The following is a 72089-nucleotide window of genomic DNA, read 5'->3' as shown; positions in this document are numbered from 1 at the left end:
TGTTGAGCTTGGCGTCGAGTGTGATGCCTAGGGATTTCGCCGAATCCACGATGGTAGGTTGGACATTGAGTGCTGTTAGGTTATTGAGCCAGGTTTGGGCGGTGGAAATTTTCGCCGGGGGTGAGATGAGTAGGAACTCAGTTTTCAGAGCATTTAGTTTGAGGTGATTATCGGCCAGCCAAGATTGAGTGTTAATAAGTGTGGAATTCAGATGTTTGATATCTTCCGGGGATTGTAACTTTAGGTAAAGTTGTGTGTCGTCGGCGTACATATGGAATTGGACATTGGAAGCTTGGAGCAAGGTGGCAAGCGGTTCCATGACGAGGTTGAACAGTGTGGGGGAGAGGGAGGATCCTTGTGGAACACCTAGATCTGCAGGCACAGGTGTAGATAGCATATTGTCGATCTTGAACTTCTGAGACCGGTTATGAAGGAAGGACGAAAACCATTTGAGAACAGTTCCCGATAGGCCCATTCTAGTGCTTAGCAGCTCCAGCAAGTTCTCATGTTTGACCGTGTCAAATGCTGAAGAGAGGTCAAGAAGGATGAGGAGGCAGGACTCATTGCGATCAAGGATTTGGAGGGCGTCATCAATTATGTGTGTCATAGCTGTTTCCGTGCTATGTTTCGCTCGGAAGCCTGATTGATGAGGGTTGAGGAGGTCAAATTGATCAATGTGTTTAGTTAGTTGGAGTTGGACACATTTCTCCAGCAGTTTGGCCAGGGTGGGGATATTGGTGATGGGACGGTAATTGTTTAGGTCAGACGGATCAGCTGTAGGTTTCTTGAGTATAGGCGTGACTTGCCCCACCTTGAGGGAGTCTGGAATGAGACCTTGTTGAAGGGAGCTGTTGATGATTTTGGTCCAGAGAGGGAGGAGCAAGGGGATGAAGTCTTTTACAGCATTAGCAGGTAGGGGGTCAGTGAGGTGATTAGAGGGCTTCAAGGTGCAGAGCAGTTTGTGTATTGCTTCTTCCGAATAAGTATTGAAGTATAGCCAAGATGCATTGTTTTTAGGTTGAGTGTTAGACATCCTGGTGTGGTTGGGGAATCGGCTTACATCCATGATGAGATCACTTCTTATGTTGTCAGTCTTTAGCTTAAAGAAAGCAGAGAAGGCTTCACAGTGTGGGGTGTCGCTTGTTGTGTTGTTTGATTGTAAGGGTTGTGTCTTTGTTTGGGACTTGATTAGTTCGAACAGCTTTCTTGGCCTGTTTTTTGCTTGGTCCAACTGGTGGCTAAAGAAGTCCGACTTTGTGCGCTTTATTTTCCTGAAGTAGGCATTTCTCTTGTTCTTAAGCCTTTTGAGGTGCAGTGCTGAAGGGTCCGATCTCCAGGTGCGCTCTGCCATTCGCATAGTACGCCTGTCGTCATTGAGTCTATCGTCATACCAGGGGTTAGAAATTTTGGTGGAGACTCTCTTCAGTTGCAGTGGGGCGACTTCATTGACTATTGTATTCATAGAGTCAAGGTAGTGGTCGGTCAGTAATTGAACATCCGAGGCACCTGAGGGGGGGGAGGAGGAGATTGCCGATGTGTGGAGGCAGAGTAGAGGGGTTAAGATTCTTCATGTCCCTTTTCCATGTTTTGGATTTGCTTGGTTGAGCTGGGTTAGGTTTAACTTTTTCGTTGATAAAGAAGGTGATAATGTGGTGATCTGACCAGTCGCACGGTTGTATCGCCTCCAGTTGTGTAGAGTTCTCTTTGGCGATGATGAGATCAAGTATCGAGCCTTTGTCGTGAGTTGGTCTATCGCATATTTGGGTGAGGTCAAGCGCCTTAAGGAAAGTTTTGAGACTATTCACCACTGTGTCTTTCTGATCGTTCCAATGGAGATTGAAGTCACCCAGGTAGACTTGGGTGGCTTTGAGAGACCTAATGGAGAGTGCAATTCTTAAATCCTACCAGACCCTATAAAGGTAATTCGACCTACACCACAGCTAGTTATATCGATTTTTACAACTCAGGCATGCTCTGACACCATACATTTCAGACCTAGAAGTCCTGCTTATGGGTGAACTGAGTAACCAAATCTACTGCAAATTGATACATCACACAACAGATTCGTTGCTCTGCCTGGACGTGGGACGTGGACAACCTTGCAGGCAAGGATTGGGCCAACACCAGGGCAGTGGCACAACACTCAGCAACTGCTGCACGGATCACCCTACCACAACTGAGTGGAGTATACAATGAAATCCCAAATTAGTGCTTTTACATGTCAATTCTGACCATGACGAAACCTGCTATAGTTGCTTTGGCTGGGACTGAACATGGCCAAACAAGATATTGCTCGCCCTTGGAAAGATGAATACCCGCCTTCTCTCAAGAAATGGCGACAGGGATTAAACTACTGCATGGAAAAACCAGTATATGAAGTCAAGGTCTTTTCCCAAAAATGCATGAACATATGGGCGGACTACAGGGGAATTGCCATAACCCAAGGGAAGAGCCGAGCTATATTGAAGGAGATTGAAGTACGTACCTACGAGGGATAGCCGCTTGCAGTCCAGAGAAGACTGATATATGTTGGACTTTGTTTCAGAAGAAGGGGATGGAGTTCTGTTGGAGGGTGGAGGTGGGGAAAAGGGGGCGGGGCTTCGGGAACATGAGCCTGTTTTTTTTCTTGAATTCTGGTTCTGACACTGTTATGTGTTCTGCACACATATTTTGACATGTAGAATTCAATAAAATATATATTTTTTTTAAAAAAGGACTTGACTCACATGAGTGGGCAGGCACCTTAATGCGCAGATAGCAAGACTCGTGTCTATTGTGGAAGGCCGTTACTAGGACGTACACGTGGTCCCCGTGGCTGCAATGAATGATACAGACACCGTCAGTATGTGTTAGCCGGAAAGACCCCGAGCGGTCTTCCGCATTGTTTATTTATACCCCGGCGCGAGCCCGCCCCGGCGTATGCGTGGATGCGTGAGAATGTAGCAACATTGTGTGAGAGAGTCCGGGTGGCTCTCTACATCCCTCCTTCAATTTAGTCTGTCATTTCAACCCAGCCTTTGCTTCAAGGCGATGTCCATGCAAAGTCTCTCAACCTCTGGCTGGGTCCTGGGTTGGGTCGTAGGTTATACCTTTGACTGCGAGCACACGGGGATGTCACCACCCCAGCTGGGGTGGCGTCTCCACTTTCACCTCTGCCAACCACGCCTGGTCTATTGGGGATGATCGTGTTGTCTTGGCTTGCTGCCAGGGGCGAGTCTTCTCAGTCTTGCGTGGCCAGCGGCGACCTAGGGAGTGATGTTTCCAGATCTGGACCCAACTGTTCCTCCGCATCGCGATCTTCAGCCATTCTTCGGGCCCCCGCGGGTCTTTTGGCCTTCTTGAAACAAGATACGTTGCGGGTAGCCACTTGTCCTCCCCGTCTGGCAGTAACCATGGTGGCCCGAACCTCCTCCACCGTCCATACCTCTGGTTCATACGGGGTTCGGAACTTCCACCCTGGGTGTCAATCTCGGACCACCACGGTGTCACCCACTTGCAGAGTCGCCTCTTGGGCATGTCTTGCCTCACTCGCTCTTCGATTCATCTCTCGCCTCCGTGCCTGAATGGCTGCCTCATTCCTGCCTTCAGGCAGCCACGTCTGGTCAGTCGGAATGCTGTCACGGGGTGCTCTTTTGAATAGGATGTGGGCTGGGGCACACTTCGTGGTGCTGTGTGGTGTCTGCCGATAGGCTCCCTTGAACTGATCAAGGGCAATTTCAGGATCCTCTCCGCTGTCTACCGCAATCCTCAGAGCTCGGTTGAGGGTCCTCATCAGTCTCTCTACCTCCCCGTTCGCCTGGGGCCATAGCGGGGTGATCTTCCGATGTGTGATTTGGAGGTTCTGGAGGTAGCTCTGAAACTCTCTGCCCTGGAAGGGTGGCCCATTGTCTGATTTGATTTCCTCCGGAAGCCCCATAGTGGCGAATATGCGATTCAGGGCCTTCTTGACGTGGGGAAACGCCGTGGATGATATTACCTCCACTACCGGGAACTTGGAGAATGAGTCCACCAGGACGAGCGTGTTCAGGCCATCTGGGTAACTCCCGGAATCAATGCTGAGGTGGGTCCACGGCGTCTGGGGGGCCTCTTCCGTTCTCACCGGCGCTGGTGCTGGTTCGCTGCCGGTAATGGTGCAGGCGTGGCACGAGCGCACCATCTCGTCCACCCTAGTGTCCATGATTGGGAACCAGACCTTGCTTCTCAGGCGTGCTTTTGTTTTGGCCATCCCATGATGACACACGTGTGCGAGCTCCAGAATCCTGGGCTGGAGGACTTCAGGTATTACGATGAAGTGTCCCCTTAGGATGACTCCATCGTCACCTACGCTCAGCTCACTCCGGATTTGCCACAACTGTCGGCGTGTGTGGCTGACTTCTGCTCTGAGGTTTTGTGCCCCATCCAGGAAGTGGGCCCACCTGTTTCCTTCTAGGGCATGACGGACTCTGGACAGCGTTTCATCCTGTGCAGTGGCCTCCCCTATCTCGGTCAATGTCATCATTTCCGGGCACGCTGCTTGCGAGATCATGTGAATGAACGCCTCTGCTCCCGTTCCATCTTCCAGCGGGCGGATTGGACTAATGACATCGGGTGTCGGGATAGGTAGTTAGTGGGGTTATGTGCCCCTGGTCTGAAGACGATCTTGAAGTTGTATCCTTGCAGCTGGACAGCCCAACGCTCTATCCGCGGGGGTGCGAGCCTGGCAGATCCCGCGAAGAGAGGCAGTAGTGGTTTGTGGTCCGTCACTACGCTGAATTCTTGACCGCACAGATAGAGATGGAAATGTCGGCATGCCCACTTTATTGCGAGGGCTTCGCGTTCGATTTGTGCGTATCCGGTTTCAGTGTTAGACAGAGCTTTGCTGGCATAAGCCACTGGCTTCCACACCTCCGGTCCATGTTCTTGTAGGAGCACCGCTCCAAGACCTACCGGACTGGCATCGACTATTAGCTCCGTTTTACGACGGGGTTGGAAGTAAGCCATCACTGCCGTGTCTAGGAGACTTGCCTTTATGTCTTGAAAAGCTTTGTTGGCCGCTACTGTCCATTTCCACTTGTGATCTTGCCTCGTAAGCGCTCTCAGTGGTTCCGCCAGAGCGGCTAAGTTAGGGATGAAGCGGCCACAGTAAGTGGCCATGCCTTGGAAGCTCCGCACTTCGGTGGGGTTCCACGGAGTGCTGGCAGCCTTGATTGCTTCGGCTTTCTTGGGGTCGACCCTCAGGCCTTCTCTCGTGAAGGTGTATCCCAAAAAATCTATGGATTCCTGGTAGAAAGAGCATTTCGATTGGTGTAGGGTCAGGCCGCTGTCTACTAGTCTCTTTAGGGTTGCTCTCAGGTGCGTGTGGTGTTCTCGAGGGTAGCAGAATAGACCAGGATATCATCACTTAAGTTAATTACTCCACTCAGCCCTGACAGCACCTCACGTATGGCATTTTGAAACACCTCCGCGGCTGAGGACACCCCGAAGCTCAGTCGCTTGTACCGACGTAGTCCTACATGGGTGGAGAAGGTGGTTATGTATCGGCTCGCGGGCTCTAGCTCGAGTTGATGGTATCCCGAGTTGAGGTCTAACTTTGAGAACCATTTTGTCCCGTTCAGGTCAGCCACTATGTCGTCCATGGTCGGGGTGATATGTCGCTCCCTTTTGATGGCCACGTTGGGTAGCCTCATGTCCACACACAATCTGATAGGTCCTGGTTGTTTCAGCTTAGGTGCAACTACCAGCGGAGACACCCAAGGGGTCGGGCCCAACACCTTTTCTATTACCCCAAGGTCTTCCAGTTTCTGGAGTTCTGCTTCCACCTGGGGTCTCAGATTGAACGGTACCCGCCTATGCCTCAGGGCAACAGGCCGTACCGACGCGTCGATGTGAAACTTGACCTTTTTTCCTTTTAGTTTCCCCAGGCCGTGGAATAGTTCAGGGAATTCCTTCAGCAGAGTGTCTGTGTGGGCCTGATGTACCTGGTTCGCACAGAATACGAGTCCTAAGTCTTCCGCAGTGTGGCAACTCAGCAGGGTGCCCTTCTTCCCTTCGGTGATATGAAAGCGTATTTTGGTGGAGTATTCCCTGTTCACAACGGTTGTCTCAATGACGCCTCTCAGTGGCAGCGGGTCCGTTCCCACATAGGTGTATATCCTAGCATTGGAGGACGCAAGAGGGGGTTTTGGTAGCTTCTTGTCGTATTGGTCTGAATCCATGACGTTTACCGACGCTCCGGTGTCGATAAGAGGTCTCACCTCAGTGCCTTCTATGGAGACGGAGCACATGGGTGGCGGTCTTTTCCGCGTTGACACCCTGCTAACATACGAGATGACGTACACCTCGTCATCACTGTCGTCTTCATACCTCGGTCGCCTCTCCTGTGCTTGGTTGTCTGGGGGATGCGGTTCTTGGTCTATTGACAGTTGTCGGACTCGCCGTGTTATGTTCTTGGACCTCGGGCCTGTTGTCCGATATCGCCCTCCTCGGCATACTGCTGCAAAGTGATTCAGCCGGCCGCACTTTAAACATGTCTTTCCTTTTGCCCCACAGGTTGCGGTCGCCGGGTGATCTTCGCCACAGTAGTCGCACTGATTTCCTCAGGCGGTTGTGGTGCGCTGGCGGTTTCCCGGAGGTCTCTTCTGGATCGCCTCGACCTTTTCCTCCTTGATTATCAGCTGTGTCCGGGCCTGAGCTGGTATTGCCACCGGCGTTCGCAGGGCCACATCCATTTCCTCCGCCCTTGCGTCAGAGAGTTCATGTGAGCGTGCCAGGACCAAAATTTCGTCTAACGAGATTCCGGGTTGTCGAAGTATGAGCTTTCTTAGGAGTTTAGATCGACACCCCAATATGATTTGGTCTCTAATTTCCTCTCTCGGGTTGGTGAAAGGGCACGAACGTGCCAGCCGGCGCAGCCGCGCATGGAACATGTCTACCGATTCAGAGTCTGTCTGCCAAGCCCTCTTAAATTTGAACTTTTTGAAATCGTGGTTGAGTTGAGGGTCGAAATGGGTGTCAAGCGCAGCGACCACTGCGTCATAGTCGTCTTCCCGCCCCGTGTTGGGGAGTGTCTCGAAGAGATCATAGATTTCAGGCCCTCCATATAGGATGAGGAGTGACCTTTTGAAATTCCCATCATTCTCTCTAGTGCCTTTGAAGTAAAGGTTGAGCCTTCCTACCCAGGCTTTCCACCTCAACGCAGCTGTGGCTGGATCTGCTGCTTCGCTGAATTGGGGAATCAGCGCTGCCCCGACGTGTAGGTGGCTGGGTGGCGGTGGTGCAGCCGCTGCAGCTTTATTCTGGGCAGGTGGCGGCGCGGGTGGTACGCCTCGATTTTGGCCGCCTCCTGCTTGGCCAGGTCCCGGCGCCGTGACTGACATGATTGTGACCCTCTTCTTCTGCGAGCCTCTCGGGGCTGTCTGAACAGCTGGGGCGTGCTAGGCTGGCTTCTCTTTGCGTGGCTCTGCGCGCGCGCTGCCCACTTCTGCTGCGCTCAGTGCGAGCCACTCCTCCACGTCTAGTGGTTCCCTGTCCCCTGCTGGAGCTTTTGGGGAATGGGTGTGGTGATGGCAAACTGGGCCTGGCCGTGACTCGGTCCACAATGGTCTATGGGGCTGATTTCCCCTGGTCCGTAGTGGAGCGCTGTACTGGTGTGGGCCAGTGGGTCGAGAGGGTTGTGCCAATGCTTGTTGGGCCTTCCGCCCCCTAGCCAGCGAGTGAAGCGAATTGCTGTGCCCGTCGGGTCCCACATGCGCCTGAGACTGCGAGGTGAGCAGGGCCGCCCCTTGCCGCCTGTGAGCTTCGATGCACCTCGCGTCAAGGTACCCCTCCCTCTGGGGTCTCGGCCGTGTAGCCTGGTCGTGCTGCGGTGGGCGTGCACGTGTCTTCGCGTCGTTGGAGGCGCACCTCTCACTCTGGGATCGCAGCGTGAAGCTAGACTCACCCTACCGACGTGCAGGGCCCAGCAAGTCCCGCCAGTTGAAGGCGCTCCCGACGGGGAGACGCGTGGGCGGGCCTCGAGCCTGGGCGCGGGCGGGTCGACAGACCTCGCCGCAGGTAGGAGCGTCGTGAGTGAGCTCCCAATGATGTGCCGCACCCCGGCAGGCAGGGGGGCGGTGATCAGGCAAGCGTGGGCTCTGACCCCCTCGTCGCCAATGTGGAAGGCCGTTACTAGGCCGTACACGTGGTCCCCGGGGCTGCAATGAATGATACAGACACCGTCAGTATGTGTTAGCCGGAAAGACCCCGAGCAGTCTTCCGCCTTGTTTATTTATACCCCGGCGCGAGCCCACACCGGGGTATGCGTGGATGTGTGAGAATGTAGCAACATTGTGTGAGAGAGTCCGGGTGGCTCTCTACATCTATGACGAATTCTATCTGTCTTCATTGTAAGCATCCAGATTGTGTTTTATTTTCAATTGTGTCAACAAGAGATGAATATATTACTTATGTAACTAAACGGAGTATGAATACTCTTCAACTAAATCTAAACTACAACCCGGCCAATCACACTTTTATGAGTGGGAATTTCTGTAGGACCTGAGGAGCTTTGCTTTGTAATAACTTAGGCCTGCTACTAGGTATGAATGTCATGTTGTTCCCCCGAAACATTTTGATAGCAATGAGGTGTTCCACTGGAATGCATATGAATAGATATGCCTTTGCTACAAGGCTTGTATGGTTCTCCTTCAGGGAAGTCATCCACCTTCTGGGCTGGCGTGTTCTATTCCTGGGATTTTTTTGTTTGTGAAACTGCTCACTTCGAGACGTTTTCAGTCTTGGATTGGCAGCTTCCAAGTTCATTCAGTCCACAGCTCTCAAGTGACCACAGGCTCAATCAGAGCCTCTTGTACACAGGAGCGAGGCGCTGTCTTCCCAGAGGACCACTGGGGACTGGGCTTGAGGGGTCACTCGTCACGTCAGGTACTGTTGAATGGATAATTATGTGGTCATCCACAGGTGACTTTTGTGTTGATTGCATATTTGTGTTTCTTCATCTGAAGGACCCCTGGCAGCGATATTCTGCAGAACACATTTGTACAATGGAGCGGAATTCACTCCCCAATTACAAAATCACGAACAATTTTACTTGCTCTGTGTGTTGTTGGTGCAAAGAGTGTATGCTGATGAAAATTCTCCCGTGCCTACGTAAATGCAAGCATTTTAATCATTTCATTATGCCTTGTTTGGCTCAGCCCAGTTGTTTACCAATGGCTTCTATTGTGCTACTCCCAGTGCTAATTTTTCAAATTTAAAGGAGCAGCGCACCAGGAATGTGGATGCTGAAAACAATTACCCGTTTTGCTCCAATTTTAGCCATATTGTTCAGCAAAGGAAAATGTACTTTTTCTTGTTTAGATAAAGTGGTCTTACAGCCGGTACTAAGGGCCAGAATGGTGAGCGTGTAGCTCTGCATTCACTTGTGCGCTGCCGGGTGCAAGTGCCGGCATGTGACTCCTGTACACCTGTGGTCACAGGATGCTGTGCACTGTGTCCAAAGTCTTGATATCTCTCTTCGGGACATGGTCTCTTTCTACATCCTGTCTTCTAGTTCCCTATGTGATGTTCCAGCCAACTTCAGCCTTACCACTCTGCCTTGTCCTGCTGAATTCTTTACTGTCAATGAACGTTTTTATCTTCAAGAAGCTTGTTTGCTTCCCTTTACCAATGAGCTGTATGACTCCCTAAGAGACTGCATTCAGCTGCATTGCTTACAAGCTTCGATTAATACTTCCTGATGAATGCCAGTGATTGAGTTCATCGGATAGAAACATGTAAACACAAAGTAACTCTTGAAGTCTACGCACATACACACAATAGCTCTCTCGCTTTCTGAGAGTAGCAAGGATGCCCAGTAATACATCATCCACCAGAAAACACGACTACCTGCGGCTCGCTGCCATGGATGTCACTGTGGACTAGCCAAGGGTATCAGCAGCTACCCCTGGCTTTGGTCACTCTGGCACTATTCTTTGCTAGACCTGGACTACCCCAGGATTCATGAAGATAGGCAACAGCAGGAGCAGAAAGTAAGCATAGACAAAGGAGGCGCATTACCTTCTATAGAGTCCCCTCCTTTCCCTTCTAATCATTCACAAGTATCTCCAAGCAACCAATTTTACTTGGAGACCTTCTCAACCCTCTTGGTGTTCCTCACGGCTCTGTGTGTTCACCCTACTCTTTAAATGTATATGTGGCATCCCTGACCATCCACCTCCTCTGCCTGGGCTTCCACATTTACACTAACAGCTTGTTTACAAGCTCGAGAGCAAGGCCTAAGGACTTGATAGTGGGAACATCGGCTGAAACTGAATCCATGAGCCAGAGGTGCTGGTCGTAAGTGAAAACGCAGACCTCTGGACTTCTAATTTCCGGAGTTGGGTATCTCCCTGTCCACTAGGGCAGTGGAGAAAAATGTGGGTGGGAAGATCAACTCAGAGCTCCAGGTGTACTAAGGGTAGCAACATTCACTTCAGCCTCCCCCAATCAGATCAAGTATCGCAGTCCAATGGTACATTATTACATGGAGGAGAGCACATAGTGATATCTGCTGTGGTAGCATAAAGCGTTGATTACTGCATGCCCTTTATTTGGGACTGGCCAAAGGATTGATTGAAATGGCTTTAAACAATTCAGAATCATGCCACTAGACTGGTCTTAGGAGCGCCTATGTCTTCTTGAGCCTTTTCAATTCAGGAAAGCTTAACTCATTCAGTTATTAGGGAAACATGTCCAGAGTTCTCAGTTTAATACATAGGCATTTTTGTACCTAACACCCCTAGCATCGTAGAAAAGTCTGGTTCGGTACATGACTCAGAGAACACATCGAGGCACCAGCAGATATCTTGATAGTCCTTCTTTTTAAGAAAGCATGACCTGGTGGAAGAGAGTTTTCCATGCTAGTTTATAGAACTCCCTTCCATGGGTATTAAAAGTTATGCTAAAGAAATGCTCTTACAGCAAACAAAGAGAGGCCGTTGATTGAGACAGTGAGGCAATCGACAGCCGACAGGTGACCCCCATGTAATCTGTGACATCCCCAGGCTGGCTTTGAAGATGATGGCTGTTGCATGCTGGGATTTGTAGCTGTGGCTTTAACAATGAAAGTCACATCATGCAACGTACTATTGGCCAAATAGCCAGGTCCAGCTGCAGGTGCTATAGGTGACAATGGGTCACCTGAATACCACAGATCTCCAGTCCAATGTCAAAGGGGATCAAGATGATGTCATTTTGGCTGCCTCTGACATGCTGGTGAATTGAAGTCCTTGCTCAGTCCCTCACATCCCTTCTGCCCTTCTAATGTTTTGTGGTAGTTTATCATCTCGCACAGTTTTATTTTTCCTGACGAAGAACAACCTTTAAATATTTGCTCCTCTTCTGTGTCGTCCTTTTCCAACCAAAAGGGATGAACTATGTTTCTTTCTTCCAGCCCACCTTTCATGGTCAAACCCAGAGTACATCACAACCCAGACTCGGGATCTCCGAGGAAGTAATATCACTTCCTTCTTTCAGCTGATTTAGGACGTTGAATCCGCCTTTTGCAAAGGTAGAACTTTTCCAGCAGAAACATGTATACATTTGCAAACACCACCCTTGAGGACACCATATTTAGAATATCACCTAGTAACAACAGTCATGTAAACTTGAGGGAAGTTAGAAAAGTGGTCCTAGTGCCACCCCTGAATAAACAACATGATGAGGGTTACAGAGGAGAAAAATGCTCTCGGTGACCAAGTAGTCAAACCATGCTGAGACGTGCCATACAACAGGGGCAAGTGATTGACTGCGGGCCATGCAGCAGAACACTAACTTACCCTCAACAGCTTCTGAAAGGAGGCTGGGGAGCTCTGGCAAGCAATACTGCAGTAAAGGAAGGCAAGTAGCCGATCACCGGGCCAAGACAAGCTGCACACTGGGAGTGCAGTGGAGCTACAGGAGAGCTGACCCTGAATTCCAGACAGCTCAGAAATACAGTCGCGGGAGTACCTGCATGAATGTGAAAGGCTCCCGGTGTCCTCTGACCACCAGGGACATCAGTTGCGACCTGGTGGATGAAGAAGCCATGGTTCTCTGGCACATATGCTCCCCTCAGCGGCCCTATCAAGGGTGGAGGAATGCCAGTGAGTAGACTGCGTAGACCTAAATCGACCAAGTGCGGGCCAGATGAGGGCTTAGGCAACAAGATGCAGACTAACTTCGGCGCAGCTCTCTCCCCTTTTCTGCACTATCACATCTGCGGCACCCCACAGTGACATTGCGACGTACTCACTTTGTGACCTTCCTGCAACCAGGTATAATTGCCCCACCGGATTTGTATAAAAAGCAAACAAATCCACATGCAGGCAGCACCATCTGCATTAATGCCAGAAACACACGAGAGCTGGCTCTGAGGTGCTTACCGGGACCAGGGCTATCCAGCAACTTCTCTGGTGAGGAACTATCACATCCCAGCCATGAGGCCCCAGGCAATCTACTCTGATTAAACCTAATAGACATGCAGGGGTTAAGGGCTTTGCGCTATCAACCATATTAATACAGAATGCTTGATGACCAATTGCTCGTGCTGCCCCCTCCCTAACCAGCCTGGAGATGGCCTATCTCTCCCTTCCTGAGGGGGCAAGCGGGTTGGCCACCCAAGAAACTGCGCACGAAGACACCCTGTATCTGCAACTCAGGTGACAAAACTTGAAAGGTCTTAGCCAGAAGGTGGGATAGGGCCCTCCCCAGACCCACTCCCTCTGACAGGGAGAGGGTGCAGAGATGGATCACTGACACAACAGTTGACAGAACATACAGACACAGAGGCTATCCTACAAGCTATCCGGCCGTGAGAGAGGTGGTGAAGACTAAAATAAGCAAAGGTCAAGTGGATATGATCCTACTCTGACAAGACCTCTGTAACGTGGCTAACAGCGTCACAAAGCAGAGGACAGACTGTCTACCATTGAGGACAGTGTGACTTTCCTTAAATCATCAGTCAATAAACTGCTCCTTATCACCAATCAATTTGAGCCAAAGGAGAATGTTGTAGAAAACAGATCTAGACGCTATAATCTGCGATTCATAGGCTTCCTGGTGGGGGCCAAAGGCACTGCTCCAGAGGAGTTCTTAGAATCCTGGCTGAGATCTTGGATACCAACTGACCAACTTTCCCAATGATTCCTATTGCAATGGGCCCACAGACCTTTAGCCCTTAAACCTCCTCTAGGGGTGTCCCCCAATCGATCACTGTCAGCATTTTGAATCCCTGAGACTGTGATGTAAGGCAGGAGATCTCTCCTTTCACTCCACACGCATCATGATCTTTCCTCAATATTCTCAAATGGTACATCAGAAATGTAAATCCTTCAACGAGGTCAAGCAAAGACATGTTAATGTTCCCATCCACCCTGAAGGTAATCCATAAATCGCTCACCTACTTCTTTAACACTCCTGAGGAAGCCTGGCATTAAGCAGTGGAAATAATCTTACGTTTGAACTCTAAACCTGACCACTGGGGACCAATTTGCCCTAATGGCCCACATCTAAACCTTCTTCATTCCTGCCCGTGCCAGAAAACAAAGTCCCACAAAAGACACAAACCCCAACCAGGGGGCATCGGAAACATTTGTACCAGCACTGTATCAGGGAATGGACTGTCACTGGGCTATAGACAGAACTAATACAACTACACTCACTTCTCAGGAGACAACAGAACAATCCCTCATCCTTTGGCACAGCAATCACTTTCATGGCCAACTGATCCTTTGTTCCCTGCAGACAGCAGTGCCTACCATCTGTTACAGAGAGCAAAGTGATGATTCACTTGTGCCATTGCGAGCTAGTCCACACTTGTCAAAGGCAGCAGAGCTATGCTTGCTTTACTGATTAACCCCTGGATAGGTAGAGTGCATGCCCACCTCCTATTCTGTTTCTGTGCCTATCTGTTTGTCATTTCAGACCATCTACATCCTTCCAACATCCAGGGAACTCTGGGACAAAGAGCCTCAAAAATAAGAACTCTGAAAGGAGTGGAGCCTGGTAATAGGGAGCTTAGAGGAAAGGAATATTGGAGCTTTTACTCTGGTCGGAAAGGGAAAGCAAAAGGGTATGTAGGCATAGGTACAGGGGGCACAGGGAAAGGCGGACTCTGGAAAACAAACCACATCAAAACATAGGGACAGCTGATTCAGGAACAAAAGAAAGAGTCATAAGGGTCAAATGTATCTCACATACAAGGATAGAAAGACAGAAGGACTCAGGGTCACCCAGGTACATTAGAACCTCAATCAAGAACTAAACACTGCAATAAAGAAACAAATAAACACAAAAAATACTTCATTGTACAGACTGGCAAACAAATAGGTTGTTTTGAAGATATAGGATGTGTTGCTGTTCAAAATAATGCCGCCATGACTGACATGGGTTAGGTAGAGAGCATAAAACTGTAACAACTCCTACACTGGGCTTATCACCCCACAGGGATAATTCATCACACGCTACTCACTGACACAAGATAGTTCGGAGGTCCAAGACCCACCCATCCTACAAAAGAACATCATGGGGAAAACCCTTATCGTACAAAATACATTGCCTCCACTTACTTGAACCAAGTGAAGATTGAATGCCCCACTCCTTCTTTCACTCTTATTCGATCACTCTTCAGCTAATGAAACACAACACAAGCTTGATTTCAGAAACCAATATATCTTGCATCTCCTGCATCTATACTCTGTGGAGAAAGACACTCCCATTGGGTCTGAGAAGATGGCTTCATTAGCATTCCCCAGATATATAACTTTTGAAAGTAATATGACTGGGGGCTACGTTGGCAATAAACACATTTTGCAGACTCTCTAATATAGAGGCTTTCTCCCAAAGTAATGATTTATTTGGCCAGGTGATTCTACGAACTTCAACCTTGCCTCGGCTGAAACTGCTTAGGCTACCCTCTATTGTTTGTGCCGTGACATTTAACGTCAGGCTGAACATGGAAGACACCAAGGACTTGAGGGCTCCATTACTCCCAGACTAAAGGCTTTCCCGCTTCACACCTGCCGGTAACCCCTCACTTATGGAGTGGTGTGGTGCAGTGGCCAGGGCAGCTGACTTTGGAGCACAGGGCTCACAGTTTGATCCCCGACTCCGGCATCAGATCAGCTCAGCACCATGTGACTCTGGGCAATAGCTCACTTAATTTCCACGACGGCCCCCAGTGCCTTGAGACCCGTAAGGGTGAGTAGTTTGCGCTTTACAAATACCGAATTTAGGATTTAGTTATTGGACAAAATGTACCCCTGCATCTTTGCCATTCACTCGACTCTTTATGGAGCCCCCGTTTTGAAAATAGGGGGCAGGAAAGCGCCTCGGATCTGTACCTTGCCTAGTTATCATACTGTGAGCCAGTTCTCAATGGCAGCTTCTAAGCCAAGGCATTTGGCCTCTGTCCCATTAGCTGAGTCAGCCTCATGACAGCACTGCTGCAGCATGTGTAAACGTTTGAGAAAAGCACCGTCAGATTCACTGCAGTATATTAAATGAAAAGCACATGTAGGGTGATACTGAGAACTATGTGGTTTGGTAAGTTTAGACTTGGTGGACACCAGATCCTGGCTAGTAATGAGTATCTTACTGAAATCCACAGGCACTTCTAGTTCATGCACAAACATAAAGCTCTCTGATCATTGTATGCGAGGAATGTTGCACCACCTACAAGACCCAATAAAGCTCCATCATGTCTAGATTAATCAATACTAGCTTCATTCAAACTCAAAATGTCCTCAAGGAAGGAGACCCACTTCAGCATGTCCACATGAATCCTGCTAAGAGCCCTTTCAAAAGTCTCTCATTCTTCTCTGTCACATCATGAAATAAATCTAATTTGTGACAGAATTAAAGACACAGCATCCTAATCCAGCAATGATTGATGAGTCTCCAGTAATTTCACAATGTTTTCAGTCTTGCAGGGCTGAGTGCTAAGATTATTAAGAATTTCTTACTATTCAGAAATAACCCAGCACTTAAGAAAATATTAGACACAGTGGCTGCATTTCACCAACCCTAGAACACACTCCAAGAACATTTTACTATTATCTCTAACATTTTCAGTATGCACCAAGTCCATAATGCATTATTCTTAAATTGGTATGTATTGTTTGTAGGCAGTAATCAAAAAGAATATGTAAGGAACATAAATATTCAGCAATAGTTTAAGAAATGGCATTAAGACTGATATATAACATTTGAACTCCACTTGATCAATTTGCTCATAATGCCAGATATCAAACAGAAGGAATACTTAATAAAAGTTTTTCGTTTTAGGTGGGCCTTTCTGCACTTGTCTGCAGGCAGCAGATAAAAGGGAAACTATTGGGTTAAGGAGAAATCAGTGGCACTGCCATGTTGAACACAGATTTCTTGATTTCCTGCAGATTTTTAAATTTTTTTAAATTCTTGCAAATATTGAATATTTTTTAAAATGTCCTGAGGACATTCCATCTCTGCCTAAATTTCCAGGCAGAGTAAAATCATAAGAAAGAAATGAGCAGGGTTAGGTAGGACCCTGGGTCGCTGTGGCAGATATCAGATTAGTGAGTATGGGGTCATTTAGAGTTTGTAGAAGTGTGAGTATCCTGGGTACAAGAGGGAGCAGAACCAGTCCTCAGGTCACAGACAGTAGGTGCAGTCCTCATCTGCTCTTCCTCAAGCCCAGAAAGTGTTCTGAGGAGATTTCCATTGAACCAGCTCGTAGGTGGGAATGACTCATGTCCTAATCAATAGAGTAAAAGTTACCTGTCCCAACCCTACCCACTTTGGATATTTTCAAGATGGCGAAAGTTCTGTGGCTGCACAAAACTTAGACTTAGGCTTTGATGGCTGAGTGTATATGGGGAGTAGTATAATATCTAATCCTAGTTACCTCCCACATCTAACCCTAAAATCCAGTTTGCGGCAGTCAGTGGATCCACAATAAACTGAGACAGATGTCAGGTAGGACAAAAGCAGAGTCCTTCAGCAAACAGATAGCGACATCACAAGAGTTGTCATGGCATCATGTTTTCCCACTTTGCAAGTGTACGCTAAGTGCTATATGTGAACTCAGCAGACGTGTCAAGTAGGATTTGACACACACTCCAGCAGTGTAGGAAAGAGCCTCTTTTAGACATGGTCACTCCCACTTTTTGCTCTCTGGTACTGATGCTTTTGATTGAAAGTGCACTGGGTCCCTGCTAACCAGGCCCCAGTGCCACTGTTCTATCCCTAAAACAAGACAAATGTTAATTGTAACCTAACTGGCAAGAACTTTAGCACCCTTGTAAGTCCCGGATTAATGGTACTCCTGGTAGCCGAGGAATGGGTACTAAAGAGGGCCCCTAAGGGCTGCAGTATGTATTATGTCAGCTTAAGGAACCCACACACAAACCTGAATGAAGACTGCCATTGCAGGAATGTGTGAAATGGTGCAAACCATTCTGAAAACACGACATTGACCACTCCCTGTGGCCAATGCCAAAGTAAACTGCATTTGCCAAATGTAAGTCTCCCCTACAGCAGGCCTTAGAACCCTAAGGCAGGGTGCATATATGCCCCTATGATGCCTAGTACCATTGTTAGGCATTACAAGCCATCAGGAGGCCATTTTAAAACTATGTACTTAGTACTGGTCATCACATAATGGCTTCACTGAAGATAATGGTGTTTGGTATCAAACACCTCCTCTTAATAAATCCATACTGATGCAAGTATCAGATACATGAAGACATGCACTCTGTGGGCACCTTATAAGTGCCCCCTGTAATTCTACTAGTCTCTTGGTGTATTGGCTGACTGGTACCTTCCAGCCTGCCACCACAGACGAATTTCTGACCCCTCAAAGGAGAGTCCGTGCTTTCAGAGACCAAGAAAAATGCCTGCTCGGCAGATGTTCCCACCTCCTCCAGCAGGATGGCCAGCAAATCAGCTGATCAAAGCCAGAGGCTTCATAGCCTCTGCAGTTTTTGATATGCGACCCAGGCCTCCCCGCCCCCAACAAGGGGAATGCCACCCCCTACCCAGGGGGCCCATTTGGCACCAGAGAAGGGGATAAACTAGATATTCAGGAGGTGTGTTTCACTTACAGCTTATAACATGAGAAGTAACATCCCTAAGGTGGGCTACCTGAAGTGGACAGCCAAAGAAGTGTTTCGCCATCGTGCTTTTAGTGAAAATAGAGAACTCTGGGTTAGGGGTATGCCCAATCCCCACAGGAAGTGGTCATATAGGGGGGGTAGTCACCCCAGTGGTAGGCAGTCCATTGGCTACAACCAAACACTCTCCTCAACGGCCCTAACTTGAGTATTTAGGGCTCCTTCTACAACAGTCGGACAAATTCAACTTCCTGGGAACTGAAGAGGATAGAAGAGGAGGTGACCCCATGAGCACTAAGGACCTGCACCAAAACTGGCGCCAAACCCTGCCTTGCTGCTTGCTCCTTGGCAATTGCAACAACTAAACTCGTCCTGCAGCTGTGCATCATCCCAACACTTGGAGAACTGCCCAGCACTTTGAAAACCAGCAATCATCTCCCTTGGGGTTGGAGGAGTCATCTCCATGCATCTAGAGACACTGACAGCATCTACCTGGTTCACTGTGTTGTTGGCCATCGGGCCCACTGAGGGAGCAACACATCAGGGGGAGGCTTTCGTGGATTCACAAGGTCAGCCCAGTCTCTCTACTGGATTTCGAGGCGCTAGACCCTCCAGGAGGCCCCCTGCACCAAAACCTGAGTACCGGAGCACCACTGTGGAAAACCTTCCTGCACAACGAGGGCCTTTAGGACAGACGAAATCCACAACCAGAGTGGCCTTGCTGTCATGTTTCTCCCTCCTCTACAGAACGATCCAACAACCGTGAGAGCCCCGACCTCCAGTGGCCAGCCAGCCAAGACCCTCTGCACCCGAGCTCCACAGCAAGGGCCATGACTTCTGGGCGCGTCCCCTTGGCCTAGGGGTCTCACGACCTGATGTTGAAAATTAGTACGGTTTGGTGAACATTATCTGCGCCATCTTGCCTCTTCCCCTGATGCCACACTTTTGTCGTGCGCACCCGCCATTTTAAGATGCCCTGATCAGAGCGAACCCTTTTGCATGCCGCTGGCCCCTGATATAGCCCTTCGCCCTCACTAAGCCTGCACGCTGACCAACCCCCTGCTTGCACCTGCCTTGAATCATAAACCCCTCTTCGGCGCTGCTCTGCCCCAGGCCCTCATCCTGTTCCCAGCGCGACACCTCCCTTCTTCCCTTTCACGATCCCCGGCCCTTAGATGCAAACCCCCTTTTTTCCCCCGTGTGCCCGTTTGTCTTCCCCGTTCCCAGGCCGACACCCAGCACTGCCGATACCATTCCTTGCCCCTCCCCGTACAATAGAAAGCTTCCCCCACCAAAGGATCCCCGGGTTGATCAAAGCCCCCACTCCATGAGATCCGATCAAACCCCCCACATTCCGTGAATCGGCGGAATATCCAGCTGCGCGATACTCATCACCTGTTGTGACTAGGGTGGGGACTTCAACTGTAAATGTGTGTGGGAACGGGCCCAAAGGGGAGTTCCGGGAATGTCTTTTCCATACATCAAAGCTTTAACATGAATGTGTAATCTGCAATAAAGTCATAAAACAGTGTATAAGAGGCCAGGCCTCAGAAATGTAGCTAGAGCACCTCAGAACGATACCTTCTGCCCGTTTTGTTGTGTTCTCCTCCGGAGAGAATAAAAAAACCTTGTTTCCTGCTTTCCAGTCTCCAGCGCCTGCCTCTTCATTGATTAAATAACTAGAGGGTCACAGAGGCAATACCGCCGGGCAAATACCGATTGTCCCCGACCCGTCTCAGGTTTAACAATTGGCGTCCCAAGCGTGGGGCCCATCAGCGACTCGTGGATCCAGTGGGAGAGGTCCCAACGACAGAGTGAACGACTGCAACGATCGGGAGAGCTCTTGCCCAATAGACCCTCGTCTGGCAGCCGATCATCCGAACTTCACTAGTTCCGAACAGACCTCTCTCGAGTGATCTACGGTCCTGACTGGGAACCATTAGGAGTGCCGTGAGAAATACGAGAAAAAGAGGACGAACAGGCGCTGGATTCGGAAGACAAGAAACTGTCCACATGGTCCGGGTAAGGTCGTGTAATCACGACAAGCTGCGAAATGATTGCTTGATTGTTTGATTGCTTGATTATTTATAAAATACTAGTATTACTCTTTGTTTGACCTATTTGGAGATTCACTGTCTGCACACGGAGAAACAGTAGGCTCCTTCTCTTTTGCAAACGGTGAAGGATAGGTAACGTAACCGTCGCGCCTATCTTTCTCCCCCACTGACCCTATTATTTCTTAACGGTTTTTGGGAGACTCCCCACTCCCTCACTGATTAACTGGGTTCTTTAACCCCGAACTACTGTTCACAGATTGTCTTCTGGAGATTCTCTGTCTGCAAACCGGAAACAACAGCTTCCTCTTTGCGGTTAGTGAAAGGGTAGAGGACGCAGACTTTTGCGCCCTACTTCCTCTCCCCATTGTCCTTTTTCTATCCTATTTATTTATTTATTAATTGCTTGATTGTTCCGCGCTCTTGGTTACTCTTTTTTTTATTTTTTGTTCATGAGGTATTCACTGCCTGCAAACAACGTAGAATAGGAATATTCTGTCTAGTCTTTGCACCTAGTGATAAGATAGGCACTGCTGACTTATTAGTCCCTCGTTACGAGCCGTCATGTCTGTCTTCTCCCCATTGATTGATAATTGGTTCAGCCCGGACCGTGTATTAGAGGTGGACCATATAGCTCCACTAGAAGGCACCCCTAATAAGGACATGTTTATAAACTATGGATTAGTTACCATAGCCTATAATAAATTGTGGCACAGGTATACCAAAGAAAGTCAAGACAAACAGTGGCCACTGGCAGGATCCTTTGACCTTGATAAAATAGAAACGTTAGAAATAGCCCTTCGAAGTAATAAGACAACGCCTATTATGCTCGACAGTCTCGGTATGTGGCGCAGAGAGGCTATGCAACGACAGAGAAAAGACGAGGACAAACCAAGTAGAGAAATATACCGACAGGACAACCCCAGGACACCGCTACCCACAAGTTATCCCCCGACACTACGCAAAAGACGACCAGACTTAGGGCCAGACCAATGCGCTTTTTGTAGATATGTCGGACACTGGAAAGCCCAATGCCCGACTCTACTGAGCGTGAGTAAAGGCAAAGGGCCGACAGGAACGACAGATCGGCAGTATGAGAAAAAGCGCGAGACAAAGAAGAACCAGACTTACATAGACAGACCAGATAGAACCACCACGTTTGATTATGCCCGATGGCACAGATTTCGCCAGGACAATTTCAGCGGCATGCTCAAGTTCTCCTAGGTCGGGCAACGACAAGACGGGAACCCAGCCACGCTTTAAGATTCACAAACGGAAAGAGATAATTATGACCAATAACTGTTTGATATTCGTCTTGGGTCTTTGTATGTCGTACTTGTACTGTCCACCCCCCCGTCTGAGTTTGTGTGTATGTAATGTACGAATCGGCGTCATCCCTCTACACGTGTTTCCGTATTACTCAACCTCTGTTAAGCAGAAACTTAGCATAAAAGCAACCTGGAAAGAAAGAAATGGTACAACAAAATCCGTAGACCATTGATGAACTTGAACTTTTAATATTACACAGCAAACAAGAAATAATAACGGTAAACTGTAGAAAATGAAAGTCAAACAGAACATTCGCCCCCCCCCCATTCTGGAACCTTCCAAAGTAGGGCAGGGTTACGGCTACGCCCAACCAGCGGCAACCCATATAAGGCGGGCCCCGCTGCCAACTCTTGGTCAGGAAATCTTAACATATGGGGAAGCCGGAGGAGAGGCAGGGGCCAGCGGAGTCCAGCCGCAACGGCCCTAGGTAGTTGCAGGCAATCCCGCCACATGCCTCCTCGGCTCAGCCGCAACGGGCCTGGATAGACTTAAGTAGTCCCGCCACATGTCCAGAGAAGAGCGAGGCACCTCTTCCTTTTCTCCTCCGCAACAGCCGCAGCTGCTCTGGGCGGCGGATGCCCTGTCCATACCCCTGCAGGAATGCGTCCAGGTCGGGCCGGGAGGGAGAGGCGACGCGGACGAGCCTCTCCCACCTCCACCGATAGGAGGCTTCCCATCCCCGGCCCAACGCCAAACTCCTCCAGCCAAGCGGCGACGCCAATACTTGCGCAGCACCGAATGTACAATGGTGCCCATATTTTCGGAGCACCGAATATGCAATGGCTGCACCGATACTTGTGCAGCACCGAATGTGCACCGCAGGTGGCCATACTCCCACAGCGCTGAGCACAAGACTTGGGGAACACCGGATGTGGAGAGACCTTCATGCGGGGCGATGAAAAAGAGCAGCATGGAGTGCACCGGGAGAAGGAGACGGCGCGAACGAGTCTCCCTCGCCCCCAGGTGGGGGCATCACAGCTGCACCCCAGCCGAACATCCCGCTTTCACAAAACAGAGCCCTTTTTCTTTCACTCCGAAGGGCCTCTTCCGCTGCTTATAGACTTGGCGAAGGGTGACTGCTGCAGGACCTCAAAATGGCGTCTGGGCCTGCTGGAAGGCGGGTCTCGGCCGCTAGAGTAACTTTGAACAGCAATGTAACTCGGTCGCTCGCCCACCGGAGCACGAGCCCCCCATCTCCGACAGCATCTCCACAGCCTTGAAGATTCTACAAAAGTCCCCGGCGGAACCTTCGGCCTCTGCAGGTTTCCGGTAAGGGACGGCTGCCTTGACCGCCAACGAAATAACCATGACATTGCCACTCCTTCTGTTAGCATGAGTTCTAGAACTGCCGAAAAGGACTCTGGTCCAAACTGCCAGTAATGGGAAACATTTCCCCCTGATGCTACTTCCGGACTGAGCCGGCCCCGCCCAAAATGGCGCCGGTATCAAGAGGGACTTGCGAACACCTCGTGGTGTTCCTTCGCACTAATATAAACTTGATGTTCTGAGACTTTATATGATCCTTTGTACACTTGGCTAGAAAAGACAAGGAGAGCTCACTCGACGAACAGTATGAAAGGATCCCGTTAAAAATGTTGATTACAAATGTACAATGTATTATATTTTTATAGCTGGTGTATAACCTCACCTACGACGCACACATACAGTATGCATATAGGAAATCTGATTGCAACTATTATGATTATGCTTCTAAATTATGAAATAAATGCCCCCGAACCCCCAGCCAATTAATAGACGTTTTAGTTTCCTGCAAATGAATGAATAAAACTTTCCAATGTATTTATTTCCACAAGACGACACTCCCACTGTACGCGCTTTAACCATTGCCATGTCCGACCAAATACGACTGCACCCTCATCATCCACGTACTGAAATGATTCCGAGAAATAAAGGTTTTCGAAACTATGGACGGGTATTGCATGCTTTATTTTAAAAAAATGTGGGACCGGTGGGAAAGTTCTTTTCTGTGCACCCTACTCTGCTCTCTCTTTAAGGTTGAAAGAAGATGGTTGCCCAGCCCTGGAGGACGGATCGGATCGACAACACGACACTCTGCCTTCAAAGTACGCGACTGACTCATGAACTCTCGCGTGGAGGAAGACCTTGACTTCCAAGGATGGGTAAAACGAACGGTGTAAATGAGGGAATGTAAAAGGAGGGTGAAATGAAATGATGTAAACGTTATAAAGTACAACGTTCCAAGGTATCAGGGAACGGAGCTGACCCAAGAACCGAAGAACCTTAGAACGCCACAGCGTTGAAGGAGGTTTAAGGATCCCGATAGTGAGATACGTCCTTTGACTAGATACCTCGCACTAGGCACCTCTGGTTTCCTTTTCACGTTCCCCGCACACGACCTATATGGACACACTGCCCCCCCCCCGACTCCAGAAACCATATCCCCGGGGACTCTGCCCCGAGGAGGGAAGACGAGTAAGAGGTGAGTAAAGGACTCTTGAATACATGTATTTAAATATGCGCGAATGCTGTTCCCTCCCCTCCCCCCTTTTTTTCCTCCCTCTGCAGGTTACATCAGAAATTACAGCCGAGGTGTGGCGAAGATCTGAAGCCTTGCCATGTCTAATACACGAAGCAGACTAGCGCCACAAGGTGGTGCCTAAGCACGCCTGCAAACTACTCACGTATCGAACAAGCCCGAAAAATTAGCACGACCTGATAAAAAGTGATCACCCTTAAACCAGACCGGACGAATGAACCCATGTCACGTATGATGCGAAACTATGAGAGAATGTGTATGTGTGACCGAGGCGCTGACCCAACTGGTCGAAGGACCGAGAATGCGAGAAAATGCGACAAAATGGTACCTCCTCTCTTCTTTCCTTTTCTCAAGGCACGTCCCCTCTACCCTGTCTAATACTCGAACTGCATGATTACAAGATCCTAACGCAGACCCGTGAATGTCCTTTACTGTGTAATGCACTAAATAGCCTTTCTTGAATGCACTGCCACCCTCTCTGTTGCACGTGTACTATTTAGCCTGCCGTTGCACTCTCTCTCTCTCTCTCTCTCTCTCTCTCTCTCTCTCTCTCTCTCTCTCTCTCTCTCTCCCTCTCCTTCTATTTTTGCACTCCCACTCTTCCGAGCGATTAGCCCCGAAATTGGCAGACTGCCACCCCTAGCGCACCACCTATTTGGCTTCAAATACCGTCAGTATTTGCACAAAAACTTGTCTTTAATGCAATCACCCTGAGACCGTGTCATTACCTCTCCTTTTCCGCTAGAAGTCAATGAACCGAGGTTGGGCCGGAAGGGAAAGGACAGGTAAGACGACAGAGGTTCCCTAATCTGGCCCGTAATAAGGGAACTACATTTCAACGGCTCCTATGGTATAAAACAAGGACCTCAGAATACGCGACCCTCCCCGCCCCGAATTGTCGCAATACCCAAGCAGGAAAAATGATCACCCCTGTTACATCCCCTGTATCAGCCGCTCCAAACTGGAGTTATGAAACTACCCCTCATTCCCGGTTGTGAGGAATGGGTCGATTTACGCCCTTACCACAAGTTTCTATGTCCCTAGTTGTCTCCCATAAAACCCCTGTCTTTTCTGATTAAGTACTCAGGCCGTAGGAAGCTACGTAGGAACCAGAATGATGTTTTACAAGGTTAAAAGACTAGACCAAAGAGAAGAAGTCGTTGAAATGAACCAGGACGCATTGATAAAAAGAACTGTTTAGCCTATGTTCGTCCCTCAGCAAAATATCTGTTTAGTACCATGTCGATAGCACACAGTACCCTTGGTAAATATAAAGCCCTAGAGAACGGCATAACTTTGTCAAGCCCGTCTTACGAAGGTGGGTCTCCATCAGATAAACTGTCGAAACTGTAATAAATAATTATGAAGGAAAGCCATAATACCTCCAACAGGCCCGTCATCGGTCATTTATATGTTAGTTGTGAACCCTAAAATAACGGACGTTTTCATTTCTATCTGAAGCTGGGAGAGAAATAGACTTTTGTGACTTCCTTCCTCTGCAAATTCTCTAAAGACTGTCTTTTCAAACTCGTTTAAGGGTACGGCTGTCAGGAGAGAGAAGGACCGGATGTGGGAGCACGAGGCCTGACTGCAGACTATGGAACACCTACGACATGGGCCAAGGCGAGACCGCGACAGAACAGAGCTACAGGACGAGGCACTACCTCCAGCAAAGTGAGAAGAAAGGGCTAAACTGATGCCCCCGCTCTATGTTCGAATGTGTGCCGAAAGGTCCCCGCTCTCCAGACTCGGTCATGAGCCCGCCCATCTGAAGTCTCTCGTTCCCCCTAGTTTGTTCCTAATTTGGCCGTTGCTCCATCCCCCTTTTTCTCCGACCTACCCTATGGACTGTTTTGTACGCTCTTCTTCCATCTGAACTTTCTGACAATCACCTCAAAGGACACAGGGCGAAAAGGACCTTTCCGACCAGAAACGCGAGGAAAGGGTCGTGCCCTGCAACGCAGAACTTAGAATAGAGCTGGACTTGTAGCTCCACCGCCGGTGCTCCACAGCGCCAACGAAAGACAACAAAGAATAATGAGAACTCGTTAACTTCGAACATTTGACATCCTCAATCACCGTTTCTGCTATGCCTCATTTCTCTCCCAGCCGCCATTGTATTGATCATGCTCCAATCCGAATCTGATATATGTAATAACCTACCAGTTCACGTTATGAAATGTACTTGCTGCTCTCGCTACAGAATCGTTTTTTGTATTACATTTCTATGACTTTCCTGCTAAAACAAATTGATCAAAGTTTATCAAATAGGTCCACCTCCTAAAACTAGAAATGTTAAAATGTATTGTTTACAACTCTTTTCATCTAGGGTTCCTACCGTTTTCTTTCTCATGCCCACCACAATAGAACCGAGTGGAATATGAACCAGCAAGATGTCTTGAATATGTTAAAGGGAGGACTGTTGAAAATTAGTACGGTTTGGTGAACATTATCTGCGCCATCTTGCCTCTTCCCCTGATGCCACACTTTTGTCGTGCGCACCCGCCATTTTAAGATGCCCTGATCAGAGCGAACCCTTTTGCATGCCGCTGGCCCCTGATATAGCCCTTCGCCCTCACTAAGCCTGCACGCTGACCAACCCCCTGCTTGCACCTGCCTTGAATCATAAACCCCTCTTCGGCGCTGCTCTGCCCCAGGCCCTCATCCTGTTCCCAGCGCGACACCTCCCTTCTTCCCTTTCACGATCCCCGGCCCTTAGATGCAAACCCCCTTTTTTCCCCCGTGTGCCCGTTTGTCTTCCCCGTTCCCAGGCCGACACCCAGCACTGCCGATACCATTCCTTGCCCCTCCCCGTACAATAGAAAGCTTCCCCCACCAAAGGATCCCCGGGTTGATCAAAGCCCCCACTCCATGAGATCCGATCAAACCCCCCACATTCCGTGAATCGGCGGAATATCCAGCTGCGCGATACTCATCACCTGTTGTGACTAGGGTGGGGACTTCAACTGTAAATGTGTGTGGGAACGGGCCCAAAGGGGAGTTCCGGGAATGTCTTTTCCATACATCAAAGCTTTAACATGAATGTGTAATCTGCAATAAAGTCATAAAACAGTGTATAAGAGGCCAGGCCTCAGAAATGTAGCTAGAGCACCTCAGAACGATACCTTCTGCCCGTTTTGTTGTGTTCTCCTCCGGAGAGAATAAAAAAACCTTGTTTCCTGCTTTCCAGTTTCCAGCGCCTGCCTCTTCATTGATTAAATAACTAGAGGGTCACAGAGGCAATACCGCCGGGCAAATACCGATTGTCCCCGACCCGTCTCAGGTTTAACACTGAGCCCCCCTTTGGGCTCAGCTGGAATTGTCCCCAAGTCCCTCCTTGCAGCCTTTGTTTTCAGGTCCCCATTGACTTCTACTGAGTAGCGCTCGAGGCTACCATGCAGACGTGCACCTCTGCACCTGGATACCACAGGGCAGGTAACCAGAAACGGGAAACATCCTTTACAACGAAACTTTTACCACGCAGTGCTGTTACAACGCAAGTATTACAACGAAAACCTTTACAACGCATTACACTGGGGGGCGCTCTAGGATAGGGAATAGTTTTAATTTACTATCCAACACCTTCCCTAGTGTCCACGGGAATGGAGTTGGAATAGTAAATTAAACTATTCACTATCCAGCACCCCCAAGTGTAATGCGTTGTAAAGGTTTGCGTTGTAATACTTGCGTTGTAACAGCATGCGTGGTAAAAGCATGCGTTGTAACGTCATACATCCCCAGAAACTGCTGATGGTTCTGTGGACCTTGGCCCCCTAGGCCCTTAAGTCCAACAGGGGACTCTTGAACATCGACTGCAAGTATATGTTTGCTGTGTACGTTTTTCCTCCTATAGGATAACAATACCAAGTTCGAAGCTCAGACCTCAAAAAACGTTATTCGAATATTTCTGCTATTTATTTGTAAAATCAAGGTATTCTAAATTTCTTTGGTGTGTAAAATGATATACAAATCTGTTTTTTTTAATAAATTGGTCTTGGATTTCTTATTGAGTGTGTGCATCATGTATTGACTGGGTGGATGCTACAAATGCGTTACACTCCCCTCTGATAAGCCTAAGCTGGTAGACCAAACTACCACAAATAGAGCATTTGAGATTATTAAAGTAAGCATTATAAACTACATGAGTGTTGTCTGGACGTTTTGTATGGTGTGCCCTGACATTGGCAACAGTACATAGAAAGCCAGCTTCCAACATTCAGGATTTGACACTGTAGTTTCAAAAGGATGCCCACAGCCCCACCCTCGATATTCAGAGTAGTTATCTCTGCCCATTCAGGTCAGCTTATTATGACCCTGAGAGGCATTGCACGCCTATTCAAGTATAATTACTGTCTGTGATAATTGCTGGGATAAACACAAAGTTGGACAATCTGAACAGCCTAATAATTAGAGCTCAAGCACATACTTATCAGTTACAATCCCCTTGCTCCTGTGGCCCTGTCCTGGATAAACTGAACTCTCTTCCTATCATTCTTGAACAGATTCTAAAATTAAATCAAAGACAGATCAACGCAGATCAGAAGTTGGACGGTTTGATCAGTCCTAATTCCGAAGTAATTGTACAGCACGACGAAACAACCCTAACTGCGTTAAGAACAAATGAGGCAATCACGCCCAAGGTCAATGTCAATATTGGTGAAGGAACCAACACAACTGCTGAGAAAGACTCCAGTAATAATGAGTCCGCAAAACGAATGTTAACCAAGAGACAAAGGAAAAAAGAGAGGAAAGCCCGAAACAAGAAAAGTGAGGTAATTTCAAAAATGGGTAATGGCTTATATCCCATTTTTTCTGTCCTGGAAAAAGGAACATCAAAAAATACTGACAACCGCGGCTGCCATCCAGTCACATCAGCAAGTTATGACACATCTAAAGTTGGTAAAACATTGTCTACAACAGCCTCAAAAAGCCTTCAGCAAACAGGGACAGCAAATAAATCCTTACACATTATCAAAACACTGCAAACTGAGATGGGCTGCACTAATCATCGGATCATTTCAAATCCAGACAATAAGTGTAAGAATACAGGTGATCTGAGCATGGAGCCAGCAGTAAAAGTCAAGACCAAGCCTACTGAAGACAGTGATCAAAGTGGGGAAAAGGATGACAAGGAGGGGCGATTGCAATCTAGTATCTGTACAGTGAAGTTAATACCACCTAAACCACAGGTAATTGATCAATCGGCAGATAAAAAGACTGCCTCAGATTGTTTAGCCTTGCCCAAATGTCAGTGTGTAGTCCAAAGGTTATACCAAATTCCTCGACACAAACAATAACAGATCTGGCTAATCCAACCAGAAAGGATTTACAATATCGTGAGCACCAAAGATTGAACATGGAGCTAAACTCCCCGACGCAGAAAAGTTTAAAATTTTGTGTAAGGAACTCAGAAGTCGCTCAAGTAAAGACGGAACCTGGCATTCCGAAACCGCCAATCAACCAAGAACTTGGAATAGAATTACATAAAATAATATGGGCACCAGAGTACAAGACACAGGGGGCCCATGACATACTGAATAGGTCCGACATTCTGAAGTTACTAGCTGAATTTGAAGACCTAAAAGATATCAAAACAACGGATCTTGAGCAGGTCCAATTTCTTAAAGGCATTAATGATACATCAACAGATCAGTCCCTGACAATCTGGAAATCAACAGAAACAGCAGAAGCAATAATGGGAAAAGCGGACATTTTCCAATCTTGGGGCATTCAAATATCCTACCGAATTTCCCCACGCTACCCTCCTCCATTGAAGAGGTCGGGCGGAGCTCAACTTATTAGGAAAATTGATGATGCATATAAAAACCAACAAAAATCTGTATACTCAATTCTATTCAACGCAAAGGGTAGAAGTGAACCTTTACAAACATGTGATCAAATAGTACGGCATAACGGGGAGTCACAAAACACCATGGATAACTGGAAATGGCTCCCTGGAATGTTAAATGCAAAACGGAAGGTCTGACCGTTTAAAGGTAAACTGAAACAAGATACAAACAAGGTCATACACGTGTTATCTTGGAACATTGCTGGTGCAAAAAGACTATTAGAAGGAGGCCTACCATTGGAAGAATGGCGCAGTTGTGACATAATTGCGCTACAGGAAACTTGGCTACAAGAAGAATTTGCACTAGTGGGGTTTATACACCATAACGTAGTTGCTGAAAAATGTAAGAGCCATGGACGTGCCATGGGTGGCCTTGCAGTATATGTGTCCTCATCCTTAAAAATTAATTCAGTTCAACTACAATCACCAGATCCTAGTATTCAGCTAATTAAACTATCAGATCAACACACAAAGAATTCTAAGCCAACAATCTTGATTAATTACTACACGCAACCCAAAATTAAGGAGAAAAAGTTAAAGAATGCGATATTGTGCAACGTCATTACTGATCTTCGATCCTTTGACCCACTATCCAATATAATTATCACTGGTGACTTTAATTCCAACCTGATCCTAACACCGGAAGAGGACGATAAATTATCAGCTGATAACATCCATTGGGGTGTTCCCCAACAGATGCAAGGTGGTCTTGGAATACGGAAGGATCGACTTGCAATCGAACTAGTGACTGAACTGGAGTTTCTTGGGTTGCGTGCATTGAATGGGAGGTTTCCTGAAGATCAGCCCCCCAGTAAAATGTATTATGGTCCACACTCTCAATCCACCTTGGACTTTACAATGGTCAGTCTTTCAATAATCCCCTTGGTGATCAGCTTTCAAATTGAGTTTACCCTGTTGAGTGACCATGCAATGCAACACACTATAATCAACCTCAATAAGGAAAGATTGCAACCGTCACACATGTTAGAATGTCAGCTAAGTTCTGTTAACCTGAAACGCATAAATTGGTCCAACACCAATGATCACAAGTGGTTCACTATAATGAAGGATACATTGAGTGAGATTGGGAATGCATCAACGGATGCGATTCAAGTATGGTCCCATTTTCTGTTAAAACTAAAACAAAGAATGAAGTTGCCAGTTATGAAATCCAGTATAGATGGAGCACAGCAGAAACATTCGAAAGAGCTACAAGACCGGCGTAGACAACTTCAATAAAATCAAAGGAAGATAAAGTTGTCTGACCGTGGTACCAGTCAATGGGCCAGTTTCCGTATACAAAGAAAAGAATATAAAAATAAGGTTTGGGAACATAAAAGGTCAACTAACGAGAGTTTTTGGTCCAAATTAATCTTCAGTTCAAAACTCCAGAATACCAATATTATTTTGGCAAACCATAAACCAGTTAACAAGACCCTGCAACTCCCTCATATCAAATGTGCAGGAATCGGAGTGGGCATCGTTTCTTGCTATTAAATTTACAGATATCTCGACAAAAATTCAGAGTAACGCTCTTGGTCTAAACAGTCAAAACAAAATGTGCCCCGCAGAAGAACAAGGGAGACAACCTATGACTAGTGAACCCTGTAACGTATCCAGCACTGTTCCTCAGAATAAACAATATACGGCGGAAGAGATCATTAAACTGATTAAAAAAGCTAAACCCAATGGGGCGCCAGGCCCGAACGGCATCCCGCAAGCAGCTTACAAACACGCTCCGGAATTTTGGGGACCCTGTCTGGCGCAACTGTTTTTGGACGTGCAAAACTGGAACAGAGTACCCGAAAGCTGGCAAGGATCCATATTTACGCCAATCTATAAGGGTGGTGAAAGATCAAATCCAAATAACTATCGCCTAATAGCATTGCAGGACGTTGAGGCAAAATATTTTGCAACGCCTCTTTAAATGATTTGGTCACTTGGTCAAGTGAAAAAGAGCTGATACCCATCAATCAGACAGGGTTCAGGAAGGGGATAGGTACAATAGCAAATATCCTATCCATCACTATGATCGCCGAGAAGTGTATTACCAGCAAACGGGGCCTGAACCTGTGTTTTATTGATCTTCAGGCTGCATTTGACAGTGTGGACCGTAACTTATTATGGTCGAAATTGAGAGCATGGGCAATACCGGAGAACATTTTAAGGGGTTTGCTGTTATTTTATTCTAGTACTTGGTCGCAAGTAAAAATAGGGGATGGCACACGGTTGTCGAGAAAAGTCTTTACATCAATTGGACTCAAACAGGGGTGTGTTCTTGCCCCTCATTTATTTAATCTCTTCATCTCTGATCTTACTGGGAAACTGAACAATTGTAATGCTCACCCACCTAAATTAGGAAACCTACAGCTGACCCACTTGGCTTACGCCGATGATATAGTACTCATGAGCCTAACGAAAGTTGGTTTAACCAGATTAGTTACTGAACTCTCAACATTTCATTTGGCAAATAAGTTGGTTTTAAATGTTTCAAAAACCAAATCCATGTTGATAACCAATCGCCGTGGATCTAACTGCAACATCTGGCTAAAAGGAAAACCATTAGAGAGAGTCTCAGCATACAAGTATTTGGGTTTCTATCTGGATGATAAGCTTAATTTTAAAGAACAGAAGAAATATCTGACGCAAAAAGCGGGTGCCCTGATATTCGGACTAAGTACATTGACAAAAAAACTTGAAGGTCCATCACTTAAACCTTTAATAATTGTAATGGCCAACAAAGTTCTTCCAACACTGTCCTATGCAAGTGAGGCATTGCATGGAAAGGATATGGACCTACTTAACAGTTTAACAACAAAAATCTACAAGAAGGTCTTACGATTACCCAGTATGGCGTCGCCAGCTCAAATGCGACTAGAATTTGGCATAAAAAATGAAACTGTGGGCAGATTATACTCGTATATCAAGGTATGGTATCAGATCAAGCAAAAAGCAACTAATAATAACCTTAATACACACCTATGGCAAGAGCTTGAATCCAAAAAAAAATCCAAAGCGAATCAATTCCTCACACACGCTTTGGAGGTGACTTGTTCAAAAACCCTATGGGACAAAAATCTGTCATTTGCAGCACTAAAACAAACATTAAATAAAGCGGCCAAATTCCATTCATTGGTATTGGACAAAGAGATTTTTTCCCATCGCTCGCACTCCTGGGCTGTGATAAACGGCTATAAAACACTAACCCCAGCAGTGTATCTGGAAACAACATATTCCATTTTTATTAAAAGAAAGCTGATGTTACTGCGATTTGGCAAATTCCCGACATTGGCAGAGGAACCAGCTTGGAAACAGCATGTAGCTGTAACATGTCGATTGTGTGGTAGCCCCAAAGAAGATTTAATACACATAATCTGCCACTGTAGGATGTTGTCTAAGGAACGTTCATACCTTTTAAAGCAAAGTTTTCGGATCGAGAAGCTACGAACATGTAGATCTGCTATAATTGGAAGCCTGGATATAACTGCCCCTCGAATGCATTGCAAGCTGGTGAAGTTCTTGCAAGCATTTGAGAAATATCTTAAACGACTCGAAGACCCCAACTGTTAATAATCTGGAAAAATCATTGACTCTTAATTCCTGTTCTTATAAATGTTTTTTAATCCTTTTTAAATGATAATTTATAAACTTTTATAATGTGTGTGCGAAATACATCAAATTGTTATGGTTTTAATTAACTAAACAATAAAGTTTACATTTCAAATTTCAAATTTCAAATTTACTGTCTGTGATAAGCTAGAGAGCCAATGCAGATGAGCCTATGGGACTTTCAGGCAGACAAACAGTACCTTTCCAAAAGAAACCTTTACTTAATATTTATTACAAAATTGACTTCATTATTGAATTGGATTTTTACTAAATATTGAAAATAGCTGTTTCAATATATTCCTATTTAGTTCATTTCTAGAGATACAGTATTAGTATTTTAATCGATACTCTGGTGTTCTATATAGGACAGCTAGGCCTGCCACAGCTAAAAAGCTTTTTGATAGTATTCACAGCAAAGAAGCTAGCATTACATTTGTACGTGTCCTACTTATTACATGTCAGAATAAAGAACGGATAGAAGAGGGAAGAGTTTGGAATGGATTATTTGGGAGTTCATAGTAATAAAAGAGGTTTTGCATGAGTCAGAGAGCCTGTGAGTTGGAATAATGGGATAAAGGATGAACAGAGGAGGGACCAGCTTGTAAAGGGTTATTTGGAAGTTCATAGTAGTCAAAGAGATTTGGGATAAGTCAGAGTGATGAGGTAGGGGGTATTTTGAAAGAGGAATAGGATGAGCCCTAGAGTGGCGGTTTGGTGAAGTTTGAGGAGATTGGTTAGAATTTTTTTTTCTCCACAGCGAGAGGAAAATATATAAATATGTAGATACATAACCACACATAAAAGGTATACATCCACAGAGATTTTAACATGACATGCATATGGAAAATAAACAGGAGATATAAAATTGTACTAGATAAAGTCCCATATGCACATCCATGGATAAATATTTACAAACTCAGGCATTCCATTTTTGCTGTAATTTAAAGTTTTCATTTTATATATTACTAGGCTTTTTTCCAAATGAAAAGCACTTATAGCTACAACTGCTATAACAATATTTACACATTGTGACAGATATGTTATTATGGGGGAACACACGCATAAGCATACACTCATCACCTTATATGTTATTGATGTATTGGTCTACTTATATATGGATATAATTATGAAATTATATATAAATGTATGTCTACAATACTTTTTATGTTTTAAAATATATGTACCTATTTGTTTCTTATTCCTCTAGTAAGTACAAAACATACATAGAGCGATACACATACCCATATGATTTCTTTGTTTGTTGTTTTCTATTGATTAATTAGTAATATTTGTTTAATATTTAATTATTTTTTATTTATGATTTTTTAAAGTAATAAGTGCATTGAATAGTTAACATTTACACATACTTTCTGTATAATTATGTTTATATTTTGTGATGACTGATTATAACAAAAAGTCATATGCATGTAGTTAAGTTCTTATATGCTATTTATGTAATGAACTATATGCATTTTAAGCATAAATATACGGAGTGTATATATTTTAATCACAACATATACATGTGTTAAGCAAAATATAAGAAAACATTTGTTTATTCATAAGTATTATGTGGATTTGTAGAAAAAGATGCACATATCTGAATACACTTTGCCACTGGATTCAAGCTAGCCTGGCTGATGAGGGGTGTTACCACAAAATCAGTCCCAGGATGCTTGTTTTCGGTCCAAGGAAGACCTGGGTAGGCAGTTCGGCTGGACTGTTCCTTTAAGGAACAGGGTCAAGGCTGATTTGCATATGGCTGGGTCTGTACTGGGGTGGAGAAGTGAGCTAAAGAACGATGATGGATTAAACCCAGATCTGTGACTGGGGGTGAGTGTCTGAAAAGTTTCAGTGCTCCGTCCATCATCTTCTTGTGTTTGCTTCAAATCTGAATATATACATATAATCAAGTTATACATGTTTATAAACACACATATATGCACCATTGGTGTCTTGTGCATACATCTGTATTTTGAATATGGTGGTCTTCTCAAGAAGATAAGATGGCTATCTGTGGATCTTGTGTTTGAGGTTAATGAATTCCATCGTTTGGCTGCTTAAACAGAGAAACATGGTCCACCCATGTTTTTTTTTCTTTTACGCTGGGATTTTGAGGCGAGGTGCCAATCTGGAGCGGAGATTTCTTTGATGTATATGTTTTGTGATTTTCTTCCTGATGAAAAGTAGTTCTGTTCCAAACAGCTTGAGAGTGGATCTTCTGGCAACCGGCAACCAGTGTAGGGGCAGGGGAGATGTGGGCATGTGGCTTTATATGTAGGAATAGTCTAGCAGCAGAGTTTTGAATTTGTTGTAATTTCTAAAGCGCGCAAATACCCACGGGTGCCTTTGCGCTAGGAATCAAAACAGTCATCTAGGATAAGCAACCAAGGGCACAACCCATTAACAAGGGGGAACGTCGTTTACGACGCAACTTTTAGCACGCAGTGCTATTACAACGCGGTCTTTAAATCGCATTCTATTACAACGCATGACTCTGGGGGGCGCTCAAGGATAGGGAATACTTTTAATTTACTATCCAACATCTTCCCTAGTGTCAACGGGGACTGGTGTTGGAATAGTAAATTAAAATATTCACTATCCAACACTCCTTTCTGTTATGCGTTGTAAAAGAATGCGTTATAAAAACCGCGCTGTTACAGCATGCGTGCTAAAAGCATGCGTTGTAACAACGTACATCCATTAACAAGATATGGATAAAGGAAACAGTCAAGATTTCAGCTGTTTCCGAAAACTTAAACGATTTGATTGATTTTTAAGGTACAATGGCACCTAGGTGTTATTCACAAAGCTACGGTCATCCCAGAAGGCTTCATATAGACTGTGGACCAGGGCTGGACAAGATGCAGCAGATCTGAGATTTCTAATAGGTTGATGCCACCTAATTTTTCCTCAAAGACCGTTAGGTCTGGTCCCATACAGTGACTTATGAGATATACAAAGTGCTTTAAAAGCCACCCTTTTCTTCACAGGGAGCCAATGAAGCTCTTTTATGGTAATTGCCCTGACAATAATTTAGGAAGCTTTATCAAATGGGAGCAGCTGCCTTCAGCATCGTCTGTACCTTTCTAAAAGCTGATTGTCACATCCCATATACACGGCATTGCAAACTCAATCCTGGCATGGGCGATGACTACAGTTTTCTGGAGATGAAAAGGGTTAAAAGTCAACACCTTCCTCAATGATCTAAGTAAAAGGAAACAAGAGGTCACCACTTTGTTCATTTGCTCCTTGAAGGAAAAGTCTACATTAAAGATCACCCGAGGTTTCTTACCCTAGTTACTGGCTCTGGGGTAGAACCCACGGTTTGAGGCCACCATGAGTGACCCCAAAATATGGACTCTTTTCTAAAAATAAGAACCTCCATTTTATTGGATTTTAGTTTTAAGCTATTCATAATCATTCAATTGACAATAGAATTTATACACTTAATAAATCGGTCTGTAGTCTTTTCATATTTGATAGAGGTAATTGGTTTAATCAAGTTTAGACAGTACAAGAGAGATAGTTGTATAGAAATCCTAGTTGGGGGAAGATGTATTGCAAAGTTTTCTTGGTAATGAAGCTTGATCTTGCTAACTTATGCACTTGGGCTTTCATTGATTGCGTAGAGTACATGGCAATTCCAAGGTTTCTTACTTCCTTGGATACTCAAGGAGGTACTTCAAGATCGTCAGGCCAGACGGAGAGTGGGTCATCATTTTTCCAATTGCTATAGTTGAGTTTACAGTTTTGGACGCATTCAATTTAAGATGGCTCCATGTCATGATCAATGGCAGAGAGGCAACTGAAGATTTTTAAGCTTCCAGTGACCTTGGAGATTTCCAGTTTAAGAAGCATTTATGCGTCATCTGCGCATTTATAGCAGGTAAGCTGAAATTCATTGATCTTTGCCAGTAATGACTTCATGTAGATGTTGAAAGGCATGGGTGAGATGATGGAGCCTTTAGTACACCATTCTAGCCCCACCCCTCCTGTGATGCCTACAGGAGAACCCAAGTGTGTCATTATCACCCCCCCCCCCTTGCTGGTGCCCTTTTCCCAGCTGGGCACAAGCTAGGCTTTACAGGGAATTCAAGGGAGGCACCGGCAGGAGTCTGATGCCATTCAGGGACACTTTACCTGTTTTTAGGAATTGGTTTGCATTAAGGTAAAAAGTATGGGACTGCCCCTTCCAGGGGTGCCCTCTCCGCTTGAGGTCTTCCTATAGGATGGTGATGTTTTCACGTTCCCACATCCTCGGATTGGGTATCCGCCCCTCGTGGCAGCATCACTCGCCACCCAATGTCTTCTGCTTTTGGTGCCTTCTTGGGTCAGGGGTTTCTACCTGTAGCAGGTGATTCCCTCAATGTACAGATTATTTGGGAGTGCTTGAGACTAAATTTCAATCTTTCTGACTTCAGTCCAAGCACAAGCGTCTTTTGATTGTCAGATATGTCTCAAGTTGGAAAACCCCTAACATCTGAGAGAACTTTGTTGGGGCGAGAATCTTCACCCTTGATATATATTGTTGTTCCCTATATCAGGGTGTCTGTAAACTCCAGAGTTTTTGAAATGACATTTTGTGCTATAATTATCGTCAGACAGCTTGGCCGATGAATCTCAGCCCTGGCCTTTAAATTATCACTAATTTAGTCATTTATTTATTTATCTTTTTCACTGTAAAAAGTCCTATTAAAAACATAGGGCATAAACCTATAAATGTCAATCATTCTCTGTATCATGAAGACCACAGCCCAGACTGGCTGAGCTGTATCACACACCCAACTTCCTTCAGCGTTGTCTCAGCTCCACAGAATATGCTTATTGATTTGTTATTCTTATAAAAGACTTCTACATATGTTGCCCCCTGCTGCAGTATCGACGGGCTCTCCCCTCCTAAAGGTGGCCTCTTTCTCCCTGGGCGGCTGGTGCAAGAGATGCAGGTCTCCCAGCGAGGCTCCCAGCAGCCGCCGACTCTTCCGAGGGCCTTCGTCTTGGCCCTGGTGCCTTCCTCTTCCTCCAGGAGAGAGGGATGCAAGCTGATACCGAAGAGCCCATCTGTCGCGTGGGAAGCATATCTGCCCTCTGCGGTCCCCACAGGATCCCGGGACAGTATCAATGGACGGGGTGCTGCGCCCTGCAAAAACCCCTCTTCTCGGGTGTCTGAAATACACACAAATAAAACCTCCCGGCGCTGGGAAACACTGGGCTTTAATTGAAATGGCCAACAGCAGATGTGAGCCTTGCACCCGCGCACGCGGCAGATGCTTTAAGGTCCGCGCGGATCCTCGTGCAAGGGGGGATTGGTGTGTCCCCCCCCTCGCACGAGGGCCTTTACACTGAACATATCCTCCGTCAGAGGTCACCACTGCACGAAAAAGCAGCCGGCGATGGTAGAACTAGGGAAGAAATGAAGGTTTCATCAAAAGGCTGCCACAGGCTTCTCCCATGAGTAGCTCCCTGCTGGTAGCTCACCTGTGTGCAGCACAGCACACTAAATGAAGAACTTTTCATTGGTTAAACTAACATATGTATACCAACATTAAACACCATGTTTTACGAGAAAAATAATGTATTTTCTGAATCCATAACCGGATGTTTGGATACAAAAGCCAGAATACTCAAATATATTTTCAGCTGATATTTGAGTGGCAAATCATGTCTCACTGGGGAGAAGAAGGGGCATAATAACAAGGGCTTTATATCCGCTTTTTTTGGCCTTAAAAGCCAAAGAAGCAGAGATAAAAAATATCGCCCTATCAACAACAGGGTGCTACCATGCAAAATCGCATGTTAGCACCCTTTTCCACTACGCTTCCATTTGCATCTCTAATGAGATGCAAAGTGGGCGTTCCAGTGCAAAATAATAGGAGAAATGTCGCTAAGCGACATTTCTCCTATTATCAAGCTTCACTCTAAACCTGTTAGAGACAAAAGAAGCAGCGCTAACCATGGTTAACGCTCCTTTTTTACGTCTGCTAATTTTCAGACTTAGGGCCATATGTATCAAGCTAATCTATCTGCGAATTTCGGCCTTTACGAATGCTAATTAGCAAAATGGTATGTATGTAACATGTTTGATGCAAAATAAGGAATCGCACATTTTGCTATTCCTTATTTTGCGATTGCACTTAAGGAATCGCAAAATTTGCGATTCCTTAAATGCAATGTATCAAAGAAATATTTATGCAAAAATGCCAATAAGGATTCGCAGATTACCACCAACTTCTAGTTGGTGGTAAGTTGCGAATTCTTTTAAAAATGCAATTTATTTAAATTCCAAAGGTGCTATATGACGCTCATACATGCCCTTAGGGCATGTATGTGCGCCATATGCCCCCAAATGTCATTTTCAGGGGTGCAGCAGGGTGTTCTTGAGACACCCCTGCACCCTTGAAAAAATTCCTATTTTGTGATTAGCAAATTGCTAATCGCAAATTGCCCCTTCATTCCTATCGGCCTCCTGGCCCATAGAAATGAATGGGTAATTTGCGAATAGCAATTTGCTAATCGCAAATTAGGAATGGTAAGGAATCGCTATAAAAAAGCGATTTTGTACATACATACCGTTTTGCGAAATCTAAATAGCGATTCCTTAAAAATCGCTATTTGGAATTCCCAAAACGGAACTATGATACATATGGCCCTTAGCCATGTAATCCAATGGGAGGTGGATTACATGGCTAAATCCACCATAGGCTATCAAGAAGGATATCCCTATCCCTGTAGTTTTATTGCTGCATTACCATCAATAACCTCCCAAAATGCCGCTATCACTGGATTTTTTTATCGCCTAGGCGGTTAGCGTTGTTAATAACGCGATAACCAGGCAATATTATCCAGCGATAGCGGGCGTTAAAAAAATTAACTCTAAGTGCCCTTAGCGTTAATTTTCCCTGTTCCTTGTTAATATGCCCCCAAGTACTTACATTATTACCTCTCTTTATTCACTACTGCTGGCAAAAGTGCCTGATGCACAAATGTGATCACGGCTGGTCCTCGCCCATGTGATGCCACCTGTGCAACCCTGTCTGCACTGGTCACTGTTACAACACTTTGCAGGCGCTCGTAGAGTCACTAAGTTTCCAATGTGCATGGCTCCAAACGCCCAAACGTGTAGGATTTAAGTATCCCTACCAGAAGCATTGTTCTTGGACCCCTGGCGAGGCATTGAAGCACTTTACGGGGAGTAGCACTCCACCCCAGAACCCAAGGTTAGTGGTTAATCCAGTGGGCATTGACTATTGTTGGTTACTGGGTTCAGTGGGCACCAACCAGCTTCTGCAGGACAGGAGGCTTGCAGATGTTCATCCAGATGTTGCATGGGATGCAGAGACTGCAGGTGGAGGTGCCAGTCGCATGTATGATGGCTCGTTGTAATGTGTGGGCACCACTGTAAGACCCGAAGAGACACACGAGCAAGCATGAACCCATCTGCTCAGTACCTACTCTTTGCGCACAACATTGTGTGATCGCGGGAAACAACCTTTACAACGAAACTTTTACAACGAACTACCATTACAACGCAATTTTTACAACGCAAACTATTACAACGCATTGCTCTGGGGGGCGCTATAGGATAGGGAATAGGTTAATTTACTATCCAATAACCTTCCCTACTATCCACGGGGACTGGAGTTGGAATAGTAAATTAAACTATTCACTATCCAGCACCTAAAAGCATTATGCGTTGTAATGGTATGCGTTGTAAAAGTTGCGATGTAAAGGTAGGCGTTGTAAAAGTATGCGTTGTAACGTCATACATCCGTGATCGCTGCTGAATCGCCATAAGTAGATGATGGACACGGATACTAAACCTTTCCCTAACGAGACACAGGACTCAATTTTCATTATGTCCAATCATACAGAGTAATAAAACAGAGCAAACACTGTTGTAGGACTGCAGTCAAGTGGTTTGGTTGTTCCTGGTGAGTTGTCCCCATTTCATGGTGCTTGTGAGGCGCACTTAGGAGGCCATCCTATGGGCCGGAGGCAAGTATGATGTATCCCCATACCCATAGTAACACTCCATCCAGCTCTACATCAGTTCTGAGACCCCAGACAAGCTGTTCAGCTCACACATGACCCAAAGTCTCTAACCATCATTTCTCTGGCCCCAGGAAATTTAGGGGAGAGGTGTGGCGCCGCGGCCAGGGCGACTGACGCTGGAATCTGGGGATCACGGTTCGATCCCCGGCTCTGGCGGCAGATTAGCCCAGCACCATGTGACTCTGGGCAATAGCTCGCTTAATCTTCCCGACGGCCCCCAGCGCCTAGAGACCCTTACGGGTGATTGTGCGCTTTACAAATGTGGACTTTACTTACTTCAGATAATAATAGTTGCGGCCGGGGTTGAGAAGTGAGTTATAAAACATCAAAAAAAGACCGTGTTTGGCAGGAGGAAAGGGGAGCACTTATACAGCCGATATAGCGGCCCCCTTCATATGTGAAACCCTTGCACCCAGGCCTAGCACTGCTTTGTGGCAAGTCAAAGTAGGGTCCATGGAGCCACTTCCGGAGGACATGCTACTATCGATGGCGTCAGTCACAGAAGAGAGGCCACTTTTCTCTGTTCTTAGTGGCTGCCTATCTATCCGGAGGCTATAGTTCAGTCTGTTCTCTCTCAGCATCAAATATGAAGACATTTTGGTTTAACGAGCATGAAGCAGTGGCTCCAATGGTGAACAGGCGAAGCAGTGGCTCCAGTGGTAAGCAGGCAAAGCAGTGGTTCCAGTGGTGAACAGGCAATCTAAGTCATTTCTCAAGAAAAATCAAGGTCCAAGGATTCAACACTTTCGCCCCAGTGAATTCAGTAACTAGATCGCCCAATTGTATTATAACTCAGTTTTGCTGGGTATTGATAAGGGATGGGATCCGGTGGGTGGGCAGGCCGACTGAACAGAGTTTTAATCTGTGTTCAGGTTCTTCTCCATTAGAGAGCTGTGATCTTCATGGAGTCTTTCTGACTGAGGCAGATGTTCATGGTAGGGCATTTGGAGCATGTTGAACTGACAAGCACCAGACTTCTCCTCCATCCTGGCCCTCTCACTATCAACTCTGTCAGCTAAGACGGTTTCAGAGCCATAATGCTCCCTTGTCAGGAGGGCCCAAAATCCATAGGGCACACCAACCTGCTCCCTCCCTCTCTCTCTCTCTCTCTCTCTCTCTCTCGAATATCTCACCAGTAGAGCTGCCTGCATCGTAGTATCACAACACGCAAAGCCAACAATCCTGTCCTTTTGGACGCTTCCCCAAACAGCATTAGCAGACTCTATGCCTAAGGTTTACAAGCTGTTGACTGTCAAAGGCTTAGAAGATGTTTATTAAACACATTTTCTTGAAGCTTCAGGCGATCTGCAGCCCACAGTAGACATCTACAGCCCTACACGGCTCTTACAGGTTTAGAGATTCAGGTAGCTCGCCCTAACACAGGTAGAGGGTATGCTACTGGAAAGGGACCAGCACTGAATACTGGAGTTTCAGGACAGCCAATTCTGTGCTCCGGCAAAGAAGCACCTATGAATCGTTAGGCTTATACTTTGTGCCTGGCCTTATCGGCACTTATGTCTTACTCCACCCCCTCCTTCCACCGGTGTGGTGGAGTCCCACTGCACAACATCTTCTGTATATACGAACAGAGGCACAATTTCCTACTCATCTGAAGCCCTGCCTTGAGAGCCACTTATCTAAGGGGCTTCTTCAGCCTGCGAGAAGGCTTTCGAGAAACATTAGGCCTTTTGCGAAAGCGTGGGAGCCTCAACAAGAAGTGCGCTCACTGTGACTTCAAACTTGAAATCGGTCTCTAGTGGATCTCTTTTGACCGACTTTCAAGGTATATATCAGAGTTTTGCATCATGGATGCTTTGGGGGTCGGGTTTTCTGGCAAATAACTCAACAGACCACTGCTTCTAGGTACTGGGATGGAAAGAGTATTATTTATATAGGGAAACGCCTTTGACCATAATTAGTGTTGTGAAGAATCCTTGCCGGTGGTACCTGTTGGGCACTACAGCTGTGGATGATGATTACTTTGCTTCTGTTTGCTAGGGCGTTACATCTTGAGCAAAGTGGGTTAACACAAAATGCACCTCCCCCTCCGCCCCCCACACCGCAGAATGTGAAGAGGGGCCCTTTAGTCTCCTAAAACTCATTGGCCTTGGGCTGAAGAGTGGCTCGCCTGAAGGGTAGAGCGTCCCCTGGAGAGTTGGCCCCCCCTGCACTGCAGGGCTGCAGGAGCTTGCGTTCCGCCCTTGCTTGAGACGGCTGCAAATAATCCGGGGTGGCTTCTAAGCATTGCCCACTACCATAAATGTTAAGCCTCTTTTGAGGAGCTTAGGGATGGTGTGTTTTCCAGTTCCTGGTATAAACTACTGTGGTGGGACTACCTCTGTGTATCAGCATCAATTTCCATTCTTGAAGTTGCAAAACACACGTCAAACCAGCCAACTCAGTTCCCATTCCAGTTACTCTAACATTGTAGCCTGTATCTACAAGTTGTTTGAATGGGCTTCCCTGGCCTACAGAGAGGCATCTGCCATTAGAAGTGCAGGGCTTCCCTGGAGGACCTCCGTCAACAGGTTCTGGGAATTTCTCCTCTAGGAAGAGAGGCCTCGGTTTAAACAGAAAAGAGGGGTTCTGGTTGAAACACTGGTCACTTACCACAGGCTGCATAATAAAAGGCCTTGCAGCTTGTTGCAGCTACACACCTCAATGTCTGTGAGGGTGGTCGAACAGAGGCTCTCTAAAGAGGTCGTAGTGGGGGTTGGATCTACTGACCTACGGTGTTCATCTACAGTACAGTGCTGTTCCGCAGCCAGGTGCAACGTGATTGACCCCAACACATTCCCTATACTCCTGATCTCCCAATGGTGTGTTATCGTATCTTAAGATACATAGGTCAGCGTGAGCACATAGAGGGCTGGGCCGGGGAGCGATGAGGCAGAGAAAATCCTCCACCTGTCCTCAGGCTGCCACAGGTTGATGCTTGCTTGACTGGCACTCATCCGGCAAGAGGGAAGGTTCTCCTTGCAAGCTTGCCTATGGTACTGTGTTTTAGGTTTGGTTGTGGCAGCGTTCTTAGGTGTCACAAATCCCCGGTCAAACTGACAGGATTACTTCTTTGTGCAGGGTGGAGATTAAGTACTCTAGGCTCATCTGCAATCGCTGTAAGTAGGGGGCTGCTCTGCCCCTGCGTTTCATAAAAAGGCACTTGCACCCCATTAAATGGATACATCATTTCCACGCATAGCAATGGAAGCGCTGACGGAACTGCGAGCCCATGTTATGCAGATCTGCAATGAACAGGCAAAGTGAAGAAGTAGGGACTCAAGCGTAGGGTAGAGCAGGCGGTTTATTGAACTATACCTACACATCAGAACCGTCTAGTCCACAAGAGCTGTCTGAATGACACTGACTGGCATCCTTCTACCTCCTCCCTGCATTCAAACTGTTCTACGCTCTGTCTATACCTTAAAATGGCAGGATACCACACATCTTCCCCCCATAAAGACGATAATAAAATAAAAGCATATTGGAACACTTGAATTGCAATCGATAATAAATTAAAATTATATTACACACTCATTTTACAATGTTAGATTCTAAGTTGAGAAAGATTACACTGTTTAAGGCCTTAAGCAATGGTCAAGAGAAGATGAACACCTAAAGCCCCCCACCTCATGCTCTTTTATTCACTTTTCTTTTATACAACATGAGCTCTAGCAGAGAGCTAAGGTTGCGTGTAGCCAGAACTAAACATGTCTCCCTCACCTACTCTGATATTAAGCTTGTAATCTCTTCTTCGCTCCTAACACTTATAGTAATCCCCTTGTTAGTTTGCTTTTCCCCCTTAACATGTGCCTGGTTCTTCTGTCAGTGACCTCCTCCAACACAATATTTGCTCCTACAGATGTTTTCTCTTCAGGACCCAGTGGTGATCCATCCCTTTCTGAGTTCCATGCTCACATGTGCTTCTCAGTCCCCATGTCCTCTCCACCATCGCCCACTGGTTTATCCATGTGATGCCTCCTCCTTCCTGGTCATGGCCGATGACACTTCTCAAGTTGATGAAATGCCCCCGTCTTCGCCAGAACTGGGTCAGATTTCCCCTTCTGCTCTTCGTTCCTAAGTAGCTGATATTGAGCGTGTAATCACTTAGATAGTTTCACCATTACAGGGTTAACAGCAATCGAAGAAGCAGAGGAAAGGTGCAGTGTTAGAGGACAGGCCTCTGCTGGAGAAGGTAGAGCTGGCCCTTTGAAGAAAGGTCAATGGAGGTCAGAGACAGTGGTTTTAGCCTGTAATATCATGCATCTATGCATTTGTATTCTCATGTACACTAATAAAAGAGCGCACACTGCATATGAAATCTTCAAATCGAATTGATTGTGAAACGACTCTTTGATCCACCACCTTTATGTTGAATGCAAGTTTCCAGCATGCACGTGCAGGATTTACTAGGTGATCCTCACAGGGACTTCATTGTGAGATGAACCCTTTGTCCACCTGCTATGTTTTGAATTGAAGTGCCCGGTAGGCACTTTCAGGATTCCCTGTATGAATCTCCATGGCTCACTGCCCATGAGTGGTCGGCTGCTACCTGGGGTCTGGCGGCGTAATGTCAGCATGATCCGCCACCATCCACAGGGCGGGCTTCTTTCTCTCAACCTCTTCTCCGTCATTTCTTTTTTTTTTGCTGTGTTTGAGTGTTGTCTTCCCTTGTTTTGCATGTCTGTTTCAGGTTTTTCATCTGCAGTCCTCTAATGTGACTCATTTCTTACCTTCTCTCATCCCTTTGTCTCTGCGGCTGAGGCCGCTGCCTGCGCAGTTCATTACACTTCGGTCAGCCGCAGCCCTGCTGTTATTCCATTAGGTTCTACTTATCATTTTTTTCCACTTCATTTAATATTCTCCACCTTGTGCACCTACTGTTTCTTGTTGCCTGAGCTCTGTTATTCAATCATTTTGTTAATTTACAGTTTTTACTTGCAGCCGAGGCCCTGCCCGCTCCTCCTCCCCTGTATTGCAATGAACCTTAAGTACTTATGAGTCAAGCCAGGCAGGTGCTGTGTCACTGAATCCCTCCTCTATTAATCCTGTGTGCTGCAGGCAATACCCCATGGTGAATGGGGGGGTCTTATTTAGAAGGCGAATGCAGATCGGCAGAGGCTGCTCTTTGCAAACTGGCCACAACTGACCTCCAGCAAAGTGAAATGTATATTTATTCATAGCACTTCACCATGAGGACTGTCTGCCTTGCGTCGCTTCCGTATTGTGCATGGTGTCAAATGCTGCGAGGCTTGAGACCAAGATTCTGGCTCCATAGACCGCCCTTGGCTTTGCTCCCATTGCAGTTCCTGTCCCACTGAGAGATGGGATTGAAATAGACTAGACCGTGAAACCCTTCGCATGAGTGGCACACACAATGGCCTCTGACGGGAGAGAGAGGACCAGTGCAAGTACAGGCACCTATGGGCAGGGAGGAGGCTTGTGAGGCGCTGGCGTTTCACATCCGGCTTTGTACAACCCTGGGGATCCATGAGCCAAGTGCAGTTGTTGGTAAGTGACTTCCATAAATAAGGCCGACCATCAAGGCTGGCCTTTCCTCAGACTGAACCTAAACTAAATTTGGCCCCGCTCCTGGACCTTCTTCCCCACCCTTTCCCCATGAACCCCCTCCCATTGGTGATTCTGGTGGGGGCCCTTTTGTGCTCATGGTCTCACGACATGGGTATGGCTGAATACCTCAGACCAGTGACCAGCCTGTTAGCACACATTTGCCACTTTACCTCTTGGTCTTATCACATATTCAGTTGCTAAACTGGAGGTGAGAGTCCATGGGAGGGAGGTGAGAGTCCAAGGGAGGGAGCTGAGAGTCCATGGGAGGGAGGTGAGAGTCCATGGGAGGGGGGGCGAGAGAGAAGGATGGGGGTCTCCAGGAATGGTACTTGGAGGGATGAATAGGAAAGTCTATAGCCGGCACTTTGGAGGTAATGAACTGGTGTGCGCCCTGCTACCTAGAGGCACACAGGGCCCTATGCCCAGCTTGCCAATGCCAAAAGCATGACTGGAATGTACGTATTGGTGAGTGCCCAATCCACGGCAGAACCTGTTTCCTTTCTATAGGTAGCTAGCCAGTGGAAAATAATTCCACACTTGCAATGAAATGAGTCCCATCCCATGTCCAATCACAGATAGACAATGAGAGTTGACACAAATACCGATGTCAGAGAACTTCCCAAACTCGGCAAACGGGCATTTCTTCTCAATAGTGTCCACAATGCTCAGTGTTGGTTAGTCACACTCAATTCGCAAATGTCACAGGTGACCATCACAGTGCTTCAGTTGCACAACAAAAAATAATAATAAGTACCAGGGCCCTCGCCAGGAGCCCACTGCCCCGGCCAGCGCTGCCAATGAGAGTCCAACACAATTACTAACCATCCGACTCTTACATGTGTGACAATTCAGACTATTCCAGGCCTCAACACTATAAGAATGGCTTGGGCGGCAGGTATTAGTCATTTTTAAGGTATATTGAATTAATAAACAACTGTAGTTGTACTTGTCTATCAATTGGACAGACACGCTACCATGTGGCAAGCTGTCATAAACGCCAGAGTTGACAATTAAGTGCCACTGTCGAGCACCGGAAACAACAGGCTCAAATTAAGCATTGAACCATTAGCTTATCTATTTTTTTTATTTATAATCTTATAAAGTGCAACAGCTATCCACATAGGGTTTCTTAGTGCTAATCAAGAAGATAAGGTGCCATAGATGCTGTTTAAAATAATCAAGTCTTCAGTTTTTTTTCGCAATACAAGAAGTGAAGTACACTTTCTCAGAGACTCAGGAAGAGCGTTCCAGACTCTGAGGCGTAAAACAGTGAAACAGAGAGCACCCATATGGGCCTGTCTGAACCTAGGCACAGTACACAATCCCCGGTTCATTGATCTTAGTATACGCGTGGACTGATAGGGCACCACTAGCTCCTGGATATACCACAGACCCAAGCCATCTTTCACCTTGTACATATAGCAGAGGGCTTTGAATTGGATGCGCTTAGCGATCAAGAGAAAGTGGAGCTCATGGAAAAGATGCGAAACTTAGGAGTATTTTGGCAGCTGAAACAGAAGTCTGGCTACTGAGCTCTGGGCAAGCTGTAGTAGTTGAATCGAAACCTTATCAATACCTAAATACAACACTTTGCCGTAATCTAGCCTTGTTAGAATAAGGGATTGAATCAGAGTCCTTTGCGCTGGCAAAGGGAACATCCAGATAATCGTTCTCACCCACTTGTGCACCCCGAAGCAGGAGCAGGTAACCGTGGCTACCTGAGGCTTCAGAGATAGACTACTGTCCAGCAAACTGCCCAGGTTTTTTACTTTAGATAAAGGATGGAGGAGGGCCGCTGAAGGGGCCTGCCAATGCTGTGCACCCCAAAGAGAAGTATCCTTATCCAGGACCATGATTGAGCTTGAGTAGGTTGTTATTCATCCATAAGGAGATTTGGCTCAAGCCCTGGTTAAGAGCGGAGGGTCTAGGGTCCGTGCAGATGACAAAGCAAAGATGACCTAGGTGTCTTCTGTATAGGAAAACAGGGTTAAGCCACAGCTCTCCACTACATCAGCTAAAGGTTGAACGAGGATATTAAACAACATGAGACTTAACACCAAACTTGAAGGTATGCCTGAGGTGAGAATCCTAAACACCGACCTCTCATTAGCAGAGAAAACTTGGAACATACGATCTTTAAGGAATAATGGACACTAGTTCAAAGCTGTATTGTTATGGCCCAACATCCTCAGTCTTTCAACTAAAATAGGATGGGACGCAGTATCAAAGGCCGCAGTGCGATTGAGTAAAATAAGTGTGACCGTTTCCCCCTCATCTAGACGTCATCTAAGAAGTTTAGTGACAACTAGGAGGGTGGATTTAGTGCTGTGGCCTGCCCTAAAGCCCAACTGTGAGAGGTGTACAAATGTTTGGACCTTGACAACTGAAGTAAGCCATGAATTAACATGTTTCTCAAAATATTTGAAAAAATGGGCAACAAAGTTATCGGACGGAAGTGTGACCAATTGGTTGGGTCAAGATTATTATTTTTTTAAAGTGAGCAGATCACATCATGCTTCCAACTATGGGGCACCCTTCCTTCTAAGAGAGAGAGGTTAAGAAGGTCCAGCACCACCTGCAAAAGTTTCAAGTTTAAGCGACCAAGCTTATTTGGTGGAAGAGGATCAAGTGGCGAGCCCGACTTAATCTAATGTAACATGGCCAAGAAATCCAGCAAGGGCTAAGACTCTATTTTAGATGTTGAATCTGAAGTGAATAAAATATTAACCCCCACTTCTCGAATTACATGAGAGATGTCCTTACAAATAGCACGTTTTGTTGTAGGTGGTAAAACCGTCTCTACAGCATTAGTAATCCAGCTTATCAATAGACCCTGATCATCATCAACTATTTGTTTGAGAGCAGGCAAAGTGCTCTGAAGTTGGGCATTCAGGGACAGAACGTCCAGTTTGGACGAGTTCCTGGTCTTTTTTACAGGGAGCAACCATCCCACTCCAGGGAGACCGGGATAAGGTACAGCTAGATGATCGGGCCAAATAATAGGAATAGGCAGATCCATACTCGGATCCTTCACATTAGAAAAGATTGAGTCTAAAAGATGGCTCACTTCATGTGTAAGTGTGGAGTTACACAGAGTCAAATTCAAAATATCCAGATCTTCAATAAAAGTGGTAGCAAAAGCACATTTGGAGTCATCCATTCAAGTGGACATTAATATCACCGAGCAGGGTGAAACTGCCAGATTTTAAAATATAAGGAGCTACTAAAAGTCATCCAAGTGGACATTAATATCACCAAACAGGGTGAAATTGGCAGATTTTAAAATATAAAGAGCTACTAGGTCAGGAATGGAGGCACACCAATTCCCAGCAGAACCTGGGGGCCGATAAATTAGGGCTCCCGAGAGCGTACATTTATGTGTAAGAGAAAGTGAAAAGAATAAGCTCTCACAGGCAGGAAGTGGTGAGCTTCAATTTTACATTTATATTCTTTTTTAACACAATTGCAATCCCCCCCACCTCCCTTGACCTGTCTATCTTTCTTTACTATAATGTAATACAGAGGGTGTGCCGCAGTCACATCTGGTGATGACCCATCATGGAACAATGTCTCCGTCAAGAACAAGGCATCCGGACTGTTAGCCCACAAAAAGTTGAAGACATGTTGCTGGTATCTAGAGGGGGAACGACAATTTATGCAAAAAAAATGGAAAGCATTAGTCCCATCTGTCCCTAGCTGTCACATTCTAGCGCTACACTCTATTCCTGACACTGTATTGGAGCCACTGTCCTCAAATTGCCCAGAAAAGTCACAGCAGTTGTTTATTAATGGGTACACCTGTAAGTCTAACATGTGGCAGCTTGATGGGCATACAGGTCTTAAGGCCAAAAGTTGAGCGGATGAAAATGTCAACCTGTCTGAGGCGAAAGAGCCAGGGTTCCGGGCGCCGGACGGGCTGGCCTTAGGGGCGTCCACTCTCACCTGCTCATTAAGTAGCAGTTAGAGTAGAGTTCACTAGAGCGCTGACCTGCAAAATGGCTGATAAAGGCAGGAAGTGGAGAGAGTTCCACAAGGGACCACTACCTCTCCTCTCAATCAGCTTCTATTTACGTGGAGCTGCGTCAGACCTGTAATGTTCATGACTGCGGTTAGCGGTCTAGTTATCCGCGCACCGGAGGGTGCGCATACGCGAGCGTGTGACGCCACGCGCTGGGCTATATAATAAAGGGGGCGTGGCCGGCGAAGTTAGTCCGGACCACGCGGTTAACTGAACCTGGTGTCCCGAGTCTCATTCCTGCCGCAGCGCCTATCCTACCATGCGCATGCGGCCCAGAGACTCCACACTGGCGACGAGGGTCCGAATATCGGGCCCCTTCCGAGCGGCAGGCCCTGAGTGAGCAGCACGCTCCGTGCCGGAAGCCGGCAGACAGCAGCTTCCACGTGCGCTGGCTCCCGCGGATGCCCCACCGGAAGGCTAAATCACCGCCTGGCGTGGTGTGCCCCCACGTGGCATAGCTAAGGCCCCTGTCTCAAGTGGAGGGGGTGAACTCGACGCGGTCCCTCCGAAGCAGCCGCAACTACTGGCAGTCGCCTACGGTCCTCACGCAAAGGCGGAAGAAGGTCAGTGCCAGGGTGCAAGGCTGCAGGAAACGCAGGCCAGGCAACACACGCACGGCACTAGTAGCACTGCGAAGGGGCAAGCCTGAATCTGAGCCGCAACCGGCCTGAGCAGCGACACACTAGGCAGTTTGAACCGGGCCACACGCTAGGCCGCACCACGTGCCAACATGGCATCCATTCCCCCCATCGAGCCATTTGTGGTGGACAGCGCCCCAGCATCCCTTGCGCCACGCTGGAAAGACTGGACGGATCGCCTGCAGATATACTTTGAGGGGGCAGGCACGGCGAGGGAACGCCGCAGAGCGCTACTCTTACACCTGGGAGGGAAAGACATCCACAGGATTTATAAGACCCTAGTGGAAGCGACGCCAAAGACCTACTTCATGCTCCTCAACGCTCTCAATGCGCATTTCGAACCAATGGCAAGCAAAGATTATGAAAGGTTCATTTTCCGACAAGCCAAACAGGAGGCGGAGGAATCACTTGACGCGTTCCACGGCAGGCTTAAAGAACTGGCCAGCACCTGTGGTTTTCGCGACGAGCAAGAGGAGATACGAGGCCAAGTTATACAAGGGTGCTACTCATCAAACCTGAGGGTAAAGATCCTGCAAGAGGACGGAAAACCGCTAGCAGACATATTGAAGCTAGGACGCTCCAAAGAACTGTCGCAAGCAAGAGCGTCACACATGGAAGCGGCTCTCCACCGGCCAGTCAAGGCGGAACAGGTCAACACGGCAGAACAAGTCAATGTCATTCGACCGAAAACACGCCAATTTGGAGGGAAGAAACCACAAGACAGGCGCAGAGAATGTGGATACTGTGGAGGCCAACCACACCACGCTCAAGACTGCCCAGCACGCGGAAAAAGATGCAGCTCATGCGGACGGATGAACCATTTCGCGGCAGTATGCAGAACCACGAAGTCGAAGAGTGAGGCAGCCCATGCCATAAGAGAAAGCCAGGACAGCGAAGATATGGACGATGACTCCAATGACTATCCGGTCCACTACGTGTTCGCCATCGACCAGCTGCAGAGAAAGAAGAGGCGTCTCCCGAAGTGTCGCATAAGAATAAACCAGCAGGAAGTAAGAGCTACAATTCACACCGGAGCATCCATCGAGCTCATGGCAGCCAATGTATATAACCAGCTACGGAGCAAACCGAGTCTGCAAGAAGCCAGAATCCGGGTGTTCGCATATGGGCAGAAGACACCGATCCCACTGATTGGCTGCTTCCAAACAGAGCTGCAGCACCAGGACAGGAAAGTCCAGACGACCGTCTATGTCACCAAGGAGGGCAGTGGCATGCTCATCAGCGGGCAGGCAGCAGAAGAACTCAGGCTGATATCGTTTGCTATGGCCATGCTGGATGAAGAGCTAGACACAATACTGTAAGAATTCGAAGACACATTCCAAGGCATTGGGTGCCTCAAGGGAAAGGAGGTGTCACTCCACATCGATCATTCGATCCAACCTGTCTCCCTCAGACATCGGAGGATAGCTTTCCACCTTAGGAAGAAAGTCGAGGAAGAACTAGAAGCCCTTGAGCGACAGGGCATCATTGAAAAAGTCAGTGGGCCGACCCCATGTGTTTCCCAATCGTGGTAGCGCGCAAGCCTAAGCAACCTGGCCACTTCCGCATCTGTGTGGATATGCGCTTACCCAATGCGGCGGTCAAGAGAGAAAGACATCGGACCCCCACAATTGATGACATCTTAGGAGAACTAAACGGAGCAAGGTGGTTCTCCAAGATGGATCTCCGATCGGGCTACCATCAGCTGCCCCTCCATCCAGACTCCCGATACATAACTACGTTTTCCACCCACGTGGGCCTCAGACGCTACCGACGTCTCAACTTCGGCATCTCCAGCGCCGCGGAAGGTTTCCAGAATACTATCCGGGAGGTTCTGAGTGGGCTCCCGGGAGTCCTGAACGTCAGCGATGACCTGCTCATATATGCAAGCTCGATCGAAGAACATCACCAGAGGCTGAGAGGCGTGCTACGAAGAATCAAGGACTCCGGCCTGACCTTGCACTGCGAGAAGTGCCAGTTTCTCCAGAACAAGATCAGTTTTTTTGGGTACACATTCTCGGATCAAGGAATAGCCCCCGACCCGGACAAAGTGAGAGATGTACAGGAAGCCCCCGCTCCCTCCAACATATCGGAAGTGAGAAGCTTCCTAGGAATGGTGAATTTCTGTGGGAGATTCATCCCGGACTTATCAAACCTCACCAGGCCTCTCCGAGAACTCACAAAATCCACCACCCCCTGGCAGTGGGGCGAAGAACAGGAGACGGCATTCCGGGACACCAAAGCAGCATTGTCGGCAGACAAAACCTTGTTGTACTTCGACCCGGCGAAGCCAACCAACATAGCCGTGGATGCCAGCCCTTACGGCCTGGGAGCCGTGCTGACACAACGCCAAGGCGAGGATGACTGGGCACCCATCGCCTATGCCAGTCGGTCCTTAACCGAGACAGAACAAAGATACTCACAGATAGAAAGGGAAGCGATAGCGATCCATTGGGCCTGCAGACATTTCCAGGTCTATGTGTACGGGCACCCGTTCACAGTGTCGACAGACCACAAGCCTCTGATCCCGCTTTTCCGAGGGTCGGTGTCCAAACCACCGCCCCGAATAGAAAAATGGATTCTCCAACTGCAAGAATACGATTACCAAGTGGAGTACAAACCGGGTGCGACTAACCCAGCGGACTATCTCTCCAGACATCCCAGAGCGGCCACTAACGTGGAAAGGGAGGATGCAGAGGAGACCGAGGAATACGTAAAAGTTGTGCTGGAAAGGTCAAGACCCCTACCAATGAGTATGGAAATGATCGTTGGAGCAACCCAAAACGATGAAGTACTCCAGCTGGTGATGAGTGCCCTACAGGCCAACGACTGGAGAGCCATTCAAGCGTCACTGAACAAAAGGACACCACAAGCAATAAATGCCCTAGAGACATTCCTGAGAGTGAGAGAAGAACTGTCGGTCGACAACCAGGGGTGCTTACTGAGAGGACCACGGATAGTGATGCCTAAAAGCCTGGCCCAGCAAGCGGTCGAGCTAGCACACCGCGGACACCAGGGCATAGTGAAGACCAAGAGCAGACTCCGGGCCAAGGTGTGGTTCCCGGACATGGACAACAGAGTGGAACAGACAGTCAAGGAATGCCGATGGTGCCAGGCCGCGGGACAGCCCGAACGTCCGGCCCCAGTCCTCACAGAAGACAACCCACAGAGACCGTGGGAGTGCGTCAGCGCGGACTTCGGACATCTCCCAGATGGAAGATATGTACTAGTCATAATAGATGATTTCACTAAGTACCCCGAGGTGGAGGTGGTAGCAACACTCACGGCGAAGGAGGTCATTGCAAAATTTGAGAAGACCATAGCCACGCATGGCATCTTTGAGAGTGTCAAGACAGACAATGGGCCGCCGTTTCAGGGGCAAGAATTCGCAGAGTACCTCAGAGATTGGGGAATCCATCACAAGAAGGTGACCCCCGATGGCCTCAAGCCAACGGGGAGGTAGAGAGGTTCATGCGCACAGTGAACAAAGTCATCAGAATCGCCCATGCAGAAGAGGCTCCCCTGGAGAGAGCAATCTACACGTTCCTGAGGGAGTATCGTCTTACGCCACATCGCACGACGGAAGCAGCCCCAGGTCCCTCTGCAATGGGGCGGATAGTCAGAGACACTCTCCCTAGCCATCCCAACTGGACTCCGACCAAGGTAGATCCACGGAAAACTCTGTCTAACAGGATTCTGTCCAATAACTATGCCATGCCAGTTTTCGGCAAAAGGCCAAAGAACCGACAATCCAAGAAAAAGACTGTGTCTATGTGAAGGACAGATATCCGGGGAGTAAGTTCCGGCTCCCATTCGAGCCCCGACCGTGGACAGTTACGCGCCACACCGGCACCATGGTGACGGCTCAACGAAGGATGGAGACGGTCACACGCAACGTCTCCTTTTTCAAAAGGGCTCACCCAAGCTCCACCGGCCCCCAAGAACAAGAACCCGAAAATGAAGCATCCAGCCAGCCTGAAGGACACACCAGCCCAAGGGGAGGGGAAATCGATGCTCAGGGCGAAGACCTGGCGGCGAGCCCCTCGATCACCGAAACCCCTAGAGTCAGCAGTCCCCGATCACCGGACGATCCCTGGGGTGCCCGGGGATTCCCTTCTGAGACCCCTCGGAGAGCACCCTCCCGGGGAGAAGCAGCAGGATACGGGCTAAGAAGAAACCCAGCCCCGTCTTCCCGACTGGCGGACTTTGCGGTGGGCTGATCACGAAGTAATCGTTCATCAGACTGGTAACTGGTCGGATGGCCCAGTGCTTTTCTATTTACTCTGATTTATAGTGACTCCATTTTGAATATACCTTATGTTTCAAATAAAGGTTAAAAGGAATGTAATGTTCATGACTGCGGTTAGCGGTCTAGTTAGCCGCGCACCGGAGGGTGCGCATACGCGAGCGTGTGACGCCACGCGCTGGGCTATATAATAAAGGGGGCGTGGCCGGCGAAGTTAATCCGGACCACGCGGTTAACTGAACCTGGTGTCCCGAGTCTCATTCCTGCCGCAGCGCCTATCCTACCATGCGCATGCGGCCCAGAGACTCCACAAGACCGAAGGGAGGTAAGACAGCAAAATAAGAAAATAAAAAATAAATAAACCTCTGCCCCACATCACAGTCTCTGATGCCCAGACAACAGTAGAAACAGAGGGAATGAACAGTTAAAAAGTAAAATTCGCTTTTAAAACAGAGTAAAAACAGGGGGATGCAGAGCAACAATGCCTCTTCTTTTCAATATCAAAAGACTGATGGCAGGCGAGGTCGCTGACATCACTAGTGTGTCCTCGGGTTCTACACAGGGTACTCACATCCTGAATCCCATGTGGCAGTTGTGAAATAAAGCACCCAACTGTACTTGTGCACCGTTTTACAGTCTTGGAATTCGCCCAAATTAAGCTCAGTGCTGGCGCATTTACATTCAGAGATTCCACCAGGTGTTACCTGTAGGAAGTTGTGCAGCAAAGCAATATAGTAATGGGGATATTGTCCGGAAATAATGACTAGAAAGCAAATCCCGAAAGTTATTTCCAATTGTACTGTGGAAAATTTGGAGGCAGGTGCAAAAATCGAACTGATTTTAGAACCTGCCTCTCACAATGAGCCGAATGAGGCCATTAATGTAGACATTTGCTCATTGTATGTAACTATCCATCACTAAACCATGAACTGAGGACTATTGACACAATTATGTTGTATGCAGACTGTAATTCATATTCTACGGGTTGTCAATATTTGTGTCTTTCAATTATGAATACATAGCCAGGAAAACAAAGCTAGCTGGGTATTAACCCCCCTTTACCACAGGAAGTTAAACTGGTCCTCCCAAATGGCAACTTCAGAAGGGCTTTGCAAGTCCTCGTCCTCTCATATCTGGATCGTGATGGGCTAGTAGACCCCACACAGGTCAACCTTAGGGGCATCCTACATGTAGGCAAAAATGGTCAAGAGAGCACAATCCTACAATGCAAGTATATACAGGACTAATGCAATGTAAAGTCTAGATAACAATAAATCCAGGTGAGGTCAGCAAATTCTCATAATGTACAGGACAAATAGATGGATAGAGTTCATGTTTTATATCATCTTTTCCTTTTATTGATGCTTAAAAAGTGGTTTTCCAAATGATAAAACGACAGCCGACAAGTGTTTCGTACTATGAATTAGTACATGGACTTTTTCAAGGCTAATGAAGTAAACTAATGCAGCATGTATATTGCCGAATCACGTGGAAGATGCTGTAAAATTGGAGCTCCGGACAAAACCACAGTCCAAGTTGCCCGAAAGGGTAAATCGAAAGTACACAGCTGGATGAAAGTCAGAAGGGGTTTCTCACCATTGGTTCTAGAATGTAAGTAATATGGACTTGTCCTGACGAAACCCTCGTAACTGACACCACAAAAAAGTTGGTAAACCGATTTAAGGAAACTCAATGATTAGCTAAGTTATTTCCACAATCGGGCAGGAGGAGTATAAATAGAACAAGGTGAACTGCCGCAGACGTCCTGGTCAAATTATATCAAGACGGAGTGGTAGCACCAATCATAAGTCACAATATAAAAGAGAGGAGTATTGTAACACCAACGTGCTAGAGAGACACCTCGAAAATGCGTGAGGCGTACTGTAGGGTCTGGCACCACATGATACTGGCACTCCGTCCTACATGTCTCAGCATGCCTCGTCCAGGACCTTATGAAATATGTCTATCAGGCAGGGGCGTACCAAATGCTCCTGCGGTGCGTGGGGACTCCCAGGGTTTCTTGTTTTGGAGGGGGCATCCTCACCCTCTGAGCCATGCCAATGCATGCCTTGAAAAAGGCATACAATGGCATGGAATAAGAAATAGTTAAATGCTTGGGAAAGCCACTCTGCTTTCCACATCAGCCCCCTGAAGTGTGGAGGAAGGGGAGCACGACCATTCAAGGGGGCCCCAATTGAGCCCAAGACCAATGAATGTCTGTGCAAATGGGAGATGCCGGGGTCCCTCACCACACGTTGTGGGGGCCATCATTTTGCATTATGCCACTGCTATCACGTCCACCCTGATGGAACTCAGCTGACTCCCCTTGCCTGGCAGTGGCATCTTCTAAACTAGCAGTATCATTTGCAGCGCCATCACCAGTTCATCATCCCGGGTGGATCTTGGCATAATCACAGGCAGCATTCTAGAGGACTTGGGGCAAAGATGTGCAAAAAAGGAAAGTCAGAGCAACAGGCTACCTCAGCAATTGCGTGCTGACTGTATCCTTGCCTTTGACTGTGTACAGCGCTTCACTGCCTTTGGAAGGTTCACACTATACAAATACCACATCCAGACGTTGGTAAATGTTAGTAACAAAGTCTATACTACCAACTGTTTTTTGAGGCACCCAATAAGGTATGTCATAAAAGGCACAATGACATAAACATAAGTAGGAATACATTCCATCATGAAGAGGCTGGGCTGCTGTGCTTGTTGAACTGCTCCAAAGAATGAAGACCTCATTGCGCCTTAATCAGTCTGACCCCTTCAGTGTGGTACGCCACACTTGGGAGGCAGACGTGGGGGAACTTTCAGAGGAGGAGTGGGTGTTGGCAAGGGCGTCCCCCTGGGGCTCAGCAATAGCGGCCAGATGCGGTGTTATACAATTAAACTACCTTCACAGGGGGTACCTCATTAGACAGAGTTTGTGGAGGATGGGGGGATTGCGTCCTCCGATGCCATGCTGACAAGGGTGACTTCATACTGGAGAAGCGACAGGCTGGAGCCGTTCTGGACGAGTGCCACCTCCTGCCTAGGCTCTGTCCTGGGTGGAAGATCCTGATGAACCCGTCCAACTCCACATAAGCAAAGACTTAGAAAATAGCTATAAATGTGCGCTACTTCAATTGGAACTTTTAGTTGCCAAACGAGATGACGGCTCAACATTGGAAAGAATGCCCCCCCCCCACCAGCCCTCAGTCGGAGGGGGGGGGGGTATGGAGAGATCAGTGTATGTGGCCTGAGACTGTTCTTGGAAATATACCAACATCTGGCAGGCATGGGCTCATTATCGAGGAATAAGATTGGAGACAATCCGACCTGGGGTTGAGAATCTAGATGCAGAAATCACGAATAATGGAGAGTGCACAGCAACAGAGTACTTCAAAAGGTTCCATCCTGAAAAGAGCTATTTGGGAGGGGTGGGCTTGCCAAAGGCCGGGGCGAGCCCAGCACTCCCAAAGAGATTAGGAGGGGCGAAACGTCGGACTAATGTTGCTTGTTTACTTTTGTTATGTGATGTAAAGGAAATACCTGAACTGTTGAGGCATTGTGATGTCAGATATCCTGATTATGTCAATAAAATGTGTGTGCAATAAAAAAAAAAAAGAGTGTAGACCCATTGGTGCTGGGGTCATATATCTATCTATTGAGAAATAAGGCAGTGGAATACTACTGGGATTATCCCATGGGGGGTCCTAACATGTATGATCACAGGACCTAATTCACCAATAAATATAGGATGGTAGGAAAAATCTGCATTTTGACGCTTTGTAACGTGGACCGAAATCACAAAAATTGGAGGAAACCTTGCTCAGTTATCACTTTGCGCACACCTAGCTGCTTGCTCTGGAATATCATCCAGTCGGATGTGCAGAATGTGGCTGGGAGCAGGACCAATCAATCAATCAGTCATTTATTAAGAGTAGCAAATCACCACAAGGGTCTTGAGGCATTGGCGAGCTTGGCGGCTGCGTGGTGGTCTTCCATGGAACATTCAAGTCTTGAGTTCCTTTCTGAATTGCTGGAGTGATGGTGCAGTCCTGAGGTGCCGGGGAATGTTGTTCCATGTCCTGACCGCTGGGTGCGAAAAAGGGCATCCTCCGCTGTTGGTTCGACGGATCCTAGGGGTGTCTGCGTGGAAGTGAGAGGCAGATGGTGGTATCAGGACAGTGATGAAACGGTCACTGCATTTCCATATATGAGGAGGAGTCCTGGCCAGATGCTGCAAATGGCGACAATCTGACCGAGCTTTCTGCTGACCTCCATCCCTGGCCTTGACCACAGGATGAGCTGCTGCGCCCCTTAGCCCCTGACCCCAAACTGCAACTGTTGAAGGTAGGTGCAAGGCCACTGCTTCCTGTATGCCAGCTAAACTTGTGGCAAGGAGAAGAGTAGTTGGCAAATGTTTTATATGAATATGACATGACGTTGCGCTGAAGCCTTCCTGAACAGCGCCTTGCCATTGAGGAAAGGATCCACGTGCAGCTTGCCAACGCACGTGGGCGTAAAATGCAAATGTTCTTGTTTCCATACATTTTACGCATGATTGTGCATGGAAATGTTTGTAAATTAGCCAGATGCATAGTTTGCTCTAAATACACTTTCTTTGTGAATCTGTTTTGTGAGAAATAATAGAATGGCATTACCAGTGCTTACAGCTAAAAGCATTCTAATCTTTGTTTTTCTCTGTGCCTCCAAATTTATGTTCCTGTTTTTACCATACTTTATCTATTTCAGTATTCCAATCCTTGTTTGTTTTTTTCTTATTTATTTTTCCTTTTTTGCTTTCACGTTTGTGCTTCCTTCTGTCTTTCCCTTTTCTTTTTTGTGCTTCTTTCCTCTTCCTCCGCCCCTTCTTTCACCGCTGCCACAGCTTTGTGCCCTATGCATCTGATGTTGTATTATGTTACACACTTGAGAGGCAGGGCAAGGATTCGGTTTCTCTAGTTGGCACAATAGAGGAAGGGAAGTGGGCAGCAGTAAGAAACTGAGAACTTTCATTTTTAGAAAGGCATCTTTGCTGAAGGTTTGACAGTTTCACTCCATGCCCTGGGTTATGATATTAAAACAGAACGAGTACTTTCTTATTATTCACCTTAAACATGGTGGAGTCCAAAACAAATGAAAACTGCTAGTTCCAGAAATAAGGCCATATCACAATAACTGTGCACTAATGCAAAAATATGGGGAATGTACACCATTTACCTGGGAAACCGGGAGTTACACACAAATATTTGCCTCAGGACAGTGTGCCCCAAACAAAATCTCATGCCATTGTTACTTTGTTTTTTGCAAAAAAATGGACAAAATATATTGTTGCCGAAAATCAGTCAGTTCCATAGTTTAGACTGAGTAGCTAAATAGTGCAACATCTACTATATTTTAACAGCACGTTTGTTCATGGAATAGAATTTATTTAAAAATGTATATTGTAAATGTTTAGCAATGGGCTCGTAATCCATTTTCTCCATTTTGCACTGTTGCCAATTGCTACAATATGTAATTACAACATTAGCAAAGCCGTGTAAAATGATTTGCCATGTTTTTTAACACCAGTGCAACCATTCTTTACAATGTCCTCTTGTCTTTGCAACAGACTGCATTGAAACAGGCGCATGTCTTCGCTCGCTCAACTCCTTCCTTAAAGCTACAAAAGACTTATAGACAAATGTGGACATCAATGAACCATTGGAAACCTCCACCATAGGTCAATGCGTGCAAGGCGGAACACTTTCAAGTCAAGAGAGTGCTGTTGAGCTTGCAGCAGGCCAGGTTCCCAATCTAGAGTGCGGTGTATGGTTTGCAGCAGACCAAGTTCCCAATCTAGAGTGTGGTGTACGGTTAGCAGAGGGCCAAGTTCCCAATCTAGAGAGTGGTGTGCGACTTTCAAGAGTGTGGTGTAGGGCTTGCAGCAGGCCAGGTTCCCAATCGCCAAGTGTGGTGTAGGGCTTGCAGCTGGCCAAGTTACCAATTGAGAGTGCAGTGTAGGACTTGCAGCAGGCCAGGTTCTCAATCAAGAGTGCAGTGTAGGGCTTGCAGCAGGCCAAGTTCCCAATCAAAAGTGCAATGTAGGACTTGCAGTTGGCTAGGTTCCCGATCGAGAGTGCGGTGTAGGGCTTTCAGCAGACCAGGTTCCCAATCGAGAGTGTGGTGTAGGGCTTGTAGTAGACCATGTTTCCAATCAAGAGAGTGGTGTACGGCTTGCAGCAGGCCAGGTTCCCAATCAAGAGTGTGCTGTAGGGCTTGCAGCAGGCCAGGTTCCCACTCATGAGTGTGCTGTGGGGCTTGCAGCAGGCCAGGTTCCCAATCTTGAGTGCGGTGTAGGGCTTGCATCAGGGCAAGTTCCCAGTCGAGAGTGCTGTGTAGGGCTTGCAGCAGGCCAGGTTCCCAATCAAGGGTGCGGTGTAGGGCTTACAGCAGACCAGGTTCCCAATTAAGGGTGTGGTGTAGGGCTTGCAGCAGGCCAGGTTCCCAATCAAGTGTGGTGTAGGGCTTGCACCAGGCCATGTCCCGATTATAGTGGGTGGTGTAGGGCTTGAAGCAGGCCAGGTTCCCAATCAAGAGTGCGGTGTAGAGCTTGCAGCAGGCCAGGTTTCCAAAAAAAAAGAGTGTGGTGTAGGGGTTGCATCAGGCAAAGTTCCCAATTCAGAGTGCGTTGTAGGGCTGGCAGCAGGTCAAATTCCCAATCGAGAGTTCAGTGTAGGGCTTGCAGCAGGCCAAGTTGTCAATCTAGAGTGCGGTGTAGGGCTTGCAGCAGGCCAGGTTCCCAATCGAGAGTGTGGTGTTGGGCTTGCAGCAGGTCAGGTCCTGATTATAGAGAGTGGTGTAGAGTTTGCAGCAGGCCAGTTTCCCAATCTAGAGTGCGGTGTAGGGCTTGCAGCAGGCCAGGTTCCCAATCGAGAGTGTGGTGTTGGGCTTGCAGCAGGTCAGGTCCTGATTATAGAGAGTGGTGTAGAGTTTGCAGCAGGCCAGTTTCCCAATCGAGAGTGCGGTGTAGGCTTGCAGCAGGACAGGTTTCCAATTGAGTGTGGTGTAGGGCTTGCAGCAATCCAAGTTCCCAATCGAGAGAACGGTGTAGGGCTTGTAGCAGGCCAGGTTCCCAATCAATAGTGCAGTATAGGGCTGGCAGAAGGTCAATTTCCTAATCGAGAGTGCAGTGTAGGGCTGGCAGAAGGTCAATTTCCCAATCGAGAGTCCGGTGTAGGGCTCGCAGCAGGACAGGTTCCCAATCAATAGTGCAGTGTAGGGCTGGCAGATGGTCAATTTCCCAATCGAGAGTGAGGTGTAGGGCTTGCAGCAGGCCAGGTTCCCAATCAAGTGTGGTGTAGGGCTTGCATCAGGCCATGTCCCGATTATAGTGGGTCGTGTAGGGCTTGCAGCAGGCCAGGTTCCCAATCAAGTGTGGTGTAGGGCTTGCAGCAGGCCATGTCCCGATTATAGTGGGCGGTGTAGAGCTTGCAGCAGGCCAGGTTTCCAAAAAAAAGAGTGTGGTGAAGGGGTTGCAGCAGGCCAAGTTCCCACTCCAGAGTGCGGTGTCGGGTTTGCAGCAGGCAAAGTTCCCAATCCAGAGTGCGTTGTAGGGCTGGCAGCAGGTAAAATTTCCAATCGAGAGTGCGGTGTAGTGCTTGCAGGAGGCCAGGTTCCCAATTGATAGTGTGGTGTTGGGCTTGAAGCAGGTCAGGTCCTGATTATAGAGAGTGGTGTAGAGTTTGCAGCAGGCCAGTTTCCCAATCGAGAGTGCGGTGTAGGCTTGCAGCAGGACAGGTTTCCAATTGAGTGTGGTGTAGGGCTTGCAGCAATCCAAGTTCCCAATCAAGAGTGCGGTGTAGGGCTCGTAGCAGGCCAGGTTCCCAATCAATAGTGCAGTATAGGGCTGGCAGAAGGTCAATTTCCCAATCGAGAGTGCAGTGTAGGGCTGGCAGAAGGTCAATTTCCCAATCGAGAGTGCGGTGTAGGGCTTGCAGCAGGCCAGGTTCCCAATCAATAGTGCAGTGTAGGGCTGGCAGAAGGTCAATTTCCCAATCGAGAGGGCGGTGTAGGGCTCGCAGCAGGCCAGGTTCCCAATCAATAGTGCAGTATAGGGCTGGCAGAAGGTCAATTTCCCAATCGAGAGTGCAGTGTAGGGCTGGCAGAAGGTCAATTTCCCAATCGAGAGTGCGGTGTAGGGCTTGCAGCAGGCCAGGTTCCGAATCAATAGTGCAGTGTAGGGCTGGCAGAAGGTCAATTTCCCAATCGAGAGGGCGGTGTAGGGCTTGCAGCAGGCCAGGTTCCCAATCAATAGTGCAGTGTATAACTGGCAGAAGGTCAATTTCCCAATTGAGAGTGCAGTGTAGGGCTTGCAGCAGGCCTGGTTCCCAATTGATAGTGTGGTGTAGGGCTTGCACCAGGCCAAGTCCTGAATCTAGAGTGCGGTGAAGGGCTTGCAGTGGCCAGGCTCCCAAATGAGAGTGCAGTGTAGGGTTTGCAACAGGCCAAGTTCACAATCGAGAGTGCGGTGTAGGGCTTGCAGGAGGCCAGGTTCCTAATCGAGAGTGCAGTGTAGGGCTTACAGCAGGCCAGGTTGCCAATCTAGAGTGCAGCGTAGGGCTTGCAGCAGGTCAAGGCCCCTTTCGAGAGTGCAGTGTAGGGCTTGCAGCTGGCCAAGTTCCTAATTGAGAGTGCTGTGTTTGGCTTGCAGCAGGCCATGGTTCCAATCGAGAATGTGGTGTAGGGCTTGCAGCCGGCTAAGTTCCCAATTGAGAGTGCAGTCTAGGGCTTGCAGCAGGCCAGGTTCCCAATCAAGAGTGTGGTGTAGGTCTAGCAGCAGGCCAGGTTTCCAATCAAGAGTGTGGTGTAGGTCTAGCAGCAGGCCAGGTTTTCAATCAAGAGTGTGGTGTGGGTCTAGCAGCAGGCCATGTTTCGAATCAAGAGTGCAGTGTAGGGCTTACAGCAGACCAGGTTCCCAATTAAGGGTGTGGTGTAGGGCTTGCAGCAGGCCAGGTTCCCAATCAAGTGTGGTGTAGGGCTTGCAGCAGGCCATGTCCCGATTATAGTGGGTGGTGTAGGGCTTGAAGCAGGCCAGGTTCCCAATCAAGAGTGTGGTGTAGGGGTTGCATCAGGCAAAGTTCCCAATTCAGAGTGCGTTGTAGGGCTGGCAGCAGGTCAAATTCCCAATCGAGAGTTCAGTGTAGGGCTTGCAGCAGGCCAAGTTGTCAATCTAGAGTGCGGTGTAGGGCTTGCAGCAGGCCAGGTTCCCAATCGAGAGTGTGGTGTTGGGCTTGCAGCAGGTCAGGTCCTGATTATAGAGAGTGGTGTCGAGTTTGCAGCAGGCCAGTTTCCCAATCTAGAGTGCGGTGTAGGGTTTGCAGCAGGCCAGGTTCCCAATTAAGGGTGTGGTGTAGGGCTCGCAGCAGGCCAGGTTCCCAATCAAGTGTGGTGTAGGGCTTGCAGCAGGCCATGTCCCGATTATAGTGGGTGGTGTAGGGCTTGAAGCAGGCCAGGTTCCCAATCAAGAGTGCGGTGTAGAGCTTGCAGCAGGCCAGGTTTCCAAAAAAAAGAGTGTGGTGTAGGGGTTGCATCAGGCAAAGTTCCCAATTCAGAGTGCGTTGTAGGGCTGGCAGCAGGTCAAATTCCCAATCGAGAGTTCAGTGTAGGGCTTGCAGCAGGCCAAGTTGTCAATCTAGAGTGCGGTGTAGGGCTTGCAGCAGGCCAGGTTCCCAATCGAGAGTGTGGTGTTGGGCTTGCAGCAGGTCAGGTCCTGATTATAGAGAGTGGTGTAGAGTTTGCAGCAGGCCAGTTTCCCAATCTAGAGTGCGGTGTAGGGCTTGCAGCAGGCCAGGTTCCCAATCGAGAGTGTGGTGTTGGGCTTGCAGCAGGTCAGGTCCTGATTATAGAGAGTGGTGTAGAGTTTGCAGCAGGCCAGTTTCCCAATCGAGAGTGCGGTGTAGGCTTGCAGCAGGACAGGTTTCCAATTGAGTGTGGTGTAGGGCTTGCAGCAATCCAAGTTCCCAATCGAGAGAACAGTGTAGGGCTCGTAGCAGGCCAGGTTCCCAATCAATAGTGCAGTATAGGGCTGGCAGAAGGTCAATTTCCTAATCGAGAGTGCAGTGTAGGGCTGGCAGAAGGTCAATTTCCCAATCGAGAGTCCGGTGTAGGGCTCGCAGCAGGACAGGTTCCCAATCAATAGTGCAGTGTAGGGCTGGCAGAAGGTCAATTTCCCAATCGAGAGTGAGGTGTAGGGCTTTCAGCAGGCCAGGTTCCCAATCAAGTGTGGTGTAGGGCTTGCAGCAGGCCATGTCCCGATTATAGTGGGTCGTGTAGGGCTTGCAGCAGGCCAGGTTCCCAATCAAGTGTGGTGTAGGGCTTGCAGCAGGCCATGTCCCGATTATAGTGGGCGGTGTAGAGCTTGCAGCAGGCCAGGTTTCCAAAAAAAGAGTGTGGTGAAGGGGTTGCAGCAGGCCAAGTTCCCACTCCAGAGTGGGGTGTCGGGTTTGCAGCAGGCAAAGTTCCCAATCCAGAGTGCGTTGTAGGGCTGGCAGCAGGTAAAATTTCCAATCGAGAGTGCGGTGTAGTGCTTGCAGCAGGCCAGGTTCCCAATTGAGAGTGTGGTGTTGGGCTTGAAGCAGGTCAGGTCCTGATTATAGAGAGTGGTGTAGAGTTTGCAGCAGGCCAGTTTCCCAATCGAGAGTGCGGTGTAGGCTTGCAGCAGGACAGGTTTCCAATTGAGTGTGGTGTAGGGCTTGCAGCAATCCAAGTTCCCAATCAAGAGTGCGGTGTAGGGCTCGTAGCAGGCCAGGTTCCCAATCAATAGTGCAGTATAGGGCTGGCAGAAGGTCAATTTCCCAATCGAGAGTGCAGTGTAGGGCTGGCAGAAGGTCAATTTCCCAATCGAGAGTGCGGTGTAGGGCTTGCAGCAGGCCAGGTTCCCAATCAATAGTGCAGTGTAGGGCTGGCAGAAGGTCAATTTCCCAATCGAGAGGGCGGTGTAGGGCTCGCAGCAGGCCAGGTTCCCAATCAATAGTGCAGTATAGGGCTGGCAGAAGGTCAATTTCCCAATCGAGAGTGCAGTGTAGGGCTGGCAGAAGGTCAATTTCCCAATCGAGAGTGCGGTGTAGGGCTTGCAGCAGGCCAGGTTCCGAATCAATAGTGCAGTGTAGGGCTGGCAGAAGGTCAATTTCCCAATCGAGAGGGCGGTGTAGGGCTTGCAGCAGGCCAGGTTCCCAATCAATAGTGCAGTGTATAACTGGCAGAAGGTCAATTTCCCAATTGAGAGTGCAGTGTAGGGCTTGCAGCAGGCCTGGTTCCCAATTGATAGTGTGGTGTAGGGCTTGCACCAGGCCAAGTCCTGAATCTAGAGTGCGGTGAAGGGCTTGCAGTGGCCAGGCTCCCAAATGAGAGTGCAGTGTAGGGTTTGCAACAGGCCAAGTTCACAATCGAGAGTGCGGTGTAGGGCTTGCAGGAGGCCAGGTTCCTAATCGAGAGTGCAGTGTAGGGCTTACAGCAGGCCAGGTTGCCAATCTAGAGTGCAGTGTAGGGCTTGCAGCAGGTCAAGGCCCCTTTCGAGAGTGCAGTGTAGGGCTTGCAGCTGGCCAAGTTCCTAATTGAGAGTGCTGTGTTTGGCTTGCAGCAGGCCATGGTTCCAATCGAGAATGTGGTGTAGGGCTTGCAGCCGGCTAAGTTCCCAATTGAGAGTGCAGTCTAGGGCTTGCAGCAGGCCAGGTTCCCAATCAAGAGTGTGGTGTAGGTCTAGCAGCAGGCCAGGTTTCCAATCAAGAGTGTGGTGTAGGTCTAGCAGCAGGCCAGGTTTTCAATCAAGAGTGTGGTGTGGGTCTAGCAGCAGGCCATGTTTCGAATCAAGAGTGCAGTGTAGGGCTTACAGCAGACCAGGTTCCCAATTAAGGGTGTGGTGTAGGGCTTGCAGCAGGCCAGGTTCCCAATCAAGTGTGGTGTAGGGCTTGCAGCAGGCCATGTCCCGATTATAGTGGGTGGTGTAGGGCTTGAAGCAGGCCAGGTTCCCAATCAAGAGTGTGGTGTAGGGGTTGCATCAGGCAAAGTTCCCAATTCAGAGTGCGTTGTAGGGCTGGCAGCAGGTCAAATTCCCAATCGAGAGTTCAGTGTAGGGCTTGCAGCAGGCCAAGTTGTCAATCTAGAGTGCGGTGTAGGGCTTGCAGCAGGCCAGGTTCCCAATCGAGAGTGTGGTGTTGGGCTTGCAGCAGGTCAGGTCCTGATTATAGAGAGTGGTGTCGAGTTTGCAGCAGGCCAGTTTCCCAATCTAGAGTGCGGTGTAGGGTTTGCAGCAGGCCAGGTTCCCAATTAAGGGTGTGGTGTAGGGCTCGCAGCAGGCCAGGTTCCCAATCAAGTGTGGTGTAGGGCTTGCAGCAGGCCATGTCCCGATTATAGTGGGTGGTGTAGGGCTTGAAGCAGGCCAGGTTCCCAATCAAGAGTGCGGTGTAGAGCTTGCAGCAGGCCAGGTTTCCAAAAAAAAAGAGTGTGGTGTAGGGGTTGCATCAGGCAAAGTTCCCAATTCAGAGTGCGTTGTAGGGCTGGCAGCAGGTCAAATTCCCAATCGAGAGTTCAGTGTAGGGCTTGCAGCAGGCCAAGTTGTCAATCTAGAGTGCGGTGTAGGGCTTGCAGCAGGCCAGGTTCCCAATCGAGAGTGTGGTGTTGGGCTTGCAGCAGGTCAGGTCCTGATTATAGAGAGTGGTGTAGAGTTTGCAGCAGGCCAGTTTCCCAATCTAGAGTGCGGTGTAGGGCTTGCAGCAGGCCAGGTTCCCAATCGAGAGTGTGGTGTTGGGCTTGCAGCAGGTCAGGTCCTGATTATAGAGAGTGGTGTAGAGTTTGCAGCAGGCCAGTTTCCCAATCAAGAGTGCGGTGTAGGCTTGCAGCAGGACAGGTTTCCAATTGAGTGTGGTGTAGGGCTTGCAGCAATCCAAGTTCCCAATCGAGAGAACAGTGTAGGGCTCGTAGCAGGCCAGGTTCCCAATCAATAGTGCAGTATAGGGCTGGCAGAAGGTCAATTTCCTAATCGAGAGTGCAGTGTAGGGCTGGCAGAAGGTCAATTTCCCAATCGAGAGTCCGGTGTAGGGCTCGCAGCAGGACAGGTTCCCAATCAATAGTGCAGTGTAGGGCTGGCAGAAGGTCAATTTCCCAATCGAGAGTGAGGTGTAGGGCTTTCAGCAGGCCAGGTTCCCAATCAAGTGTGGTGTAGGGCTTGCAGCAGGCCATGTCCCGATTATAGTGGGTCGTGTAGGGCTTGCAGCAGGCCAGGTTCCCAATCAAGTGTGGTGTAGGGCTTGCAGCAGGCCATGTCCCGATTATAGTGGGCGGTGTAGAGCTTGCAGCAGGCCAGGTTTCCAAAAAAAGAGTGTGGTGAAGGGGTTGCAGCAGGCCAAGTTCCCACTCCAGAGTGCGGTGTCGGGTTTGCAGCAGGCAAAGTTCCCAATCCAGAGTGCGTTGTAGGGCTGGCAGCAGGTAAAATTTCCAATCGAGAGTGCGGTGTAGTGCTTGCAGCAGGCCAGGTTCCCAATTGAGAGTGTGGTGTTGGGCTTGAAGCAGGTCAGGTCCTGATTATAGAGAGTGGTGTAGAGTTTGCAGCAGGCCAGTTTCCCAATCGAGAGTGCGGTGTAGGCTTGCAGCAGGACAGGTTTCCAATTGAGTGTGGTGTAGGGCTTGCAGCAATCCAAGTTCCCAATCAAGAGTGCGGTGTAGGGCTCGTAGCAGGCCAGGTTCCCAATCAATAGTGCAGTATAGGGCTGGCAGAAGGTCAATTTCCCAATCGAGAGTGCAGTGTAGGGCTGGCAGAAGGTCAATTTCCCAATCGAGAGTGCGGTGTAGGGCTTGCAGCAGGCCAGGTTCCCAATCAATAGTGCAGTGTAGGGCTGGCAGAAGGTCAATTTCCCAATCGAGAGGGCGGTGTAGGGCTCGCAGCAGGCCAGGTTCCCAATCAATAGTGCAGTATAGGGCTGGCAGAAGGTCAATTTCCCAATCGAGAGTGCAGTGTAGGGCTGGCAGAAGGTCAATTTCCCAATCGAGAGTGCGGTGTAGGGCTTGCAGCAGGCCAGGTTCCGAATCAATAGTGCAGTGTAGGGCTGGCAGAAGGTCAATTTCCCAATCGAGAGGGCGGTGTAGGGCTCGCAGCAGGCCAGGTTCCCAATCAATAGTGCAGTGTATAACTGGCAGAAGGTCAATTTCCCAATTGAGAGTGCAGTGTAGGGCTTGCAGCAGGCCTGGTTCCCAATTGATAGTGTGGTGTAGGGCTTGCACCAGGCCAAGTCCTTAATCTAGAGTGCGGTGAAGGGCTTGCAGTGGCCAGGCTCCCAAATGAGAGTGCAGTGTAGGGTTTGCAACAGGCCAAGTTCACAATCGAGAGTGCGGGGTAGGGCTTGCAGGAGGCCAGGTTCCTAATCGAGAGTGCAGTGTAGGGCTTACAGCAGGCCAGGTTGCCAATCTAGAGTGAGGTATAGGGCTTGCAGCAGATCCAGTTCAAATTCGAGAGTGCAGTGTAGGGCTTGCAGCAGGCCACATTGCCAATCTAGAGTGCAGTGTAGGGCTTGCAGCAGGTCAAGGCCCCTTTCGAGAGTGCAGTGTAGGGCTTGCAGCTGGCCAAGTTCCTAATTGAGAGTGCTGTGTTTGGCTTGCAGCAGGCCATGGTTCCAATCGAGAATGTGGTGTAGGGCTTGCAGCCGGCTAAGTTCCCAATTGAGAGTGCAGTCTAGGGCTTGCAGCAGGCCAGGTTCCCAATCAAGAGTGTGGTGTAGGTCTAGCAGCAGGCCAGGTTTCCAATCAAGAGTGTGGTGTAGGTCTAGCAGCAGGCCAGGTTTTCAATCAAGAGTGTGGTGTAGGTCTAGCAGCAGGCCATGTTTCGAATCAAGAGTGCAGTGTAGGGCTTACAGCAGACCAGGTTCCCAATTAAGGGTGTGGTGTAGGGCTTGCAGCAGGCCAGGTTCCCAATCAAGTGTGGTGTAGGGCTTGCAGCAGGCCATGTCCCGATTATAGTGGGTGGTGTAGGGCTTGAAGCAGGCCAGGTTCCCAATCAAGAGTGCGGTGTAGAGCTTGCAGCAGGCCAGGTTTCCAAAAAAACAAAGAGTGTGGTGTAGGGGTTGCATCAGGCAAAGTTCCCAATTCAGAGTGCGTTGTAGGGCTGGCAGCAGGTCAAATTCCCAATCGAGAGTTCAGTGTGGGGCTTGCAGCAGGCCAAGTTGTCAATCTAGAGTGCGGTGTAGGGCTTGCAGCAGGCCAGGTTCCCAATCGAGAGTGTGGTGTTGGGCTTGCAGCAGGTCAGGTCCTGATTATAGAGAGTGGTGTAGAGTTTGCAGCAGGCCAGTTTCCCAATCTAGAGTGCGGTGTAGGGCTTGCAGCAGGCCAGGTTCCCAATCGAGAGTGTGGTGTTGGGCTTGCAGCAGGTCAGGTCCTGATTATAGAGAGTGGTGTAGAGTTTGCAGCAGGCCAGTTTCCCAATCGAGAGTGCGGTGTAGGCTTGCAGCAGGACAGGTTTCCAATTGAGTGTGGTGTAGGGCTTGCAGCAATCCAAGTTCCCAATCGAGAGAACGGTGTAGGGCTCGTAGCAGGCCAGGTTCCCAATCAATAGTGCAGTATAGGGCTGGCAGAAGGTCAATTTCCTAATCGAGAGTGCAGTGTAGGGCTGGCAGAAGGTCAATTTCCCAATCGAGAGTCCGGTGTAGGGCTCGCAGCAGGCCAGGTTCCCAATCAATAGTGCAGTGTAGGGCTGGCAGAAGGTCAATTTCCCAATCGAGAGTGAGGTGTAGGGCTTGCAGCAGGCCAGGTTCCCAATCAAGTGTGGTGTAGGGCTTGCAGCAGGCCATGTCCCGATTATAGTGGGTCGTGCAGGGCTTGCAGCAGGCCAGGTTCCCAATCAAGTGTGGTGTAGGGCTTGCAGCAGGCCATGTCCCGATTATAGTGGGCGGTGTAGAGCTTGCAGCAGGCCAGGTTTCCAAAAAAAGAGTGTGGTGAAGGGGTTGCAGCAGGCCAAGTTCCCACTCCAGAGTGCGGTGTAGGGTTTGCAGCAGGCAAAGTTCCCAATCCAGAGTGCGTTGTAGGGCTGGCAGCAGGTAAAATTTCCAATCGAGAGTGCGGTGTAGTGCTTGCAGCAGGCCAGGTTCCCAATTGAGAGTGTGGTGTTGGGCTTGAAGCA

The sequence above is a fragment of the Lissotriton helveticus genome, chromosome 9 (assembly GCF_964261635.1).
Source record: "Lissotriton helveticus chromosome 9, aLisHel1.1, whole genome shotgun sequence".
Lineage (NCBI taxonomy): Eukaryota > Metazoa > Chordata > Amphibia > Caudata > Salamandridae > Lissotriton > Lissotriton helveticus.
Note: the sequence above shows the minus strand (reverse complement) of the source record.